The 72089-nt window shown below is 36.9% G+C and overlaps 1 pseudogene; it reads left to right on the top strand.

Annotated features, from left to right (window-relative positions):
• Positions 1–19622: 19622 nt before the first annotated feature.
• LOC133049350 (tripartite motif-containing protein 60-like) lies at positions 19623–46637 on the top strand (annotated as a pseudogene).
• The last annotated feature ends 25452 nt before the right edge of the window (positions 46638–72089 follow it).

Raw genomic sequence — 72089 nt, 5'->3', positions numbered from 1 at the left:
GCGCTGCTTCACAGCAGGAAATGGACCGGAGGGAGTCAGCGCTTTCTCCAGTTTCAGCCTCTTGCTTATGCCTTTGCAGTAAATGATTGAAGACTTAACTCATTCATTTTTGGCCGGTGGCGTCAATGGGTTTCTCTGACATCTGACAACTTAGTTTTCTTTCCGCCAGCCAGCTCAGCTGCGCTCCTGAAGGTCACCTGGATGGGGCCTTTATCATATCTTATGCACAATCATATATTTACCCCCATGTTGAACACCAGGAGATATGCTTGACTTTGTCCCAAATACTTACTACCTACCACCAAGAGATCAAGCCTTATCCACTCGGCTTCCTAAATACTGTGTATGTTAAATGCAAAAATAACCTAATTTGAGGCAAGTCTTCCTCTTTTATCACCTGGCTGCCTGAAAAGAGATACTAAATGTGGCCAGAATTATCTACAACCCATCTTATTCACTGCAACCATGGTAACAAAATTCAAAGTGTAAAACCTACCATCTATCTCCTACCCATTCAAATCCCTGCAACTGTATAGTCTTGGCTTACCATTTGACAGTTTTAGTCTTCTGGTCTCATAACTCACCAGTCTCTTCCATGTACTTTCTTTTCTGGAAGGACTAAACTTCTACGGCCATTGTGTGTGCATGCTAAGTCGCTTCAGTCTTGTCCAACTCTTCGTGGCCCCATGGACTATAGCCCTCCAGGCTCCTCTGTCCATGGGATTCTCCAGGCAAGAGTACTTGAGTGGGTTGCCATTCCCTTCTCCAGGGGATCTCCCCAACTCAGAGATTGAACCCAAGTCTCCTGCACTGCAGGTGGATTCTTTATACTGTGCCACCTGGGAAGCCCCAAAAGCAAACCATAGTAATCACCAGCAAGAGACCCTTGTTGTAAACTTGAACTTGCTGATAGGAGGACCAGCAAGATCACATGAGGGACCTACTGGGTGCAGGAAAGAGTAGAGAGATTGGGGTAAATATCTGCAGCTACACAAAGACAAAGGAGTTTAAGAACAGACTCTTCCTTAACCCTCAGGAGGAAGTGCCACAGCAACACCTTGAAACTTATGTCCAACTTCTGGCTTCCAGAACTGTGGGAGAATACTGCTGTTTTAAGCCACCAGCTTTGTGGTAATTTGCTACAATGGTGATGGGGAGATAACATAGATTTCTTGGCCAAATTCAGTCAACTGTATGCTTTTGTACAGCCAGCAAACTAAAACATGTTTGAAAAAAAATCAAAGGAAGAATAATAGTCTGTGACATTTAAAAATTGTATGAAATTCAAATCTGTATCTGTAAAATAAGTTTCTTTGGAACACATTTTGCTCACTGGCTTACACATTGTCTATGGCTACTTTTGTGTGTTGCAGGAAGGAGTATTTGAGTTGAGTTGTTGTCAAAGAGCACACGTGGTCTACAAAACTGAACATGTTATCTGACCCTTAACAGAAAAATTTTGTTGGTCCCTGTTCTGGATTTCTTCATAAGTATTACTTACTCTGTCTTCATTAAATTGCGAAGATTTTGAGGACCAGGACTTCATATATAGAACAGATTAAATATTTAAAAGCTCGATTAAAAATTAACTTTTTGCTGTCTCTTAACTATAAAACATTGCATACCAACTACTCAGGTACCAAATACATATGTATTACATAATAATAGTTTTCCTTAATTTCAAGGCCTTGTCATTTTCATTTTTCCTAAGTGATGGAGGGAAACAAAAGTGATGAAATTATTTGGTCTAAAATATTACATGATACAGTGTGGGTTCAAAATGTGACACAAAAGATGTATTTTGAGATTATTAAAAATGACTTTATATTAATGATGATAAAATATAAGTTAAAATAAATGTGAGGCTTTCCTGGTGGCTCATTGGTAAAGAGACTGCCTGCTAATGCAGGAGACCTGGGTTTAATCCCTGGGTCGGGAAGATCCCCTGGAGAAGGAAATGGCAATGAATTCCAGTATTCTTGGAAAATCAAATGGACAGAGAAGCCTGGCAGGCTACACTGCATGGGGTTGCAAAAGAGTAGGATATGACTTAATGACTAAACAACAACAAGATAAAAATGAAAGCTCTTTAAAAATACAACATCAGTAAGAAAAGTGGTATCATTTCAAAATATCTGTTAAAATTAAAACAAATTATGTTTAAAGAGCAAAATGTTCAATAAAATACTGATTCTATATTTAAACTGAGGATATGTGAGAGTTAAATATTCAGATTTTTAAATGTGAAGAGATACATACTAATTAAAGATAAAACAGCATAAAATATTAGCCAACATATAATATAGTGATTTTAAAATACCATTGTAAATTTCAAAGTTTACATTCTTCTCTTATACATGCTTTATTGCTAATTGACTTTTCATAAATGACAAACTTGTAATTGGTAATTACTGAAGCACACATTCTCAAAGGTCGTGAAACCCTAGAAAATGCTGAGTAAGAAAACTTTCTGATAAGATTCAGCTATTTCTGAAGTCAGCATAAAACCAAGCTTTGTACTTTATCAACTTATGAAGTTTAAAGGTTATGCAAACACAAAAATGGATATTCATTTTTATAAAAGGCTTCTGAAGAGGAAAAAATGTCAAATCCTGCTCCAGTGGAAGAAATGATAAGGAATTGAAAACTGTACATTAATATTGTCTTAGTAATTCCTAAGTTTAAAATTAGCATTCACCTCTTAAACTGAGAGAACTGTAAGAATAGTTTTGTTGTTTGTCCGCTCATAGTGTGAAGTGGGTGCTGCAAAATTCCATAGGGGAACCCTCAGTTCATTTTATAATGTATTAGCTCTTCTTTTACAAGAATACAAAATCTTCTTCTACTGGAGAAATGAATTACATTTTCAGTTGAAAAGAGGAGGGAATATTTTCTGTCCTCAGGACAATTTTCTAAGAACACTGGGGAGTCATCTTTGGATGGGTGCAACTAGTTGTTCATTTTACATGTAGCACTTCCCATTTTCTTTCTTATTTCTATCCTACCATATTTTATTAACTCACAGTTAATTTATACAACAATAATTTGTTTATGTCTAGGGCTCCAAAATCACTGTGGGTAGTGACTGCAGCCGTCAAATTAAAAGACACTTGCTCCTTGGAAGAAAAGCTATGACAGCATATTAAAAAGCAGAGACATCACTATGCCTACAAAATTCATATTGTCAAAGATATTGTTCTTCCAGTAGTCATGTATGGAAGTGAGAGTTGTACCAAAAAGAAGGCTGAGTGCCAAAATATTGATGCTTTTGAACTCTGATGCTGGAGAAGACTCTTGAGAGTTCCTTGGACAGCAAGGAAACTAAACCAGTCAATCTTAAAGGAAATCAACCCTGAATTTTCATTGGAAGGACTGGTTCTGAAGCTGAAGCTCCAATACTTTGGCCACCTGACGCACAGAGCCAACTCATGCAGAAGACCTTGATGCTGGGAAAGATTGAGGGCAGTAGGAGAAGAGGGCAACAGAGGATGAGATGGTTAGATGGCATCACTGATTCAATGGTGATGAGTTTGAGCAAGCTCCGGGAGTTGGTGATGGACAGGGAAGCCTGGCATGCTGTAGTCCATAGGGTTGCAAAGAGTCAGACATGACTGAGCAACTGAACAATAATAAAGTAGTTACAATGAAATGTAGTTTTTATAAAATTATAAATGTGTAGGTTTTAAAACTGTACAGAAATATGTAACACAATGGTTCAGTGTTGTTTGAGTGATATATTCCAGTTCAAATCCAAGGCAGAATAGTTGGAGCTATGTAATCAGAGACAAGATATAAAAAATATGATCTTTAGGCTCTTCATTAAAGTCTCAATCTATTTTACAAATGGAAGAAACTAGTATCTGCTTCATGGTGCTATTATGAGGAGTAAAAATTAAATAAGCACTTAGATCAGTGTCATTTAAATTCAAGATTTGATTTACATGGCAAATAACTGTCAACTACATGATTATATTTTGACCTTTGGGGAAGGATAGGAAAGTATCAATTTCTTTTTTTTTTTTTTTTTAACCTATTCTATTGTAGTCTACAGGAGATAATATCATCAGACTTAGATTAGACAAACTCATATGCACTATTTTGTATCTTTAGGAATAATCACTGGTTAAAACTAAATGCTAATACAGATGAGAATTTTTTCACTCTGTTTTCTTGGTTTCTCATGCAGACAAATCAATAAATCAATATGAAAATAAACAGTTTCATAAAATATATATATTTTTAAATTATTTCACGTACTTGTGCCCTTAGTTACAAACACTCAGGGACAAAGTTAAGAACAAGTTTGAAACTTTCACTCAAAAGTGGTAATGGAAAAAAAAAAAAAAAGTGGTAATGGAAAGACACTCAGAAGCTAATCCAGAGCTGCTGTGTTACATTGTTACATAGTGCCATATTAAAATGTGTGTGGCTATGTGATTGATTTTATATAGAAAATTTTATTTTTAATTATATATATATAAAACCAAACATATAACACATATTGTATAAGTGTGTGTGTGTATATGTATATTGCATAGCAGGTCAGATTATATATTGTTTAGTTCAGGATTCTGTAATACTATTATGAAACATTTTAAATGTTCTCAGTACAAAGTACATATGTTTAATCTAGCTACAGACACACTTGATTCAGAACTCCTGTGAGTTCCTTAAACATTGTATGATCTTGTGCAAATTATTGTCTCCTTGATCTTTGTTCCCTCATCTATAAAATAGAGGTTGTTTAAGCTTAATCTATATTATTTGTCCAAGTCATAACTGAGATAATGTGCAAAAGTGACTGACACAAGACAAGAACTCAAAACACGTTTTGTGTTTCGAGTACATGTTATGAAGAACTGATAAGAATTGTTCAAACAAGAAGCCTGTGGTGTAGATTAAGGAGAAAGCATCAAAGTTAAATATGAGTTAAAAAGGAAATGTGCTATAGAAACCAAAAAACACTTTGACACGTCAGCATGGCAATGATAAGGAAGAGTGGAATAAGAAGGCAAATTAATAGAGTAGTATGGTGGTGGAGGTGTTAGTTGCTCAGTTGTGGACCATTCTTCATGACCCCATAGACTGTAGCCTGCAAGGGTCCTCTGGCCATGGAATTCTCCAGGCAAAAATACTGGAGTGGGTAGCCATTCCCTTCTTCAGAGGATCTTCCTGACCCAGGGATCAAACCTGGGTCTCCTGCATTGCAGGCAGATTCTTTACCATCTGAGCCACCAGGGAAGCCTCCAATAAAGTAGCATAAAACAGTGTAATATGTAATAAGCTTTTTTTTTTTTTTTGGTTTCCCAGGTGGCACCAGTATAAAGAACCTGCCTGCCAAGGCAGGAGACATAAGAGACATGGGTTCCATCTCTTAGTTGGGAAGACTCCCTGGAGGAAGGCATGGCAGTCCACTCCAATATTCTTTTCTGGAGAATTCCATGGACACAGGAGCCTGGCAGGCTACAGTGAAGAGTGTAGCAAAGAGTCAGACACTACTGAAGCAATATAGCACTCAATGAGAAAATACATAGAGGCAAGCTAATCCACAGTTGCTTCACCATTGGTGTAGTTAACTCCAAAATGAGGGGAAAGGAATTGTTCTTTTCCTCATATTCTTGGAAAGGAACATGAGGTGGTTGGACCATTACACAAAGAATGGGGCTAATGAAGGGCTGCCTGTGAGTTAAGTATAAAAGAATTAGCCTGAACTTCTAGAGTACCGCAATTCTGTTGTTTCTAATGACTCTGATTTAATAATAAATACCTTCTATATCTCTTTTCTGCCATGTTCTATTTCTTCCCCTAATTCTATTCTTGCCATAATTCATGAGGGAGACACATTTTAGGAAAAACTGAGCTCACCTCATGCCTTATTGGAGTGCCTGGAAAATAAAGCACTTGTAAATGTGCTAATTTGGTGGTTAACTCTACTGTTACAATCACCCAAAGAGAGAAGAAAAAAGATTTCTCAGTGAAACATTAGCATCATTACCTCCATGACATAAAGATTATCTATAAATTAAATCTAATCTTTATTGTGGGGTAAAACTACTGAGGCTTAAAGAGGTTAAATAATATGCTTAAAGGACATACATTAAGTAATTGATGGGTTTGCATCACTGGTAAAATCTTTAGAATGTATTATTTTGTCTATATCATTATGCCCATTTGTGAAAGAAGTTAAATATTTCCCAAGGAAGAATTACTCAAATTTTGCTTAAAATTATGAAATTTCCTAACTTATCAATCATGGAACACAGATCCAGACTTAAAGAGAATTTGAAATATATATTTCCCCAACTCATATAAAATTTTAAAAAGCTAATTCTTAAAGCCAATTTTGGAACTACATGAGAAGAACCATTTGAAATACAATTCTGATTAAGTTCTCAAATAGTTCTCTTTTCTTAAACATATTTTGATAGAAGGATTGGCATTGTAAAATTCCTCTCTGTAGACATCTAACTGCTTAACATTTTGTGCTACAATTAACACTATTTTCCACTGAACTAGTACATACTGGCAAGCAATGAATATCATCAAGGAATTTTAATAATGAAGATATAATTTTAGCTATTAACACATATGTGAAATCTAGAAAAATAGTACAGATGAACCTATTTTCAGGGAGGAATAGAGATGCAGACATAGAGAACAAGCATGTGGACACGGGGCAGAAAGGGGAGAGTGGGATGAACCAGGACATTAAGTTTGACATAAATACACTGCCATGCATGAAATAGATAATTAGTGGGAAGCCACTCCATGCTCTGTGGTGACCTATATGAGTGGGACAGGAGGGGATGTATGTGTGTGTATAGCTGTCCCTTCATTATACAATAGAAACGCAACACTGTAAGGCAATTATTGTTGTTATTTAGTTGCTAAGTTGTGTCCAACTCTTTCATGACCCCATGGACTGTAGCCTGCCAGGCTTCTCTGTCCATGGGATTTTCTCCCCCAGGAGATCTGCCTAACCCAAGGATTGCAGCCACATCTCTTGCTTTGGCAGGCAGATTCTTTACCACTGAGCCACCAGGCAAACCCAAAACAATTGTATACCAATTTAAAAAATAGATAAATAAATAAAAATGTCCCAACTTTGATACCCAGTGATATGATAAATAATATAAAGCTGTAACAACTTCTTTTTTTTTTTTCTCAAAATATCTAGTGTATCATTTTAAGAAAGTCAAGTTGGAATACATTAAGGTGTATTCTGTAGAGGAACAGAATACACAATAACATTGTATATAGTTATCCTACTGATAACAATTGTCAACACCTACAACTAAAGACCACCAGGAACACAGCTGTCATTAAATAGATAGACCTAGCTTTTGTTTGAGCTTAAACAAATGTACTTACTGTTTTGCAGTCTTATTCTACCATAGTCCTAGACCCTGTCTGACCTTTTTCTTTTGTGAAATTGTATGTATAAAAGGAGAATCATATGACTCACCTGGCTATGGGTACTAGGTCAGCTCCTGATCCTCAAGAACCTTTCTTTGCCTTCTTTCTCTCTACAGAGAATACAAGATAATGATTAATTAAAAAGTCTATGAGAGTAGCTCTGGACAATGATAAAAATTTTAAATATTAATTTTTGATCATTAAGTCTTTTCAAAAAATCAATAATCCCTCTCTCATTCTTCAAGTAACTTGAAAATGCTTTTCAAGATCTATTCTTTAGCCAATTCCATGTCCTTGGTAAACAGGCTGGATAGCCATTCTCTGACTTCCAGGTAATATCAGGCAATGGCGGTGGGGGGAGACCAGTAAGAGGGGACAGTGAGGTCTCAGTGTTTAATTAGCTGTTTTTTGTTTTTTTTTTTTTAACCCTTGGATGTGTCTCAGGACCCAAAAGTACAGTGTTCTGCCCATAGTCCGAGTCCCCGGTCGGGAAAGAAAACTCCTCGAAACAATGCAACTCGCAATAGGGGAATTTATTACTGACTGGAGCCAGGGCCTCCCGCCCTCACCAAGTGTGTGAGGACGAAAGGCCCCGAGCCCCAATTCTCTCGGGTATTTATTAGGTCAAAATAAGCAGCAGGTAGTTGGCGCAATCGGATTGGTTACACAGTTGCAAGGTAATTTTTGTTGGCCCAACGTGGGGCTTTCAGCTTTCCCCTGATAGGTTCCCTTTTTTCTGGCTAGGCATATGTTGATTGGCTGGCTCCAGGAGGCCTGATAATTATGTTACCCCGGGAAACCAGGCCTACTCCTAATCTAGGCTGCCTGCCATGGCGTTAGCTGTGACAGCCTCACAACAGTTCCTGGATGGCCTTCCACATACTCCTTTTTGATGTCCCACCCTTGGCTTCTTTAGGCTTGGAATGTAACAACACCTATTTTTACGGACCTCAGGGTGTCACAGCATTCTTTGTGGTTTTCCTAGAACTTGCTTGTTTCTGTGCATTTACTTTGTTCCTTAAGCTCTTCTCAAATTATTTTAGGTTTGATAGCTGTTTTATGCTATAATGCAGGTTGATACACAAAATATTCTTTTATAATACAATTTTAAAAATCTCATTGATTTCAAAATTTTGGAGTCTGTTTTTCCACTAGGTTTTTGGGAACATTTTTAACAAACATTGTGGAAGATGCCTGTGCTTTGATATTTGGCACTCGTTTCTTATTTAAAATGCCTCTTTTTATATTATACGTTAGCATGAATGTAGTATGTGTTTTCACCTTTATCTAGAACAATTGTGGGAACTATGCTAAATGATTCACAAATAATCCATTCTAGTGTACCTATGTGCCATGATTTACCTACTTTACATCATAGGTTGCCAAATAAAGTTCTAATTTATCCCTTGTCTTTTGCACCTGCAGTTAACATTTGTCAAATACTTTTCATTTTTAACCAAAAATCATTGATATTTGCATTAAAACAAGCTCAGAGGACTTTATTACACCTGCCATTTTTACTTTCAATTTCTGAAGCTTTTTATTTTCTCTTTTGGCCACACTGCATGTGGGGTCTTGGTTCCAACAACCAGGGATGGAACTCCTGCCCTCTGCAGTGGAAGCACAGAGTCTTGATCACAAGACTGCCAGGGAAGTCCCTCAATTCTTAATACAGAATCACGTGTTAGTGGATTTGATGCATGGGCAATAAAAATACCGTCATGGTAATGCATCATTAAATCTGAAGCAGAGGAGCAAAAACTTGTCTTCCTTTTATTGACGTTCCCCAGAAGCATCATATATAACATCTCTCCACATGTTCAGGCTGCAGGGTGTGCGCTGATAAACGATGTGGACTCAAATGCAAGCCAGTCGGGAATGCTAACTATTCCCAGCAGCTGATGGGGGCCATAGAAGTCTGAGGCCGCTGCCTCTGCCAGGGATTTGTGTCAATGACTGAATTGGAGCTTTGAGAAGAAATGCACTGCCCGGTCTCCAGTCAGTGGGGTCATAGGGAAATCAGGGAAATTAAAGCTTATGTGCATGAGAAATTCATGCAAATAATGAAAGTAAAGTATCACTATGTAGAGCACATTGAGAATAGTCCAAAGATTTACAGTCGTGGTTTTGTCTGGTACACTGTAAATCTAAATACTTTTACATGTTTTATTATTTAATTGTACTCCTTTTATTGGGCAATAATCATTTTTGTCAGCAAAAGTTTCAGAAATGTAAATGAAAAGAAATGCTAATGGAACACTGAAGAGCAGGCTTTTCTATAGTTTAGATATTTTTCATGAGTGTGTAAATGGAAACAAAATATTTGAGAAAGTTCTCATTCACTCTAGGGGCTGTACGGATAATTCTTACAAGGTGAAAACCAAGTGGCACTAAAATTTATCATCATTTACCTAAAAAGCAAAATTTATTTTAAGAAAATATGTCCAAAGTTGAAGACGTAATATGTGGAGCTTCAAAAGGAGTGTTTCTTTTTCTCTGAAGCATGCCTTATCATCTAAACCTAGGAACTCTTCTTCTGTGATAGTATTGCAAATTTTCATAGCATTTTCCCCAAATGTATGCAAACTGAAGCAATAATTATTAATGTATTGCATTCACCAGAAGAACTACACAAGTAGTGAAATGATTTCAATTTTATATCAATCTTATCAGCAATATCAGAGTGTAAAAATTATAATAATGCTTTGAATTTTTATATGATTTATGAAATTAAAGTGAAGTTTTAAAAAACTTTAAAAGATGAAAACCTTCACTGTTATGAACATACTTTACATTTTAACAAACTGTAGGTGCATAAATTATTGGGCTTCCCAGATGATGCTAGTGTTACTGGGAAAGAGCCCACCTGCCAGTGCAGGAAACATAAGAGACCTGGGTTTGATCCCTGGGTCAGGATGATCCCCTGGAAGAGGGCATGGCAATCCACTCCAGTATTCTTGCCTGGAGAATTCCATAGACAGAGGAGCCTGCAGGCTACAGTCCATAGGGCTGCAAAGAGTCAGACATGACTGAAGCGACTTAGCATGCATGCACATAAATTATTTTACAGTGATGATGTGAATTCAGATTTTAATACAGCAAAGTGTTGTAGGTTAAAAAATTCCCAGCAACCTGAGTGTGTGCATGTTCAGCCAGCCAGGCTCCTCTGTCCATGGGATTCTCCAGGTAATAATACTGGAGTGGGTTGTCATACCCTTCTCCAAGGGACCTTCCGGCCCCAGGGCTCAAACCCACATCTTTTGCATCTCCTGAAGTGCAGGTGGATTCTTTACTGCAGAGCCACTAGGGAAGCCCTTCCCAACAACCTAGGTTCTTATTAAATTGACAAATCTATGGGGCAGAAATGTATTAGGAATTTCTTGTAAGGTCCTCCGAATCTATTACTAACCAGCGTTCTTGATCTCCTTAATCAATAGAACTTGATCAGAAACCAGACAAGAAATTCAGGCAATTCAGGGGCCCCAGGTGTACTGGGGTTGAAGGTCTCTTCTGAACCTTTTTCCTGCTGGGCATGGGCTGCACACTAGAGGTGAAGAAGTCTCTCACTGACTGTTCTAAGAATTTGTAGAGATCTGGGTCAGTTTTTGTTGGAATGGGCTGAATTCCTTGAGGCATCATGTGCCTTACTGCAAACTGTTGGAGGCTAAAAGACACAAACCTAACCAAAAGGTTAAGCAAACAAGGGCTAAAAAGGAGAAATACTATGGTCATTAAAGGGCCTAGAAATAGGAGGACTCAGATTAACTTTGGGCTTCCTTAACTGTTGACCAGACAATGGAGGCCATATCGCCCCTGCTAAAATAATGAAGCCACTCTACCTAGGCATTTATTTTCAATATAACATTTACATGTCCCATCACATTGATCCAAGTGTAGCAGGAAGTATTAGTTATCATACAAACTCTGTCTTATTTTGCCAATAGGTAATCAAGGGTCAGATGATTGTCAAGAACCACATTTGCCACGGAAACAAGAGAGGTTCCAACTTGTGTCAAGGCTTCAAGTAGGAGTCAACCCACTGCATCCTTTTACTTATCTGTTGATGCCTGTCTTTTTTTTTTTTTTCCGTGCCTATCTTTTGAATATGTATCTCAAATGTTCCACTGACTCACAGTTCTGTTTGTCAATTGTGACCTGTGGGGTTTCTGGAGGTAAAACATTTAACCTGGACAAATGTACCAAACTAGATGTCTGCTAGCAGTGTGGGTGGTTGCAATTACTTTATAGGGGTCTTTCCATTGTCAATAGTTGGTCTTGGGTTACCCTTCGCCCAGGTTTTAAGAAGAACTTGGTCCCCTGGTGTTATTTGTGAAAGAACTGCTCCTTCCTCTGTAGTTTTACTGGGAGCCAGCAGTGCCTTGTGGACATAATCCTGGACCTCCTTCTGAATTTGTCCTCAGTTCAGTTCAGTCACCCAGTTGTATCCAACTCTTTGCAACCCCATGGACTGCAGCACTCCAGGCCTCCCTGTCCATCACCACTGCCCGAAGCTTATTGAAAATCATGTCCATCAACTCAGTGATGGCATCCAACCTTCTCAACCTCTGTCATCCCCTTCTTCTGCCTTCAATCTTTCCTAGCATTAAGGTCTTTTCCAGTGAGTCAGTTCTTCACATCAGGTGGCCAAAGTAATAGAGTTTCAGCTTCAACATTAGTCCTTCCAATGAACACTCAGGACTGATCTCCTTTAGGATGGACTGGTTGGATCTCCTTGCAGTCCAAGGGACTTTCAAGAGTCTTTTCCAACACCACAGTTCAAAAGCATCAATTCTTCAGCACTCAGCTTTCTTTATAGTCCAACTCACATCCATACATGATTACTGGAAAAACCATAGCTTTGAATAGATGGATCATTGTTGGCAAAGTAATGTTTCTGCTCTCTAATATGCTGTCTAGGTTGGTCATAGCTTTTCTTGAAAGGAGCAAATATCTTTTAGTTTCATGATTGCAGTCCAGTGATTTTGGAGCCCCCCAAAATAAAGTCTCTCACTGTTTCCATTGTTTCCCCATCTATTTGCCATGAAGTGATGGGACCTGATGCCATGATCTTAGTTTCCAGAATGTTGAATTTTAAGCCAGTTTTTTTACTCTCCTCTTTCAGTTTCATCAAAAGGCTCTTTAATTCTTCTCTTTCTGCCGTAAGAGTGGTATCATCTGTGTATCTGAGGTTATTCATATTTATTCTTGTAATCTTGATTCCAGCTTGTGTTTTATCCAGCATGGCATTTCTCATGATGTACTCTGCATATAAGTTAAATAAGCAGGGTGACAATATACAGCCTTGACGTACTTCTTTTCCTATTTGGAACCAGTCTGTTGTTCCATGTCCAGTTCTAACAGTTGCTTCCTGACCTGCATACAAGTTTCTCAAGAGGTGGGTCAGGTGGTCTGCTATTCCCAACTCTTTCAGACTTTTCCACAGTTTATTGTGATCCACACAGTCAAAGGCTTTGGCATAGTCAATAAAGCAGAAATAGATGTTTTTCTGGAACTCTCTTGCTCTTTCAATGATCCAGCAGATGTAGGCAATTTGATCTCTTGTTCCTCTGCCTTTTCTAAAACCAGCTTGAACATCTGGAAGTTCATGGTTCATGTATTGCTGAAGCCTATCTTGGAGTATTTTGAGCATTACTTACTAGTGTGTGAGATGAGTGCAATTGTGTGGTACTTTAAGCATTCTTTGGCATTGTCTTTCTTTGGGATTGGAATGAAAACTCACCTTTTCCAGTCCTGTGGCCACTGCTGAGTTTTCCAAATTTGCTGGCATATTGAGTATAGCACTTTCACAGCATCATCTTTGAGGATTTGAAATAGCTCAACTAGAATTTCATCATCTCCACTAGCTTTGTTCATACTGATGCTTCCTAAGGCCTACTTGACTTCACATTCCAGGATGTCTATCTCTAGGTGAGTGATCACACCATCGTGATTACCTGGGTCGTGAGGATCTTTTTTGTACAATTCAACTGTGTATTCTTGCCACCTCTTCTTAATATCTTCTGCTTTTGTTAGGTCCCTACCATTTCTGTCCTTTATTGTACTTTTCTTACTGTTATTTTAATCCGCTTCCCTGAAAAAGCCTCCCATAATGGAAGGGAGCCATCCCTCCCATAATGGGTGGCATCGTGTGAACTCTTAGTGAGTTTCCATTGTTGGTGTTCTGGGATTAGACCCTTATCCTCTTTTTTATACCAGGCTGTGCTTCCCTTTTCATAGCCATATTTTCCAGCCTTTTCTTTTTCCTATGGGGAATGCTGGGGGGAGGGTAGAGAGTTCAGGAGGGCCAATCACTAGAGCCATAACATGCTCAGGCTCCTGCACTTGAGTGGCCTGTTTTGCACCATGATCAAGTTTGCTCTTCCGTTGGCTCAGAAAAGATCCATCCTTCTGATGGCCCCCACAGTGGATTCTTGCTACCAGGGTCAGAAGCTGCACTGCTTCTAAAAGACCCAGAATCAAATCTTTCTGTTTGCTGGGGAGTTCTAGTGGTTGACATTCCTCTTTCTTTTCAAATGGCAGAAGGAACATATAACGCATGGAATCCATATCTAGAATCAGCAAAAATATTTGATTTCTTATCCTTCCCTAATTGCGAAGTTCTCATTAGTGCATTTAGTTCAGCCTTCTGGGCTAATGTCTGGGGTGGCAGGGCCTTGGCTTCAGTGACTGCATCTAGACAAACTGGCATATCCTGCCTTTTGGGTTCCCATTTTACAAAACTGCTCACATTCTTAAACCATTAATTATGGTTTACTGATGTGAGCCTCAGAGATGCCTCTTAGTGGTTGGAGATGGTAATTCAGTAAATGCTGTTTTTCCCATCTACAGCCAAGGTTCATGCCCCTGGGGTTAATAAGTCAAATCCTAAATATTGAACGCATTGCTGTGATATTTGAGCCTTAGTTGGAAACACTTTTTATTATCTTTTTTTGCCAGAAAATTTAGGATCCTAACAGTATTTTGATCTGAATCCTATTTGGTCTCACTGTGTGGGCTTGCATGCTAAGTTGCTTCAGTTGTGTCCAACTCTGCAATCCTTTAGTCTCTTGGGAAATATTTTGATGTCTGACAGATGGGTCATTGGAGGCTACTAATAAATGCATTCTCTCTTTGAATTCTTTACCTCCTTGGACTTCACCCTGTCCTAAGAATACATTGGCAAGTGGCTTGTGTGCACGCTCAGTCATGCTGAACTCTTTGCATCCCCTCCCCACCCCGGACTGTAGCTCACCAGGCTCCCCTGTCCATGGGATTTTCCAGGCAAGAATATTGGAATGAGTTGCCATTTGCTCCTCCAGGGGATCTTCCCAACTCAGGGAGTGAACAGAATTCTCCTGAATCCCATGAAATGCAGTCAGATTCTTCACTGCTTGAGCCATTGGGGAAGAATGCATTAACTCCTAACTTATGTAGCAAATCTCTCCTGCTGAGGGGGACAGGTCATTCTCATATCAAAAAAGGAATGAGTAATAATAATGGACCCATTTCCATAGGCAAGGGGAGACCTAAGTTACCTTACCTTTGACTGTCCATCAACTCCTGTCAAGAGACAGTCATGGTTGGAGAGGAGGCCAGCTGGCCAGGTCAGAAGAGAGCAGGTGGCTCCAGTGTCTATAAGGAACTCAGTTTTCCTACCTGGCACATCGAGGGGAACCTGAAGCCCCACTGGAGTAATGAGGACAGATAGAGTGGGATCTGGAGCTGGGCAGGTGCTCGGGCCCCATCTGTTGGCATGCAGGAATCTCTCATCCAAGAGATCTGCAAGGAACTGGGACTGGTTAAGGTTACCCCTCAGGTGTCCTCCAGGAAGGTGCTTGGGACATTCTCCCTTCCCAGTGTCCCTTGTTCCGACAAACGGCCCACTGGGATCAGGACCAGGCTGCTTCTTGGTGGTCTGTCTAGTCTTCTCAGCCCTCCGGGGCCCCCTGGAGGTGATGGGTGAAGCAGAACAGGCAAAAGCTGTGTTTCTTTATTAGCCTCTTATCCCTGTTGACCTCCTCCATTAAGTCTCAGTTGTTAGAGTGTTTGAAGGCCTCCCCCACCAAGGTTTGGGGCCCAGGCTCATGCGTTTGTAATTTTCTCTGAATATCAGGAATACTCTGAGTGATAAAATGCATGGTCAAGAGTGTCTTCCCTTCTGTGGACTCAGGATATTGCTGTATTTCTTGAAAGACTCTGTCACCTGACTCAGAAAGACCGTTGGGTTTTTATTTTTTTCATGTGTAATCTCTCGGACCTTATCATAATGTACAGGCTTTTATTATCATACCATCATTTACATACAGCTTTTCATTCATTCTGTTGACAAGTAATGCGGTGTCTCAGCCTAGCCTGGCCAACATGATCTTCACAGTCCCAGTGTGGGTCATATGCTGGGGTTGCATCCCAAGCCACCTAATGAATTTGGTGGTGTGGACTGGTGGCCAGTTTTGCATCTGTGTGTTCCCTGGCCTTTCTCAGTATACACACCTTTTTATCCAGGGTACAACAGTGGACTAGAATAACTATATGCTCTCCTGCCAGATGAGAGAGAGTGCCAACCCCAGCCTTACAAATTCATCACTAAACTTGTCAGAGTCCTTTGAGAATCTGGAAAGCTCTCCTTACAGATTAACTCAGTTAGTTTAGGATGTCTCTTTAGGATGTTCCAGGCACCCTTTGAAGAACCCAAAGTTAACTGGAAGTCGAGAGAATTTCAGGTACAATTTGATATTTGGAAAGTCTGTTCAAAAACTTAAAAAAGCTTTAAAACATCTGGTCAGATAGGATCATAGTTTTCTGTGAAACGATACTTATTCCTTGAGCTAGGGTGGGGGGAAAAATCCAGACTAATATAGATCACTTAAAGGCACACGATCTGTTATTAAAAACAGCATTCCAGGACAGACTTTGTTCTCTTATGAGAGAAGGAAACCGAAACCAGTCTTGTATGCTGCGCTCAGGCTGTCAGTCACGTCTGACTCTCTGAGATCCATGAACTGCAGCCTGCCATGCTCCTATGTCCATGGACTTTTCCAGGCAAGAATACTAGAGTGGGTTGTCATTTCCTTCTCCAGGGGACCTTCCTGACCAGGGATCACATCTGTGAATTCTGGGTCTCTTGCATTGGCAGGCTGATTCTTTACCACTGCATCACCTGACAGCCCATTCTTGCACCGGCTGACTCAATAAAATCCAATTACCTAATTAAATTTAATTCACTCTTAGAAAATCCTGACCACATACAAAATTCTTTTGTCAATGTTCCCTTCCATAAACCTTCTGCAACTTTCTGTAGCCTTTTTCCTTTCAACAAAATATATTTCTATTCCTCATACTTTTTTTCCCTGAAAACAAGCATCAACTGTCTTTTGCATCAGCATTCCAAAAATTGGTAGAGAACATCTCAAGGCACACCAAATAGCTTTAGTTTCTCTCTCACAAGAAGAAAAAAGTAAGTAAATTTAGAACTGTTTAGCAATTACTGTTCCAATATTTTATCTTATTTGAAATGGTCTGAAAATTTGATTAATTCCTATCATTTGACTTTATTTTCAAATTTACCCAAATTTAGAGAGACTTCTCTAAATTTGAACTGTCTTGGATTGACAGTTCCAAAACATAATTGTTCCTATGTACTTGTGAGGGTTCTAAGTCGTGTCTGACACTTTAGTCGTGTCTGACTCTTTGAGACCCTATGGACAAAATTATAGTGTTTTAAAAAGTTCTATCCCAGTTACATTTACTTAAACATTTAATCACATCAGGTTATAGTCCTTGTTGAAAGATTTTTAAACAAAATAATGGACACTTATTTACTTCCAGTAACCTTAAGTATGGGCTTCCCGGTTGGCTCAAGTTGTAAAGAATCCACCTGAATGTAGGAGACACAGAAGACTTCAGTTTGGTCCCTGGGTTGGGAAGATCCCCTGGAGGAGGGCATGGCAACCCCTTCCAGTAAACTTGCTCATAAAAATCTCATGGAGAGAGGAGCCTCGTGGGTTATGGTCCACAGGATCACAAAGGTCAGAAACGACTGAAGTGGCTGAGCAGACACACACACACACACACACACACACACACACACACTCATACAACTTCCGGTACAATGAATGTTTTATACTTACTGTTGATGACTCTTAAAAAGGTCTGTATAAATTAAACCCATGAGTTTAAGTTAGACAAGTTAATTTCTACAGAACCAAAGATCTCATAGTTTCCCCGCTGAATTTAAAATGGCTTTACCCATTTTATTCCTCAGTGTGTGTGTGTGTGTGTGTGTGTGTGTGTGTGTGTGTGTGTGTGTGTGTGTGGTTGGGGGCGGGGCTAGTTTTTACAGACGAGTCAGGTAGTTCCTGAGAGCCTAGACAGTATAGTTACAATGCAAGAGCAGAGGAGAGAAAAATGTAGGCTTCTGTTTTTTTTTTCTTTTTGTTCTTTAAAATGCCAGTGAGTAACCCAAGACAGGAGTCTCAGGCAATGTGGGCTGTGTTTATATTTCAAGGCTTATGAGTTCCACCATGCCCACAGTGTCAGTGTTTCTGTGTACAAGCTCACTCTGCTCACCACACGAGAGGCCAATTAATTTGAGAGGTGAGGTGTTGAGGTAAGGAATAGAACTTTATTGACCAAGAAGATGGCAGACTAGTGTCTTAAGGTAACCATCTTGTCAGATGCCAGGTTCTTTTATGGATCAGATGCTGATAAGTGAGGAAACAAAATAAAAAGACCATATAATTCTTGCAAATATCTCCTAGAATGCCAAGCCTCAGGCAAGGGGATATGTTAATTTCTTCCTTCCTGCCATCTACAGATGGAAGATGGACAAGATTCCGAACAAAGGCACTTTAGTCTAACAGGCAGAGAGGCAGGAGTCACTAAGGCAGGCCATTATGTAGAATTATAATAACAAAAGCAACAGAAAGCAAGTCAAATAAACAGTTCCAACATGGAGTCAGAATTGACTTTTCCCTACAACATCAGCAGAGAATTGCAGGATTAGTTAGACAGACAAAATTACAACACAAACAAAGATACCAATCAGGAAATTTAAAGACAGACAAGAAGTTTTCAAGATAAAGGGGAGGGCGGGAGTGTATGGATAAGGACCAAGGGAGAGATAAAAAGAGGAACAGAAAAGACTAAAAAGAGAAAGAGACAGAAAGAGAGCAATTGCTGTTTCAACCCACCCCCTGCAGGTGTCTATTTAGGCACCAATTTGTGTGATTCTGAAATGGAGAACTGAGTTCTGTTTACTGAGCCCAAGAATGGATGTTGCAAACTTGAAAACACTCACACAAGCGAAGTTTATTTTAAAGGATGGAGATATAAAGCTCTCAGCATAGACGCTGGGAGGAGTGAAGAGTTCCCAAACACAGGAATAACAGCAGTTTTCATATGTTTATTAGAGTTGATATGCTTGTTTTTGGTTGGCACAGGGCCAGATATGTGTAATTTCTGACCAAATAATTTAATGGTTGCAATGTCCAGTTTGTCATTGTTATGGGTTTCTTGTATCACCCAGTTTCTCAGTTTTTCTAGACATTGTGACGCTATTCCTAGACCCTTTCTCAAGACCCCAGGACATTATTTAGGGGCTCAATGTCTGCTTAGGAGCTAATTGTCTACCCGGAGTTTTTCTCCTTGATAAACTGGACAGCAGTTAATGATTGTCTTGCCCTGGGTCTGAATGTTTTATGACCCTCCAGACGGGGGAGGCATTCCTCTGAATGCCTAGAAACTGAAGCAGTAAATATAGCTTTTAACAGAGCAAGATGCTTGTGTATAAGAATTAATTTGAAATTAAAAAAGGAACCAAGGCTCTGACTTCTACACTGACTGCCTAACAATTTCTACCTCACTTTCAGAAAGTGCCAGTGAAGGAGGGAGCAATTTGTCCACAGCCCACTGGGCTGATGAAGTCTGGAAATCAGCCAGCTTCATGTCTCCTGTGGGACTGCAACCCAGAGGTGGGGACTCTCACCCACGCATGCACAGTATGTAGAGAACTTCAGCCCATTCCCAGTGGAACTTCTGTTGGTGGCAGAAAAATAAAGGTGAGACTATCGGGATGATTGGACTTCCAGCCACTATATGACTTGAGGTCGGAACCGCTATCACCCTTATAAATCCCCTCTCAGGGAGAGCCCGCTGGGCCAAGGTCTGCATGGTGTGAGGCAAGCCTCTCCAATCTCCGCTCATCGCCCATGAAGGTGGGCCACTGCTGGCCAGTGGGAGCAGGTCTCACAAGCCGAGAGGAGTGATGCTGAAGCTGCTCAAGGTCCAGTTCCTTGGAAGGATAGAACAGAAGAGAGGACAGAGAGAGAAGAGGACACAGAAGTAGAGAGATTTCAGGATGGTGAAAGGGACAATGGGGGAAGGGAGAATGTGAGGGGAAACAGACAAGGGGGAGGGGGAGAGACTTGCCTGAATGAGGGGTCAGGAAGGCAGACTTACCAAATGTGATGATGTTCAAACAAGAGGTTCAAGTGGCCGCTTGTCACTCATGGGGAGGATGTGTTTCATGGTCCTGAAGGTGCCCAGATCCTCTCCTTGGAAGAAGACAAGTGTTCCACGTTGGGCGCCATGAAGTATGATATCGACCAGAGTTCTTGGTCTTCTCCAATCAATAGAAATTGACTAGAGACCAGAAAGAAATTCAGGTAAGGCTTTATTGGGAGCCCTGCTGCAGAGAGGGGAGTGAGAACAAACAATAGGGTCCCCTGCTTGCTTGCTCCCTAAGAGGGGGCAAGCTTGCTCCTCATATGGGGTGAGGGTAGAGGTGTGTACAGGGGGTGGGGCCCAAGGGGCGGTTTGGGTGGTTTGCCCACCCCTTATGTGGTGCTGTGTGCAGGGGCATGCCCTGCCTTTACTCCAAACTTCTTACTTTTCCTCCAGGCCCTTCAAAAATGGAAGTTGGGGTTTTTGGTCTCTTTGTATCTTTTGTACAGAATTTACCTTAACTGCAGCATGTTACTTTTAAACCCACATAGTTGTTTTTGTTTTTTTTTTTTTTTAATTTTGTTCCTCAAGGAGTGGTGTGTCCATGTGCAAGCTTTGCAGCACTGAAGCAAAGGGTCCCAGGTCTCAGCCTGTTTCAAATTCACATTTACATCCAAAACTCAGTTATTCTATTATACAATTAAACAACAGAAGCTGTAGCTCTCAAAAATAGTCATATAGTTTAAGTATCATACTTGAATATACATATATAATTTATGAATTATACATTATAAATCATATGTATATCTGTATATATTCACACTCACATACATGTGTAAACATGCATTTGTAGAAATTAAGGTGTGAAAGCTGTTGACAACAAAAACAGTAGGATGCAGCTGGCAGGAGACTAACTTGCAGCTGAAGAGAACTACAAAAGATGAATAAATATTTTAAAAGACACTGAAGCATTTATAAAACAACAAAGGCTGCCAGAACTTGTGGGTCAGAGTCCTGGAGGGAAGGGTAAGGCATTGAGGATACCTGAGCTTCCTGCTGCTTTATTCTTTGGAGTCTTTTGCTGGTTCTAGGCATAGGACACAGGGGCCAAGAGGGAGCAGCAACCTTGTATTTTGCAGTATCCTGGGCTAAGGAAGCAATCACTAAAATTTATGGCTTCCAAACAACTAAGCATGCAGGGCAATACCCTAGGAGAAAAGAAAACCACAGAGAAATGACTCAAACATTCTGAGTAGGGTATTGCTATAAGACATTTTTCAACTTTTATACTATTCAAGAACAGGTGATGACTCAGAAAAAGAAAGGATAAAGCAGCTGCCAAGAACATGAAAGCTAAGCAGAGAGTCAACAGTCTTATAGCTCAGGCTTCATGGATCATCCAAGAGAGAGACCTTTCCTAAGTATCCCAGGTTTTGAGGTAGGGAAATGAAAATGGGGAAGCCCTAGGTGTAAGCATAAAATAAAATATGTTCCAAAGTCACATGGACCAAGGACATCTTTCCTGTTCTCTATACAATACTGGAAAAAAAGAAAAAGAAATATTGTGTGCAAGAAAGAAATCATAATATCCAGATACTCTACAATTTTTCATACACAAGTTTTGAGAAGTAAATTAAAATGTAAAAGGCATGGAAATGAAGAGGACCAAATGAAAAAAAAAAAATCAGAAGAAATGAACAAAATAATCCATGCCTGCAATGATCATTGCAGGTATTGGGGTTATCAGACACAGAGCAGAAAATGACTATAATTTAGATACTCAAGAATACTGACACAAAGAATTTCAGCAAAGAAAACATAAATCAAACATTAATTTTAGAATTGAATAGTGAAACTAAGTATGCGAATTTAGTTGATTCCTTTAAAAATAGATGACAGTGGAAAAAAGCAAGTATATTGAAAGATCAAGATAAATTGTCTTGCTGAATATATGAAAATGGATTTAAAATACAAAGTTGTGTTCAAGAGACATATAGTTCTTGATGATAAGATTTAATCTGACTCCAGGAGTAGAGAAAGTTAAAGGTTTGGAGCCAATATTTTATTAAATAATAGACAATAATTTTCTAAAACTGATGACTGCTTGAAGTAAATCTGTTGCTTCAATGATAAAAAAATACAGTTAATTTCCAAATAAGAATAGTGAAAATAAAACAATTAAATTATGTAGAAAATGTTTAGAGAAAATATTTGCTAAATGAGAATACATCATACAGGGAACATCCTCCCAAAATGAATGTGAAAAAAAAAAAAAAAAGATATTGTTAGACAAACAAGTACAGAGAGAAGTAATCACCATTAGAACTACATTAAAGAAAAGTTTGGAAGTATAGATTTCATGGCAAATAGATGGGGGAAAAATGGAAACAATGACAGACTTTAGTTCCTTGGGCTCCAAAATCATGGTGGACAGTGACTGCAGCCATGAAATTACAAGACTATGACAAACTTAGACACTGTTTCAAAAAGCAGAGACATCACTTTGCTGACAAAGGTCCATACAGTCAAAGCTACAATTTTTTCCAGCAGTCATGTATGGATGTGAGAGTTGGACTATAAAGAAGGCTGAGTGCTGAAGAATTTTTTTTTTTTTTTCTTCTAGAATTTTTATTTATTTTTTTTTTTATCTTTTTTTTTTTATTATTATTATTTTTTTTTTTCCAGTGGGTTTTGTCATACATTGATATGAATCAGCCATGGATTTACATGTATTCCCAATCCCGATCCCCCCTCCCACCTCCCTCTCCACCCGATTCCTCTGGGTCTTCCCAGTGCACCAGGCCGGAGCACTTGTCTCGTGCATCCCACCTGGGCTGGTGATCTGTTTCACCATAGAGAGTATACATGCTGTTCTTTTGAAATATCCCACCCTCACATTCTCCCACAAAGTTCAAAAGTCTGTTCTGTATTTCTGTGTCTCTTTTTCTGTTCTGCATATAGGGTTATCGTTATCACCTTTCTAAATTCCATATACATGTGTCAGTATGCTGTAATGTTCTTTATCTTTCTGGCTTACTTCACTCTGTATAAGGGGCTCCAGCTTCATCCATCTCATTAGCACTGGTTCAAATGAATTCTTTTTAATGGCTGAGTAATATTCCATGGTGTATATAAAGAATTGATGCTTTCAAACTGTGGGGCTGGAAAAGACTCTTGAGAGTCCTATAGACAGCAAGGAGATCAAACCAGTCAATCCTAAAGGAAATCAACCCTGAATATTCATTGGAAGGACTGATGTTGAAGCTCAAATACTTTGACCACCTGATATGAAGAGCCAATTAATTGAAAAAGACCCTGATTATAGGAAAGATTGAAGGCAAAAGGAGAAGGGGATGACAGAGGATGAGATGGTTGGATGGCATCACCAACTCAATGGACATAAGTTTGAGCAAATTCTGGGAGATAATGAAGGATAGGGAAGTCTGATGTCCTGCAGTTCATTTGGTCACTGCAAAGAGTCCAAAGAGTCAGACATTACTGAGTGACTGAACCACAACAACATAAATTTCTTCAGATAGAAAAAATATGAATCCAGATAGAAACATGGTAAAGTGGTAAGGAAAAGGAAAAGAGATGATAAATACATGGAAATTTATAAAATAATATTGACTACTGAAAGAAATAATAGCAATATCTTATGAAGTTTACAATATATGTTGAAATAAAATACACATGAAAAAGAGTAATAAAAACAAGAGACATCAATGGTAAAAAATTATAAATTAATTTTTTTTGGAAAACACAAATATAGTAAGTTAATATAGGTTTTTAAAATCAAGAACATACATTGCAATATGTAGGTTAGTCCTTAAATACAAGTAAAAGAAATTTTAACAGACAAGTTAATGGAGAGGAGTAAAATAAACATATTTGATTATTTCATAAGTAGAGAAAATTCCTTTAGAAAGGAATGAAAAATATTAGGAAATATGAAATAAATATTAAGGTGGTATATTTGAACCAAAATTGCCATAATTTCATAAAATGTAAGTGAATTAAGGACTGCAATTGATGGCTAACAAACACATGAAAAGATGCTCAACATCACTCATCATCAGAGAAATGCAAATCAAAACCACAATGAGGTACCATTACACGCCAGTCAGGATGGCTGCTATCCAAAAGTCTACAAGCAATAAATGTTGGAGAGGGTGTGGAGAAAAGGGAACCCTCTTACTCTGTTGGTGGGAATGCAAACTAGTACAGCCACTATGGAGAACAGTGGGTAGATTTCTTAAAAAACTGGAAATAGAACTGCCATATGACCCAGCAATCCCACTTCTGGGCATACACACCGAGGAAACCAGATCTGAAAGAGACACATGCACCCCAATGTTCATCGCAGCACTGTTTATAATAGCCAGGACATGGAAGCAACCTAGATGCTCATCCGCAGACGAATGGATAAGGAAGCTGTGGTACATATACACCATGGAATATTACTCAGCCATTAAAAGGAATTCATTTGAATCAGTTCTAATGAGATGGATGAAACTGGAGCCCATTATACAGAGTGAAGTAAGCCAGAAAGATAAAGAACATTACAGCATACTAACACATATATATGGAATTTAGAAAGATGGTAATGATAACCCTATATGCAAGACAGAAAAAGAGACATAGATGTACAGAACAGACTTTTGGACTCTGTGGGAGAAGGCGAGGGTGGGATGTTTCGAGAGAACAGCATCAAAACATGTATATTATCTATAGTGAAACAGATCACCAGCCCAAGTTGGATGCATGAGACAAGTGCTCAGGCCTGGTGCACTGGGAAGACTCAGAGGGATTGGATGGAGAGGGAGGTGGGAGGGGGGATCGGGATGGGGAATACATGTAAATCCATGGCTGATTCATGTCAATGTATGACAAAACCTACTACAATATTGTAAAGTAATTAGCCTCCAACTAATAAAAATAAATGAAAAAAAAAAAAAGACTGCAATTGAAAACAAAGACTGTTACATTATCTAAGAAACAAAATAAAAATCTAATTCTATATTTATTTAACAGAAAGCTATATTAAATACAAAGAGAATGGTTGAAAGACAAAGACTGGAAACAAGAAGATCATGTGAATATTAACAAAAGAGAAGCTGGTGTAGCTATCTTATATCAGAGAATGTAGACTTCAAAGCAAGATGTATTTCTAGAGATAAAAGAGACAGATTTCATAATCATTAAGCAATTTTTAAAAAGGTATACCAACCTTAATGTTGCATGCACCCAGCAGAATAGTATAAAAATATTTAAAGCACAAATTGCAAAATAACTTGAAGAGACAGAAATCTCTCAAAGGCAATTGGTGTTTTTAATGCAACTATCTCATTAACTCAAAGAGCAAGCAAGCAAAAAGAAAACTACAAGTATATAGAATATTTAAATAATTATCTAACTGAAATTTATACAATGTTCAATTTTCTCCTCAAGTTCACATCAAAAAGTGAAAAGCAGTAGGCCATATATTATTTTTTATATTGTTTCATTTTTTAGATTCAACATATATGTGATAACATCAGTGTCCATCTTTCTCTAACTTTTTTCATTCAGCATAATGTCTTCCATGTCTATCCATGTTGCTACAAATGACAAAATTTCATTCTTGTTTATGGCTGAGTAGTATTCCATTGTACACACACACACATACACACACACACACACACACACACACACCACCTCATCTTTCTCCATTGATTTACTGATGGACATTTAGGTTGCTTCCATATCTTGGCTCTTGTAAATAATGTTCCTATGAACACTGGAGAGCATATATCTTTCTTAATTAGTGTTTTCACTTTCTTTGGATTTATACCCAAGAGTGGAATTGTTGACCACATGGTGTTTATATTTTTAGTTTTTTGAGGGACTTATGTTTTGTTTTCTACAGTGTATGTGTTAGTTGCTCAGTCACGTCTGATTCTATGACCCCCATGAACTAAAACCCGCCAGGCTCCTCCATCCATGGAATTCTCCAGGCAAGACTATTAGAGTGGTTGGCCATTTCCTTCTGCATTTATACAGTAGATATGCTAGTTTACATTTTAGCCAACAGTGTACTAGGGTTCTCTTTTCTTCACATCTTTCACAACAGTTATTATTTATTATCTTTTTGGAGACAGGCCTCCTGACAGTTGTGATGTGATATCTCATTGTGGTTTCTAGCTGCACTTCCTTGATGATTAGTAATGCTGAGCATCTTTTCTGTTATTTAAAAAAAATTTTAATTCACACAGAACTTGGTCCTTGATCAATATTATTAATCCAATTTAAAAATACTAAGAAGATAAATATTTTGGAAACTGAACAACCCAACTCTATAAAACTCACTAATTTTATAGAGAAAGACCCAACTCTATATAGTAAGTTTTATATAGTTTCCAATGAAAATTAGGAATACCTTGAACTAATATCAATAAAATGCAATATATTTAAACTTGCGGGATCACAGATGATACAGGGACACAGAAACATATACCTTTATTTTTATTCATTAAAATTAAATTCTAATAGTCAATGATCTAGGAATCTATCTGAAAAAGTTGAAAAAGTTAAAAGTAAAAAAGACAAAATATTCAGAAAGAGAGTAAAGATAACGACATACATGTATTTTCAAAAAGGAAACGGAAGCTCAAAAGAGAAAATCCATAGTATTAGTACTTATGAAAAATACTGATACATATTTCTCCACGTGTATTAATACTTGTTGCAAACAAGACAACAGACACAAAATGGAGTCACTTATGCTAAGTGTCACCAAAGGAGACTTCACTACTGGTTTGGCTCCTTCAAAAATGGAATCTTAAACCAGTCAGTTAGGAATTTCCTAATCAGTGATAGTTATGTAATCCGCCTGATAGACCCAAACCATCCTCCAAAGAAAAGTAACCTTGCAGTAACCAATCCTCTTTTTTAATATAAATACAATATAAATAAACTTTATTCCCTTTCCCCTTTGGCTATAAAAGTCTTTCATTTGGTACAGTTCCTAGGAGCACCTTTCTATCTTTTAGGTTGAATACTGATTGAATTGATTTTGGCTCAAACTCTTAAATTCTTTAATATGCTTCAGTTTTCCTTTTAACTGTCTGAACAAAATAATAGTGAGAAGGTATAAATTGCCAATGAAACTTATTTAAAAATGGGTGATACTGGGAGTTCCCTTCTGGTCCAGTGGTTGGAACTTCACCTTCCAATGCAGAGGGGTGCAGGTTCGATACCTTCTCAGGGAGCTGGGATACCACATGCTTCAAGGACCAAGAAAAAACAAACAAACATAAAACAGAACCAATAGTGTAACAAATTCAATAAAGACTTTGAGAAATGATCCACATTGAAAAAAGTGGATATTACTATTTCCTTTGGTTTACTTTCTAAGTCGTGTCTGACTCTTGCGACCCCATGGACAGAGGAGCCTGGTAGACACCTCTGTCCATGGGATTCTACACGTGAGAATACTGAAGTGGGTTGCCGTTTTCCTTCTCCAGGGTATCTTCCCAACCCAGAAATCGAACCTGGGTCTCTTGTATTGCAGGTAGATTCTTTACTGACTGAGCTACAATGGAAGCCCACTATATCACTTCAGTTCGGTTCAGTCGTACAGTCGTGTCTGACTATTTGTGACCCCATGAATCTCAGCACGCCAGGCCTCCCTGTCTATCACCAACTCCCGGAGTTTACTCAAACTCATGCCCATTGAGTCAGTGATGCCATCCAGCCATCTCATCCTCTGTCATCCCCTTCTCCTCCTGCTCCCAATCCCTCCCAGCATCAGGGTCTTTTCCAATGAGTCAACTCTTCGCATGAGGTAGCCAAAGTATTGGAGTTTCAGCTTCAGCATCAGTCCTTCCAATGAACACTCAGGACTGATCTCCTTTAGGATGGACTGGTTGGATCTCCTTGCAGTCCAAGGGACTCTCAAGAGTCTTCTCCAACACCGCAGTTCAAAAGCAAATTCTTCGGCGCTCAGCTTTCTTCACAGTCCAACTCTCATATCCATACATGACTACTGGAAAAACCATACCAGTTGACCAGACAGACCTTTGTTGCCAAAGTTATGTCTCTGCTTTTTAATATGCTACCTAGGCTGGTCATAACTTTCCTTCCAAGGACTAAGCATCTTTTAATTTCATGGTGGCAGTCACCATCTGCAGTGATTTTGGAGCCCATAAAAATAAAGTCTGACACTGTTTCCACTGTCTCCCCATCTATTTCCCATGAGGTGATGGGACCAGATGCCATGATCTTAGTTTTCTGAATGTTATACTTACTGTAATCTAAAAAATCTTAATAGGGAATTTTAAGTTAATTGATGTTTATAGTATAACATTTCAAATCAATTAAAAACATAAAAGCAAACAAACAAACCTTTTGGGAACATAAATATTACCAAACTGAGCATAAAATTATGAATAGTTCTAAGCTATTTGAAGCATTGAACCTATAAATCCTTCCCTCAAGTAAACCACCAATTTCAGAGGATATCACTGGTAAATTCTTCCAAGGACTTAAAGAGATAATAACATTTCAGAAGCAGAAGTCACATTTTGAACCTGCTAGAACACTGATATCAAATTATATCAAGGATTAAAAACTCCTATACAAGCTATTACAGGCAAATATCTCATCATCATAGATGCAAAGATTTCAAACAAAATGTTAATGAACTCTGGTATGAAAGAACATTAAGGTCATTAAATATCTATATTACCCTAATGAAAGAATAAAATACCTTACATTAAAACTGAGTTTATTCTAGGAATGCAAACATGATTTATCTTTTGAAAAATCAATCCATAATATTAAAAAAATGGAAAGAATGATAGGAAAAAAACCTGATGTGATTATTCTCTGAGTACTGAATATTTTTTTGAAAATCAAATGAACATACTTGGAGATTATAAAAACAAACTAAAAACATATAACAAGTTAGAAATGAAGCTTTCTTTCTCCTTGCCTTCCCTCCTCCGCTTTTATTGAGGTGTAATTGATGATAAAAATTATATATATTTAAGGTATACAACTTGATATTTTGGTGTACATTGTGAAATTATCATCATAAACAAGCTGATTAACAATCCATCACCTCACATAGATGTCATTTTCTTTTTTATTTTGCTCTTTTGAAAAAAAATTAAGCTCTACCCTCTGACAAATCTCAAGTATGTGGCTGCATGCTAGGTCGCTTCAGTCATGTCTGACTGTTTATGACTGTATGGGCCTTTTAGCCTGCCAGGCTTCTCTGTCCATGGGATTCTCCAGGCAAGAATACTGGGGTGGGTTGCCATGCCCTGCTCTAGGAAATCTTCACAACACAGGGATCGATCCGGAGTCTCTTGTGGCTCCTGCATTGGTAGGTGGGTTCTTTACCACTAGCGCCACCTTAGCAAATTCCAAGGATACCATAGAATATTGCTAACTGTAGTCACAGTGCAGAACACTGGATCTCTAGAATTTATTCACCTTGCATAACTTAAACTTTGTACCCCTGACAAGCATCTCTCCATATGCACCGTCTCTCTGTCACTTTTACATTCTATTACTTCTGAAACTCTACTTCCAGGTGCCCAGTTCCGTACCAATCAGGAATTACCTTCTGTTTCTAGCAACTGTAAAATTACAATGGCTTACGTATGACAGACTTTTACTTCCTTTGTAAAATTAATTCTTGCTAAAGGCCTCCAGGAATAGTGTTATGGCTTCATAGTTTCATCATTAACTTGGTGCACCATAGTACCTATTTTTCTGCTACAGCCATTTTTCTTGAGTTAATTCATCAGGCAAAAGAAAAGGCAGAAAGGCACAGCATCTCACTGTTAATGGAACTTTACAGAAGTCCCATAAAGATTTATACTTAAATCTCATTGGCCAGAATTAATTACCTGCATACAGTTGAAAGGGATATTGGCAATTAATTACATATTTCACTCTGAATTATATATAAAGCCAAACTAAAATATCCAGATTCTTTCTAAAGAAGGAGAGAAAACATACTGGTAGGTGATTAGAAATGATTGCCACAGTGTGTTACAGCATTTTAATGTAGTTTTTTTCAATTATTTTTTGCTATACAACAGAGTATAAATTAGAAACTTGCTTTTCCATTGCCTAATAATTATTAATGAGCCAGAATACTAAAGAACCTTTTACACTGGGACATATATGTCATAAACATGATCAGAACCCCTTGAGGGTAACAATGATCTATGAAAAATTCATTTTAAAAGCTCTCTTGCTTCCATTTAGTCATTTTCATTGTTATATATATATATATATATATATACATATATATATATGTATACATATAAAATTTGTATTTTTCCATTTAAAATTTTCCATCTATAAATATATACGTGGAGTTAAACTATATACATGGAGTTAATTCTAAAGTATAATGCTATTTAAAGGTAAATTCTTTGGTATGTGGGCTTCCCTTGCAGATCAGCTGGTAAAGAATCTGCCTGCTATGCGGGAGACCCGGGTTTGATCCCTGGGTTGGGAAGATCCCCTGGAAAAGGGAAAGGCTACCCACTCCAGTATTTTAGTCTAGAGAATTCCATGGACTGGATGGTCCATGGTGGTACAAAGAGTCAGACACGACTGAGCGACTTTCACTTCACTTCACTTCACTTCTCTGGTATGTCTTTAAATTTTCCACATGTTATTCCCAAGCATAATTCTCTAGGATAGCTTTAAAAAAGTTTTCTTTTTTTTTTCATTTGAACACAAAATTCCTTTTTGCACACATGCTTCACATGGACAATTTATCATTTAATATTTTCCATTCAATATTACAAAATGGGAGAATATTTTGAGACCAAACATGTGAGTATGAATGTCGAAGGGGCTGGCAAATTTACTTAGGGGAAAATAATGAAAGAGAAAAATGCAGCTTCCCAGGTGGCGCTATTGGTAAAGAACCCACCTGCCAACCCAGCAGAGTAAGAGATGAGGGCTCGATCTCTGGGTCAGGAAGATCCCCTGGAAGAGGGCATGGTGAACCACTCCAGTATTCTTTCCTGGAGAACCCCATGGACAGAGGAGCCTGGCAGGCTCTGGTGCATAGGGTCCCAAAGAGTTGGTCAGAACTGAAGCAACTTAGCACACAACACACGCAACACAGCTAGGGGACCCGCAGAAAACACCAAATCTGCACCTCCTGCTTTCCTTTGCCTACAATACAGAACTACTCCTAGATTGGAATTTTCTCCCATTTATGATATTTGCTTTAAAACTCAGGGTTTTTTTTTTTTTTTTTCTATAAAGGAAACAGAACACTATTTAATAAGTGGTTTTAATTGCAAAGAAACAGATTTCATATACTGGTTTCAAGAAGGAATATCACAAGGATAGAGGTACAGAACTCTAAGAAAATTATACAGCCCATGCCAAATAAAGTTAAATACATAGCAAAGGAAAACACAACTCTATGGCCCAAAACTACAAGAAACTTCACTGATGCTCGAGTTTAACACAGCTCAAGAATTTTCATTCTGCTTCCAAATAGAAAATGCCTTTTAACCATAATTCTGGGTTACAGGCATAAGACAAGACAGCATCAAACAGATTAGATTGGGTAATAAAACTTGCAATTGTTGAGACAAAGTCTGGCTGCATTTTAGATTATAACCACCTTGGTCACATTCCTTGTTTGTCTTGCACTTGTTTCAGTCGTGTCCGGCTCTGTGTGACCCTTTGGACTATAGCCTGTCAGGGTCCTCTGTCCATGGGATTTTTCAGGCATGCGGACTGCAGTGGGTTGCCATTTTCTCCTCCAAGGGATCTTCCTGACCCAGGGATTGAACCCACATCTCCTGTGTCTCCTGCATTGCAGATGGATTTTTTACCCACTGAGCCATTGAGCCAAGTTCCAGTCTGAGCCAAAATACCGCACAATCAGCAGCCCAATTAATCTCCTCTTAGGGGAAGTGCAAAACTGAATGTAGAATGCCATTTTGTTTATATAAACACATCATAATATTATATTATTACCAGTCACCCAGTGTTGTAAAAAATAATAGCAGATTATTGAAACAGAACACATGCCTTTTATTTATAAAGATTTCAGGGCCACTTATTTGGAACCTGTAGCCAGATATTTTGTTATATATGTCACCATGATTTTCTCTGCCGTATAGGAATTCATTGATTATAAATATTGCACTTTTCCCTAGGCTTGTAAATATGAATGTGTTCCTTTTCTTTTTAATTCAAATTTGACAGCACAAGTCCTATAAATTTGTTTCATTAATCAACTGGGAAATACACGAATAAATAGTAGAAAATGCTACTGAAAAATTTTCTTTAACTTTTATTTCACAATTCCTTGAGATTTTACAACTGAAACCAGAGAGCTGCAAAATCTATCGGTAGCATTTAGGAATAGATCAACTTATTTAGCAAAATCAACTTATTTAGCAAGCTATATTTAAACTTTAACCCTGAGGTAACCCAGATGGACATTATTACATGATTTCTAGCTTTGCTAAGCAAAAAGTAGATTTAGTTGACGGAAAATTGCTATCATACTTCCCTGTCAGCAAAATTTACAGTACTGGAGAAAGCAAAGTAAATTAATTGTTTTTACTCTATGGCATAGTTGTATTATAGTCAGCATTTTCTAATTGTGCTTCTTTGTTAGTGACATAATTTTGTAGTTTTAGTTAACGGTCATTCTGAAGAATACTTTCTGAGGACATTACAGAAGACTTCTTTGCTTTCAAGGAATCACTAACCAAACTTTTATAATAGACAGAATTAGCATATCTGGCAAGCATTTGTCCTATATCACTACTCAACAATCTTTAAGAGTAAAGTTCGATGTATTGTGAATATTTAAAATGATATACGTATCTTTGAAATGTGTATAGTTATTAACACAATAGTAAAATAATAGCAAATAATATCAACATTAATGATTTTATGATAATGGTTACAAATAATTGCTCATTGATTTTTTATCTTTTCATTGTAGTAATTATATATTACTATACAATTATAATATATATGGAATGTTATATTTATAATATGACATAACTAAGTTTAGCTAATAATTAATATTTTGTACAACATAATAGATAAATATTAATATATGAGAATCTGTTACTAAACCAATTTTTCATTTACAACAAATATGTATAATTTTATATATATATATATATATATGTATATACTTAAATTTTTGAAAACTCATTTCCCCAAAGACAGGTATTTAGTTATTTAGTTTGTTTCCAGATTTTGTATTTACAAACATTGCTGTGATATGTTTATGTACAATATGTGTATAATAAAACTATAGAACTGTGAATGAGCTTTCAAACAGTCACCCTCTTGGGGAAAGTGGAAGGGCATGAGAATACTCATCATTTCCCTTACTTCAGTTAGTAAAGTATATACATTTTATAAAAATAATGCATCTATCAAATGTGAAAAGATTTCAGCATTAACAATTTTATGTGGCAGGTCTATAGTACTAATATTATTTTCTCTTATATTTTAAATGTAGTGACTTTAAGCAAAAGAGATAAAAAAACATGTAAAGATTACTACACAAAATAAATGTTTCAAATTTAAAATTAGTTTAGAACTAATTTCCCCAACCAAATTTATTTATACAAATGTTGATTATACTTCTTTAACTTACGTCCCAGTATCCTATTATTAAACCTGTAACCAGGAACCGGGAATAGCACAATGCCTCTCTGTAAAATGATGTGTTAGTGGAATCCACATGTGGTGTGGAAGTCACTATGGAGGCTTTCTCTTAGCCAGGAAGTTGACAAGTAATGATCCATTTAGATCGAGTGTATCTTGGGATTCAGACCATTTACCTCCCGCGATAAGAGCTTTAGGAGACTTGGTTGAATATTGTAGGATAATGGAGTGTGGTTGTCGCTGCTGTAGTCACCATAAATATCCTCCATTCTACTTTAAAGTGGAGGAAGCAAAGAGTAGAGCCTAGCAATTGATAAAAATATTATTATATGATGTGTTTGTATATTTGTGTGCATTGCCATAAATCATCAAATGGTTCAAAATAAAGTAGTTATTTTCTGTTGGACTGCAAGAGTGAGTTCTTTTTTATCCAGCCAAATTTCATGAGCTTGGCCAGTGGGAGGAGTTAAGTGGGAAATAAGCTGAGCCTTTTTTGCTATGCATTCATTCACCACACCAAGAAAAGTAGACTACAAACTGTCCTTTAAAGACACATTCATAGGAAGGTAACACAGTCGCAACATGATTACTCCAGTTTAATTCACTCAGACTGCATTTTTTTTTCTATTGCAGTATTTAAGAAGAAACTATTAATCAGAAGAGTGGGGATGAACAGAGCGGTGGATATGTTGCTAATTCAAATTCTCTAGAACGATGTCCAGACTTGAGGAGTATGTCCCAGCTACCAGTCCATAGAATTAAGATATTGTAAATGTGTAAGCAGCTGATTAATTTTTTAAATTATTTTTGCCCCATGCAGCCTGGCAAAGTGGGCCTTGAATTTGCATTGATGAGAAGTGTTCTAGAATAATGGTGAAGTATAGGATAGAATTTATTTTCAACTATTATATTGAAGAAGGCAATGGACATCTTCTTGCAGATGGATGGGAACTCAAAACTGCTATTGATGAGTCAAAAAGTATCCACATGTCAGAAAGATATTATTATCCTTGTCCAATAAGCATATGCTTATGCTATATCTCCCCTCAATTCCTTTTACTAAGGGAAGATTTTGTTTTGATTTTATGGTTACTTTACTGCTTATTTCAAAGCTTAAAGACTCACCTCTTTCTTACACATAGGTGGATAGAGAGAGAGGGTTGGGGGAGGAAGGGGGAATTACATGTCTACATGATGACTCTGTACACTTTAGCTGCACAGGAGCCATACAAAACATCTTTTTACAAAGCACAGTTACTAAATTCTTCTATTAAACACATATATAATAAAAGCCAAGGATTTCCAATTATGCTATCAGTACTTATTTATTAGAAAAATACACAGAAATAAAATATAAAATTAATTAAAGAGAATTTTCATTAAACACTACCCTTATCAGAAATATGACTGCTTTTTATAGATTATCATATTTAATGTCATGAAGGTCATTTCCAAGGCAAGTTATTATTATTCATATTTCTGAATGAAGAAACCTAACTTCAAAAAGGGTTAGCAAACTGATCAGTGTAACAAACTTTTTAAAAAAAATTTTTAATAAAAGCTTATGTATTTATTTATTTTTGGCTGTGCTGGATCTTCATTGCTGCTCAGGCATTTCTCCAGTTGTGGTGCGCAGGCTTCTCATTGTGGTGGCCTCTCTTGTTGCAGAAGTGTGCGGGCCCTAGAGTGTGTGGGCTTTAGTAGCTGCAGCTCGTGTGTTCTAGAGCACAGGCTCAATGGTTGTGGTGCATGGGCTTAGCTGCTCCCTAGTCTGTGGGATGTTCCTAGATCAGGAACCAAACTTGTTTCTCCTGCATTGGCGGGTGGATTCTTTACCACTGAGCCATCAGCACTTCCCCATTGGCTCAGTGGTAAAGAATCTGTTTGCAATGCAGGAGATGCAGCTTCTATCCCTGGGTCGGGAAGATCCCCTGGAGAAGGAAATGGCAACCCACTCCAGTATTCTTGCCTGGAGATTCCATGAACTGAGGAGCCTGGCAGCTATAGTCCATAGAGCCTCAAAGAGTTGGACATGACTGAAGTGACTGAGCATACATGAGCCCCCAGGGATGCCCAGAGAAATTTTTTAAAGGTCAGAAACAGTATTTGACTCCAGATGGGAGAAAGGCTAAAAGGAAGAAAATCCCCCAAACTGAGGATCAGCAGGCGTCTTTAAGACAGTGATGTGTAGCAGTTAAGAATGTGATTTTTAAGTTTGGCCACATGACTTGAAATCCCAGGAAAACCACTTACCAACTACTAGCCTTGGGACATATAATCTCTATAAATCCACAGGCCAATATCTTCTCATCTGCAATTCCAAAATCCAAAGGTTATGAGAGCCAAAAGATTTTGTATGTTTTGTACAGTCTTATTTGGCAGATGGTGACTGCAGCTGTAAAATTAAAAGATGCTTGCTCCTTGGAAGAAAAACTATGACCAACCTAGACAGCATATTAAAAAGCAGAGACATTACTTTGCCAAAAAAGTTCCCTCTAGTCAAGGTTATGGTTTTTCCAGTAGTCATGTATGGATATAAGAGTTGGACTATTAAGAAAGCTGAGTGCTGAAGAATTAATGCTTTTGAACTGTGGTGTTGAAGAAGACTCTTGAGAGTCCCTTGGACAGCAAGGAGATCAAACCAGTCAATCCCAAAGGAAATAAGTAAGTCCTGAATATTCATTCAGGACTGATGCTGAAGCTGAAAGTCTAATACTTTGGCCACCTGATGTGAAGAACTGACTCATTGAAAAAGACACTGAAGCTGGGAAAGATTGAAGGCAGGAGGAGAAGGGGACGACAGAGGATGACATGATTGGATGGCATCACCAACTCGATAGACATGAGTTTGAGCAAGCTCTGGGAGTTGGTGATAGACAGGGAAGCCTGGTATGCTGCAGTCCATGGGTCTGCAAAGAGTTGGACATGACTGAGTAACTGAACTGAACTGTTTTGGTGGAGATTCACAGGTTGTGCTAGTAGTAAAGAACCTGCCTGCCAATGTAGGAGACATAAGAGACTTGGATTCCATCCCTGGGTTGGGAAGATCCCCTGGAGGAGGGCATGGCAACCCACTCCAATATTCTTGCCTGGAGAAGCCCTTGGAGTGAGCAGCCCGACAGGCTATATAGTTCATGGGGTCACACAGTGTTGGACATGACTGAAGTGACTTAGCACACATATGGTGGTAAAATTTAACCTATTTACCATGACGATACTTAGGATCTCTATTGACTCTACTTACTGGGCATGTCTGAAACATCTTACTTAAGATATTTTAATATTTTTATTATATTTGATTAGACATACTGCTATAAATAATTCAAGTTATGGCAAAATTACAGTAGATGGATTACATTGCTTCTCTGAAATATTTTGGATATATAAGTATATCTGGTTCAATACTTTGGCATAAAAGATTGAACGTTTCTTATTCCTATGGCAAAATTGGAGGAAAATAGTGTCTCTCATGCGGAATTTTCATGGCAGTGATAATAATCTACAATAGTTACTGAACTCAAGGTCTACCTCTTAATAACTGCTCAGTCCATGTTAGCTATCATTTATATGCCCACAAGGTAAAAATCACCACTGATTTGTGGAGAAACTAGTATGAGGTACCCCAAGTAAGTTGAAATTTCTAGCTGTACCAGTTCATTGCTCTCCTTCTACATTTTAAGCACATAACTGGCCTGTGTCTACAAAGAAAATCATCCACAGTAGAAAATGAGGCTCAGTTGAGATAGTATTTTTCTGAGCCTCAAGCTCCATAAAACAGGGAGATGATATTGGCATAATTCTGTTGCAAGGGAAGATTCAGTTCAGTTCAGTCACTCAGTCGTGTCTGATTCTTTGCGACCCCATGAACTGCAGCACGCCAAGCCTCCCTGTCCATCACCAACTCCCAGAGTCCACCCAAACTCACGTGCATTGAGTCGGTGATGCCATCCAACAATCTCATACTCTGTCGCCCCTTTCTCCTCCTGCCCTCAATCTTTCCCAGCATCAGGGTCTTTTCAAATGAGTCAGCTCTTCACATCAGGTGGCCAAAGTATTGGAGTTTCAGCTTCAGCAACAGTCCTTCCAATGAACACCCAGGACTGATCTCCTCTAGGATGGACTGGTTGGAACTCCTTGCAGTCCAAGGGACTCTCAAGATTCTTCTCCAACACCACAGTTCAAATGCATCAATTCTTCAGTGCTCAGCTTTCATTATAGTCCAACTCTCACATCCATACATGACCACTGGAAAAACCATAGCCTTCACTAGACGGACCTTTGTTGGCAAAGTAATATCTCTGCTTTTTAACATGTTGTCTAGGTTGGTCATAACTTTCCATCCAAGAAGTAAGCATCTTTTAATTTCATGGCTGCAATCACCATCTGCAGTGATTTGGGAGCCCAGAAAAATAAAGTCTGACAATGTTTCCACTGTTTCCCCATCTATTTGCCATGAAGTGATGGGGCCAGATGCCATGATCTTAGTTTTCTGAATGTTCAGCTTTAAGCCAACTTTTTCACTCTCCTCTTTCACTTTCATCAAGAGGCTCTGTAGTTCTCCACTTTCTGCCATAAAGGTGGTGTCATCTGTATATCTGAGGTTATTGATATTTCTCTTGGCAATCTTGATTCCAGCTTGTGCTTCATCCAGCCCAGCGTTTCTCATGATGTACTCTGCATATAAGTTAAATAAGCAGGGTGGCAATATACAGCCTTGACATATGCCTTTTCCTATTTGGAACCAGTCTGTTGGTCTATGTCCAGTTCTAACTGTTGCTTCCTGACTGCATACAGGTTTCTCAAGAGGTAGGTCAGGTGGTCTGATATTCCCATCTCTTTCAGAATTTTCCACAGTTTGTTGTGATCCACACAGTCAAAGGCTTTGGCATAGTCAATAAAGCAGAAATAGATGTTTTTCTGGAACTCTCTTGCTCTTTCAATGATCCAGCAGATGTTGGCAATTTGATCTCTGACTCCTCTGCCTTTTCTAAAACCAGCTTGAGCATCTGGAACATCACAGTTCACATATTGCTGAAACCAATTATTTAATACTCAGGTAACAGGTTTGTTTTGTGTGTGTGTTTGTGTGTGTGTGTGCGTGTGTGTGTAAAATTAACAGATTCAGTTCAGTTGCTCAGTCGTGTCTGACCCTTTGCGACCCCATAGGCTGCAGCACACCAGGCTTCCCTGTCCATAGCCAACTCCCGGAGTTTACTCAAACTCATGTCCTTCGAGTCAGTGATGCCATCCAACCAACTCATCCTTTGCCATCCCCTTCCCCTCCCGCCTTCAATCTTTCCTAGCATCAAGATCTTTTCCAGTGAGTCAGTAGTTTGCTTCAGGTGGCCAAATTATTGGAGTTTCAGCTTCAGCATCAGTCTTTCCAATGAATATTCAGGACTGACTTCCTTTAGGATTGACTGGTTGGATCTCCTTTGAAATAGACAAAGATTCCAGAATTATAAGACCTGTTATCCTTTTCTTTTTTTTTTTTTTTGAGAGGGGGTGCAAATATAAGTCATAAAGCATAAATCCTAAAACTCGAAGCACGCATGTCAGAATAGGAGAATCTATTTGATGGTGGAAAATCGGGACAAATACAAAATATATCAGAAGAAGTGATGCAAAGTTTTTGACTCTGAAACTATAAAAAAAAGATGAAGCACTGTATCTGTCTGACACAGGCAGCCTTAAAGAGGCCCTCTGCTGGTCCCTGGCTCATGTAATTCATTCCCTCATATAATTCACTTCCCTTGAATGTGGACTGCATTTATTAACCTCCTTCTAAGGAACAGAATATGGCAGATATCAGTTCCCAGATTGGACTATAAAAAGACAATGGCTTTCATCTTGGCTTCTGTCTCTCCTTTGCTTGCTCCAAAGTAACCGGCTGCCATGATATGAGCTGCACTGAGGAGATTCCCACATTGAGAGAAATTGAGTCCTTGAGAAATGGAGTGCCTCAGTCTAAGAACCCGAAGAACTGAATCCTGCTAGCGCTTCTCTCAGGCAAGCCCTGAGAGGAGATTGCACCCACCAACAGTTTGACTGCAACCTCATGAGAAATAATAAGCTATAGGCAAGATCACCACACAGCGAGACACTTGAAGTTCTGGCCCACAGAAGCTCAAAGCATACAAATGTTTGCTGTTGTCACTAAGTTTTTGAATATAAGTTTTAAAGCAATAAATGAAGAATAATAAACTATTTAAGTATGGAGATAATTCTAAATAGCTCCCATTACAGAACAGAATGTAATCTTTGTAAACATACATGAAGTTAAAATGGGTGGTGTAAGTGGAGATAACAACAAGAAATAACAAAGAGTAAAGTACATGTTGAAGGAAATATGCATTCTAATATTTTTTGTGAATGTTACAGTGGAGTAAGAATCCTATCCAGACTTTGTAAATTATGAAACACAAATATAAGAACATAATCTAAGTTGCTGGAGTGTACAAAACAGAAGAAAATCAAATAATATATGATAATGCACAAATAATTCATGATAAAACATGGATATCGTTAAGAATAATAATAAAGAGAAGAGAAAGCAGGAGAAATAGCTAATATATGTTGAACAATTGTTATATTTCTGCCCCTCAGTCATTTAATTCTTATAACTTTTCTACAAGATGAATACTACTATGGCCTTTATTTTATCGATAAGAAAACAATAAAAAATTCACTACACAGTAAAACCCCTGTGACATAGTTAAGTTTGTGCTCAGAAAAAAGAAAAATACCCTCAGATATTTACTATTAGTTAAGGGTAAAACTCATAATTCTTCAAGTTAATGTCAAAAATAACAGAAAAAGCATAAAAATGGAAGGAAATAAAATATTCGCCACTCTATGCTAAAAAACACAGTATCATGTTTCATTAGAGTCCTTCCCAACATAGGGCCTTTGCATCACTCTTTTCTCTGCCTGGAATCTTCTCCCCAAGAACCTGAGTTGTCATGGTATTTGAGTCACATGCTGTCACATGCCCTTATCCCCTCGTTGGCTCACATGTCATCTCCTTATAGAGCCTTCTTCTAACACCAAAACTAAAATGCTTTTCACGCAGCCTTTCTCTAATATTTTAGTAACTTGCTGCTGCTGCTAAGTCATGTCAGTCGTGTCCAACTCTGTGTGACCCCATAGACGGCAGCCCACCAGGCTCCCGCCCCTGGGATTCTCCAGGCAAGAATACTGGAATGGGCTGCCATTTCCTTCTCCAGTAGCTTAGGTATATTCAATTAGGGTAATCATACCCATTGTATATTGGTTGTTATTCCTTGTAAGTTGATTATTGTCCTCATTTTGTGGTCCATGCATGCTATCAATTAATCATTTTATTTACATCACCTCATTAGTTTTGTCTTTAATGCTATAGTCCATCTAATTTTTCAAAAGTCTTGAAAATAATCCCTAGGTCTAGCAATTACAACAATGTTGTTGCTGCTCAGTCACCCAGTAATGTCCGACTCTTTCAGAGCCAATAGACTGCAGCACACCAGGCCTGCCTGTCCCTCACCATCTTCCGAAGTTTGCCCAAGTTCATGTCCATTGCATCAGCCAACTCATCCTCTGATGCCCTCTTCTCCTCCTGCTCTCAATCTTCCTAGCATCAGGGACTTTTCCAATGAGCCAGCTGTTCACATCAGGTGACCAGAATACTGGAGCTTCAGCACCATTGGGAAGACCATAGCCTTGACTATATGGACCTTTGTTGGCAGAGGACTGCCTCTGCTTTTTAATACACTGTCTAAGTTTGTCATAACTTTCTTGCCAAAAAGCAAATGTGTTTTGATTTCATGGCTGCAGTTACCATCCACAGTGATTTTAGAGCCCAAGAAGAGGAAATCTGTTATTGCTTCCATATTTTCCCCTTTTATTTGCCATGAAGTAATGGGGTCAGCTACCATGATTATAACTATAGGTAGTATAATTCTATCTGTAAAAAATAATTTTATTATATTTTAAATTTTAATTATAAACAAAATGTACACTTAATGTTAAACTCATTGTTTAAAGAAGTTAGCTTATTCCTTACCACTACTACTGATTATTGTAAGAATTTAGTTTATGTGTAAAAATAGACATTTCATCTATTATTTCTTCATTGATGATAAAAATCCTGTTTTCAGAAAATCTGAACCATAAATACATCAAGTTCAGCACATACTCATTTAAGAAAAGTTTAGCAGGTTATAATTTAAGCAGTTGGAGAACAGGCAGTTCAGCAGCACTCAAAAAACTGTGGAGGAAAATGAGACTACTTAGATTTTTTATGCAAACATTGTTGTTTGTTAAATACAGTTCTTGTGAAAAAAAATCTTTCAGTGGTAAAATAATTATCCACATGGGAAGTATCATGACTGTTTGGGTTATCCATGAGAGTATTTTGAGTAAAACTCAGGGAATGGGGTGAAAATTGCTATATTCCATATTTTGAGTTTCTCTCTTTTTTCCTCTTATCCTTCAGATATACCCAGAATTGGTAAGATGGCAAGACTCACTTTGTTAAGTAGAAAAATGCAGACAGATAATATCTACAGAGGTAATAAAAAGGAAATGATAGGAACAACTAATAGTAATACTTCTAGAAATTCTGTAGTGGCCCTGGAGAAAAGTTGACCCTTTGACTAGAAAATAAGTCACATACTTATTGAAGTTACAGAAGAAAAGACAGAAAGTCATTCTGATAAATAATTCATATATTTATATAACTGAAATCCCAGGGCCTCAGAGTTATTATATATAAAATACCTATTCTTTTTATGTTTAACTTCTAATTAAAGAAAATCATTTATACTTAAAACTTTCTGTAACCCAAAGATTTTACTTAATAAATGAACAAATGAAAGGTTTTATTTTTAAAGTTTTAGCAAGAAAAGACTTTCCCATTCTCTATACTTACAGTTAATATGATTTTACTAAAAAATTTTGAAATAATGTAATTCCCCATGGTTACCACCCTGTGCCACTGTTATTTTTATAAAATTTAATGCTCATAAAGAAATGGAACTGACCATCCATCCCATTATTCATTCTTCCTTTCACATATTTCAAGAGTAAAATTCTTTAAAAAAACTTTGGGAAAAGGAATTACAAAGGATGAGATTTTCTGTGAAATTTCTTTCTTAAAACTGGGAGAAAAAAGACTACAAATACTTTATCATCATCAAAAATAAGAGAGCAACCATATTGAACAGAATCTTTGAGCTAAAAATTAATTTGAATAAAAACTAACAAAAGAGTAAATTAATTCAGACATATCTCTCTGCTCATGATAAATTGTGTAAAGGTACAGAAATGATGAGAATTATGAAAGAAAATCATTAATAATCCCCAATGTGAGGAATAGGTATTTCGTGACCAAGAAAACACCATCAAATTCTCTGGAGGGAGCTCCTTTCCTCCAATATATGGCAATGAAATGATCAGGTTCCAAAATATGAAATAAAGAAGTTTGAAAATGTAAGTGAAAATTGACTTTAGAATAATTGTAAAGTGGAAGGTATGTTTTGCTCTACTATGGGAAATATTCTATATATTTTTAAATAAGTAGAATGAGAAGTCCATTATGATTCCAATATTGCTTAAGGGATTCTGAAAAAAGAGAAAAATTTCATGTTTATCTTTCATATTAAGAAGGAAAGATATAGAATAAAATATAGGAATAGTGAAGGATAAAACATAAAATATTATAAACATAGTGACTTTCATGGGCAATAGTTAAACCAACATAATTATATTGAAATCAATCTCTAAAATTTCAAGTAGAAAACATAAATTTGTAATGTACACTTGTGAAATGTGTAAGTATGAAGTGAAGTGAAAGTGTCAGTTGCTCAGTCATGTCCAACTCTTTGTGACTCCATAGACCTGTGCTGGTGGGCTACAGTCCATGGAGCTGCAGTCAGATACTGACTGAGCATCTAACACTTTCACTTCACTTCATACTTACACATTTCAGGTCTTCCCAACCCAGGGATCAAACCCAGGTCTCCTGTGTCTCCTGCACTGCAGGTGCATTTTTTACCACTGAACCACCAGGGAAGCCCATATGGATCATATAATCCAAAAAACAGGGCATCCAATCATGCCACAAAGTAAATATATGACCTTTTAATTTTTACAAATTATACTGGATATAGACTATGAAGAATTTCATGTAATTTTCTACTTCAAATATTCTTTTCATTCAGTTGTTCCACACCAGTACATTGATTGTTGCATGCAAAATTGGATGTTCATGGGTCTCAGAAGTGAACCAAGCAAGGAAAAACAAGCAACCATACAAAAAACTGCTTTCCACAATCTCAGCTCTCAGAATCTAATATAGGAAGCAGACAATTAGGCTGAAAATATAGTAAGCTAGGGAGAGAGATTCTCAGTGGAGGTGTGAGGCAAAGAATTTAGGCAAAGAATCTAAAAGGACTCACTGGATGAGTGACATTCCATGTGTATTGAAGTACAAGAATCACTTGGGCAAGGTATTGGACAGAGGAAAGAAAAGTTACAATGTGAAAAAGATGTTAGAGAATCTGTTTTACTCAAGGAACAGCCAAGAAAGCAGTGTATCAGAAGTTAACAAGCAGGAAAAAAGTATGAGAGGAAAAAAAGGATCCTTAGGTCCTAGACCATCACAAGGACTTTGATTTTAACTCTGAGAAAGCCACTGCAAGATTTTGTGTAGAGCCTTGGCTGTCAAAATTTAGGTGCAACAGAATCTTTGTAAGGATTGCAAAAATACAGATTGATGAGTTTCTGCCACCAGAATTTCTGATTCAGTAGGTCAGGGGTGTAAGCCCAGAATCTGTTGATGGACCCAGTGACCACATTTTTAAAATCGCCAGGGTAGAGTATTGACAGGAAATGTTTTAATTCAATAAATCTGATGTGCACCCCAATGTTCATCGCAGCACTGTTTATAATAGCCAGGACATGGAAGCAACCTAGATGCCGATCAGCAGACGAATAGATAAGGAAGCTGTGGTACATATACACCATGGAATATTACTCAGCCATTAAAAAGAATTCATTTGAATCAGTTCTAATGAGATGGATGAAACTGGAGCCCATTATACAGAGTGAAGTAAGCCAGAAAGATAAAGACCAATAGAGTATACTAACGCATATATGTGGAATTTAGAAAGATGGTAACGATAACCCTGTATGCAAAACAGAAAAAGAGACACAGATGTACAGAACAGACTTTTGGACTCTGTGGGAGAAGGCGAGGGTGGGATGTTTTGAGAGAACAGCATCAAAACATGTATATCATCTAGGGTGAAATAGATCACCAGCCCAGGTTGGATGCATGAGACAAGTGCTCGGGCCTGGTGCACTGGGAAGACCCAGAGGGATGGGGTGGGGAGGGAGGCGGGAGGGGGGATCGGGATGGGGAACACATGTAAATTCATGGCTGATTCATGTCAATGTATGGCAAAAACCACTACAATATTGTAAAGTAATTAGCCTCCAACCAATAAAAATAAATGGAAAAAAAATAAATAAATCTGATGTACTTTTGGAGATAGACTGAAATGAGGCAAAAGTATAAGCAGTGGAAGCAGGATTTTCTTTCTGTAGGTTGTGGTTGAATTCATTTTCAGTTTCACATGGCACAGTTTGATTATATTGGAGTGTGTGTGTGTGTGTGTGTGTGTGTGTGTGTGTTTATGATGATCTTCAAAAGACCATAGTGGCCATTTATGGAAGAATGCTAATCATTGCAGTGGTTAAGTGTGCACATTTGGTGCATGACCCAAGAATGCAGGTTTGTGCTGAGGTCTTTGTCCTCTGTGCCATGAAGCTCAGAAGCTCCTCTGCAGTCTTGGGCCTGAGCACCTGAGCCATCTGCTCTAAGTCATCAGTCTGTCATTGGTTAAGGTGACATTCTTTAGATGTTTAAATTATAATGGTATGATTGCTTGCTTGCTTGGATCTGCGGCTGCTTTCTGGAAGAGAAAATCATTGACGTTAACTTTAGATGGGTGACGTATGATAGATCTTCAAATTGGGGATCCTTCTTGGCAGCTACCTCCAGAGCTAAGAAAAAGACATTAAAGATTTCAGTTCCTGCTGTCAGCATACCAGGCCAGTGAAACTTAAAACTAGTTTCCGAGGTCAGGGGAATGTCCACTTCTCGCTCTAGAGAGGCAGTCCCTGATGAAAGGGGTATTATTTTATGTACTACTTTTGTTCAAGGCTCAGCCCTGGCAGACCTCAAGAAGAGTCTGGCCTCTCCATCTATTGGAGCTACCTAAAGACCCCTGATTACCACAGTGGTCACAACTAAGTCACTCCTGTGCAAATACATCCTAGAAGGATCTAGATTATACCTTTCCATGCCATGTCTGCCATTTTATTATCCAGAAAAGAATTGCAGAAGGAAATCCCAACTTAGTAACTTGACTGAAAGCATTAAGGTACTCTCCAGATCTGAGGGAAAAAGAAGAAAAAGGAAGAGGCAGGAAGAGAAGGCAATTTTTGAGAAGTAGAATCAGCTTTTGACTCTTTTCAGTGAGAAGGTCTCAGAGCTTTATGTACAGAGTGACGCTTCTCTCCTAAATACCAGAAGCATTACATATATCCTATTAAGAATGCTAACTCCTGTCACAGGAAAATTCTAGAATGTAGCATTGAGCCCTTGAAGGATGATGTAGAAGGAGTTGAAAAGTGATTAATTTGCAAGCTATCAAATCAGTGGCACTCAGAAAAAGATAAAGTGTAAGAGAAGGAATAATTTCTTAATTTGAACAAGTTAAACTGTTTCCACTGAAGAAAGAAGAGGCCACTCTCAGGCAAATACAAAATGAAGAGTGGACATTATAGCATAATTAAATGAAAATCATATATAATTGTTCAATCATGTCTCCACATTAAAATATCTATAGAGCAAGGTGGAAGGTGAGTGTGTGCAGTTAGAACTGAAATTATAGACATATGTTAAAAGTATGCACTGCAGAAAGAAAAACCTTAAATACCTCAATCTCTTTTCATCCTGATTAAAGAAATATTGATTCAGTCTTCCTCTATAGTATTCTGACATGGTCAAAATTTTCAAGATATTTCCAGTGAATGTGATTCTAAATATTGAAACAGCATATTGAGATTTATTACCTTTGAGGATAGTAAATTATGCACTATGGAAAGACCAAAAAAAAAATTCATTGTTATAGACAAAGGAGTTTTTCTTTTGCCCTGTTGTCCTGAATTTGAATAGATTTAATCATGGCAGACATTACTTGGAGGTAGTAGTGGAAACAAACTTAAATGGGTAGAATTAGCCATTAGTTCCAGGTGGATTCTGGGCAATTGGGAGAGCTGAGGGAATTATGTTGCACTGGATCATAATAGAATCTAGCTTATGCCATTAGTGAAGCCCAGTAAGGCAGGCATTTTTCTGGACCAAGAAATGGGTGAAGTTTCCTTTTATAATAAGAATGACGTCTCTTTTCTATATTTTAATAGTTATTTTACACAAGCCCTTTGGCCATATTTCTATGCTGGAACAGATTCTGAAACTAAAAATCTCTTCAGTAACAGATTATGAAAGATAAAGAACATGGGAAACAACTGTTTTATTTTCTATCACTCTGTGCATGTAATTTAGCCAGTAAATCTAGCCTCAGGAATTTATATTAAGGTTTATGCTAAAAAAAGATATATTTTTCTTCTTTATTTTCAACAACTATAAAAACATACAATACCAATTTCATGGAGGTTATGGGTACAGTTGTCAAGTGCTTTGAAATTCTGAGATAAAATATTTGAGGATTATATTACTTAACATCTTTGATGATTAATTTCACATGTGAACTTGACTAGGCTATGATACACAGATATTTTGCTAAACCCCAGTCTAAGTGTCAGTACAAAGGTGTTTTGCAGTCGAGTTTAACATTTATGTCAATAGACTGAGTAAAGCACATCACCCTTCTTAACATGGGTGGGCCTCATCCAATCAGTTAAAGGCCTTACGGGAAAAAAGACTGAGATTTCCCAAAGGAGATGTGGTTCAGCCTGTGATCTGCCTTCAGGTTGGAACTGTAGCTGCAACTTTTCACCTTCTCCAGCCTGTCAGCCTACCCTGTAGATTTTGGACCTGCCAGCCTTTATAATCATATAAGCCAGATCCTTAAAAAAAAATCTTATATATAAATGCACTTTCTATTAATCCTTTTTCTCTGGAGAACCCTGACATACAGTATCTATGTTTTTAAAACAAATACTGTAGTGAGTCACTGTCGTGTCATTGGCTTTGAACCCCTTTTCTAAAAATTTCACCTTCAGGAAGGATTGAAGAGAGAGAAACACCACTCCCAGTGCACCTCATTGAAATGTTTATGGGATAATAGAGCAAATACATGATGGCTAAATGAGGAGCCTTTTAGAAATAGCTACTGACCTTAATAAAATAAAAAAGAAAGAAAAAAGACTCAGATAGCCATGAAATTTGGTGAATCAATGCCATAAAGCATCTTTAAACATAAAATTAGAATGCTTGCTAAAAACAAATAAAGGAAAACCCTGGAACCCTTTGTTTTTGGGATGAAGTTACCTTTGGACAACTTCAGAAGTGATGATGACTTAACTCTTCTCTAAGATTGAAGGCAGGAAGAGAAGGGGATGACAGAGGATGAGATGGTTGGATGGCATCACCAACTCGATGGACATGAGTCTGAGTAAGCTCTGGGAGTTGGTGATGGACAGGGAAGCCTGGCCAGCTGCAGTCCATGGGGTCGCAAAGAGTCAGACATGACTGAGTGACTGAACTGAACGGAACTGAAATGTTAGTTGCTCAGTTGTGTCTGGCTCTTTGTGACCCCATGGACTGTAGTCTGCCAGGCTTATTCGTCCATAAAATTCTCAGTGACAAGAATACCCAAGCCGGTTGTCATTCCCTTCTCCAGGGAATCTTCCCGATCCAGGGATCAAACTCAGGTTTTCCACATAGCAGGGAGATTCTTTACCATCTGAGCCACCTGGGAAACCAATCCTTCTCTAAACTCCCTCCAATGATTCCAATGAGGGCTACACTCCACCCCAACTGCCCTATGTTTATTTTTGCACTAAATTTAAACATCACTGGATTGGAAAACATGTTGAAGTTTGTGGCAGTATTTCAAAGACAAATACTTAGTCATAGCATAAAAAAAAATATCTGTTTACAAACTTTAAATTCATGTTTTTGGAGCAATATTTCATGGAAAGATAAAATGATGAATGATGAAAATAAAATCTGGATTGCCAGCTTAAATTAAGTAACTTAGAGCACACATTATCCCCTTTGGATAATAGTTTCAGCAATTTGGGAGATTTAAAGATCATGATTAAGGAATGTTTGTGAAATGTAATTTTAATAACTTAAGCTTCCCAGGTGGTGCTAGTGGTAAAGAACCCACTTGCCAATGCAGGAGATGTAAAAGAACAGGTTCCATCCCTAGGTCAGGAAGATCCCCTGGAGGAGGGCATGGCGGCCTGCTCTAGTATTCTTGCCTGGAGAACCCCAGGGACAGAGGAGGTTGGCGGCCTGCAGTACATAGGGCAACATAGAGTAGAACACAACTGAAGTGACTTATCACGCACACACACAACCCTGCAATATAAAATAGATAATAAAAAACGTCAACTGATGTTTACTTAAGAGTGTCACAAGTCCAACAAAGCACCAAATGTGGTAAACAAGATTGTTCATGTTACTTTTTATAGAAAATGCTAGGTATAGAAATTAGTCAACAAAGGCAAAATAAGAAACAACTAGATATTCTCCCCTAATATCTTACTCATTTTATGAAAGGGAGGAAATAAGAATTTATCTGATTTTGTTACTTCTTTCATTTACATCATAGCCATTACCCATTTAATATATCTTTTATCATAAAGGCCATTGCAAAGTTGCTATTTATCTCCGAATATAGTAAATATGAAAGTTGTAAGTAATCCATCTGTACATGTCTATTGGTACTTGAGGTTTGTAAAATAGAATCATTAAAACAACAGAACCATCAGAGTAAAACCAAAACAAGTGTTCATAAATGCACACAACGGTGGCCACACCTCATTCCTCTGGTTGCAGTACTTGGACAATCCCTAAGATTGTCTTGCATTTTGTGTATATTCTGAATGCGATGGATAGCCATGCTTAATCACTCAGTCCTATTCAACTCTTCTTGATCCGTGGACTGTAGCCTCCAGGCTCCTCTGTCCATGGGATTTCCCAGGCAAGAATACAGGAGTGGGTTGCCACTTCCTTCTCAAGAGTATCTTCCCGACCTGGGAAATGAACTCAGGTCTCCTACATTGCAGGCAGATTTTTTATTGTCTGAGCTACCAGGGAAGCCTGGGATAGATAGAGGTACGTCTAAAAATGACTTTGTGGTGACCAGAGTGTGTGTGCACATGTTAGTTCCTGTGTTGGTCATCTGATGACAAGTTTGCAAGCAAACAATGGCTTTATCTGCCTGGCACAACTTTTCCAGGCTTTGCCCTTCCTCCTTGCTTCTATTCCTATTCAGATACTTTCAATATTTTCCTGACATCTGTCATTGTTGGGAAGCTTTCCTAAGATGAAACAGAGTTCTCAACAAAAATTCTGAAGCAAGGATACAGAGAAAATTTGGTGTCTTGGCTTGTCAGATACAAAGCTTTGAGGAGGTCTTATCTTTATTTACTGATGTATGAACTAGAAAAACAAAGAGTTCCAGAACCCAGTCAGAAGAAAAATATATAAAAATAATTGAGTGAAAGTGAAGAGCAAAGCAGAAGCAGATGTACAAAGAGACACACTGGGATGAAGTTTTGAGGTACATTTTTATCAGTTTCATGATGTTTCCTAGCATCTTTTATTTTTATTGTCGCATTTTTCTTAAGTTATATATCACATTTAATTTCTGTCCTTGCAAATGGATGGCACAATTTCACACTCAGTTAGTGGGCCATAAATGGGAAGCTTTCAACAACATATGCACGCACATGGAAATGGTAAGGAACTTTTAAAAATACTTTCACCTATCATTTATGATGTTGGGAAATGGCTTGCCCATCCAATTATTTTTTTACTGCTATGTAGCAGCAGCAGCAGGGAAGGCAATGGCACCCCACTCCAGTACTCTTGCCTGGAAAATCCATGGACGGAGGAGCCTGGTGGGCTGCAGTCCATGGGGTCGCTAAGAGTTGGACACGACTGAGTGACTTCATTTTCACTTTTCACTTTCATGCACTGGAGACGGAAATGGCAATCTACTCCAGTGTTCTTGCCTGGAGAATCCCAGGGATGGGGGAGCCTGGTGGGCTGCCGTCTATGGGGTCGCACAGAGTCGGACATGACTGAAGTGACTTAGCAGCAGCAGCAGCAGCATAGCAAGATTAACATAAAATGTGCTGTTCACTCTTTTTGACTCTTGTTTCTTTTGCATTGATTCTGAATTATTTTTCAAGAAGGTAATGTACATCATTTGTTTTCTCTGCCATCTTTAAGTCACTAGGGTAAGGTTTTATGTCGCTTCCTTCCCTATCCCCCTCCAACACAGGCACGTATTCTCCACTTTCTCGATCTGTTTTTGGGCAAATCAGTACCTAGTGTGTTTAAAACACCTCGAGTGCTTTTTGCAGTGAGGCTAGTATCAAGGTCCTGAATTAATGTGATATTGTATTTTGACCACGTGTATTCAGTCACTCAGTCGTGTCCAACTCTTTGCAACCCCATGGACTTCTCTGTCCATGGGATTTTTCAGGCAAGAATACTGGAGTGGGTTGCCAAGCCCTCCTCCAGGGGATCTTCCCAACCCAGGGATCTTTGATTGGCTGGCATATCTTTACCACTGAGCTACCAGAGAAGCTCTAGATTTTGACCATTATATGTATTGTTGTTTTTATACTTTATTAGTTTGGAATAGAGAAGGGCTAAAATGTTTAAGCACAACTATTTTTTTTTTCAGCACAACTATTAATATCCAATATTGTTTGAGGGATATCATCAAATACTATCAACAAGGAAATATGACTGAGTTTAAATATATTTTTACATTTATTGAATTTGTGGTAAGAGTGTTAAATCATTCATGGGTATGATGTATACAGAATTAGAAAATGGGTGATGGGGGAGGAGGGGATAGCTACCTCAGTCTTAAAAAACATGTTTTTCTTGTTAACCTATGGAAAGTATAAAAGATATACTCTGTGTGGTTCTTTTGACTTTTGGAGTGTCTGAATTAATATTACAAAGTATTTGAAACTAATTTTACAGAAAAGTATTCGCAGGTGATCTCATGCCTACTTGTTCAGTCGCTCAGTTGTGTCTGACTCTGTGTGACCCTGTGTACCGTAACACTCCAAGCTTCCCTGTCCTTCACTATCTCCCTGAATTTGCTCAAACCCATGTCCACTGAGTCAGTGATGCCATCCAACCATCTCATCCTCTGTTGTCCCTTTCTCCTCCTGCCCTCAATCTTTCCCAGCATCAGGGTCTTTTCCAATGAGCCGGCTCTTTACATCAGGTGGCCAACGTATTGGAGTTTCAGCTTCAGCATCAGTCCTTCCAATGAATAGTCAGGACTGATTTCCTTTAGGATTAACTGGTTGGATCTCCTTGCAGTCCAAGGGACTCTCAAGAGTCTTCTCCAACACCACAGTACAAAAGCTTTCATTCTTTGGTGCTTAGGCTACTTTATGGTCCAACTCACATCCACACATGACTACTGGAAAAACCACAACCTTTGTTGTCAAAGTGATGTCTCTGCTTTTTAAAGCACTACCTACTTTTGTCACAGCTATTCATCCAAGGAGCAAGCGTCTTTTAAGTTTGTGACTGTGGTCACTGTCCACAGTGAATTTGGAGACCAAGAATGTGAAATCTGACACTGTTTACACATCTATTTGCCATCATGCTTACTGCTCTTCACAAAAATTAAAAATAACAATAGAAATGCAATTTTTTGTACACAGAAACATTTCCCCACATTTATATTTATTTAAGTAGTTTTAAAATAAAATTATAACTAATGAAAATTTTAAATGACTTATAATAGCACATTTTAAATGCATAAATTTTACTAAAAATTAAGTGAAGCAGAGATAAAGAGTTAAAACAGAAGGTTAGAATATTAATATACTAAAAGAGTTAAATGAATATTAAATAATTATTGTGGTTAAACATGTGAATTCTATATCCTAGTGCTTTGCTTGACTTCACATCTTTTATATTTCAATAGTGTGTGTCCTTGAGTAAATTACTAAATTCTCTGATGCAGCTTCTTTTAATATAACATAAATATAATAGTAACTGTCAAATAGAGATCTTATGAAAATAGACTGAGAAAATACAATTAAAGCAAGGTTCAATATATAATTATAATAAACATTTTTATGTAATATTATGCAACTTTTTATAATTACAAAAAACTTAGTTGAGGTCATCTTGTCATTCACCTACACTAAAGCTTCTTTAATGTCAATTTTTCAATATAAGATTTGGAAATTACAATTGTCTTGCTTTCCTGGCAACTTGCTGTTGTCATTTACTGAATTCTTGTCGTGTGATTGGCCAAACACCTCTGTCCTTTACATATTCAGTTGTAATTTTTTATTGAAAAGCTGTATGAAAGTAGAAATCCTTGCTACTGCTTTTCTAAGTGACAAACGCGATAAACACACAGATGAGGTATTTTGATGGCCTTTTTACATGCTGTTTCTTTCCACAAGGAGAAAAACAATGGGTTCAGACATAGAAGCTCCTGGGCTAATGAAAATTAGATTATTTTAGTAGCATTAGAAACATGAGTAACTGTCCATGAAACATCACAATACTGATACTGATAACATTGTTTCTGGAAAAATCAAAAAACATGCTGTGAACCTTTTGCTTTAACTTTTTTTAAATGCATATCTTCTGTCTTGTAATTTTCTGTCAGCTCATGGGCTCCAAAACGTAATGAAACAAGTTCTGTATGGAGTTAGTGGAGAGAAAAACAATAAGGCAACTTTGGTGAAATTTTCACAGACCTGCCTAAAGATATGGTTTTTGGAGATAATGTTTTCAATTCTTTTTCTCACCATTCCTTGTATCCCCCTAATGTTTATGTTCCAGCTGCCTCCTTGCCCATGTGGAAAACATTGGCTGGGAGAGGAACAGCACTGAGGAAAAATATTGATACATAAACCATGTGTTTATCTTTAGTTCACTAAAATTTACATTCACTACCAATGGAAAAAAAAAATAACGTTCTAAAAGACAGCTTTCAGATAATGGGACTCCATTTTGCCACATGGTAATGATGTAGTATCTCTATGTTCAGTTGACTAGGTACCACCAGAATAATGAGATAAAAATAGTGCTTTATGAAAAAATTGGTCTGTTCTTGCCATACATTAAAAAATAAAACAGCTAAGTTTAAGGCTAGATGGTCCACACACTTAATTCACAAGCATGGAAGATGTATATTAAGAAACCAGAGAGGAAATATAGGAGAGTGTGAGGGAGGAAAGTAGTAATGTAATACAGACAAGTACTTAAAGTGATTTGTGAATTATTTTATTCAGTGAGCATACGCCGTGGAATAAAAATGAGATGGGAGATGTTGGCATGGCTTTGTCTTAGTTCAACTCATTTCCCTGCGTCTGTCATAGTGTGATATTCTCACTTTCCTGAATGCAACTTCAGTATTTAAAGAAACTGAAGAAAATTTTGTATATGTCCCCTAAACCAAGTTACTCCACAGTGGGCTCAGGCAAGAAGCTGTGATCTATTCTGTTGCTGGCAAAAAAAAAGAAAAAGCAAGTAGGGAAGACTTATTGTTAGATGCCCCTGAATATACTTTATGACTTATTTAAAGGTATGCCAATGAGTAACTCTGCTAATAAGAAATGTCTGCCTTACCAGTAGACATTAGAACCTAATTACCATGTGGAGAACACACAGTTTCCCATCTGGTAGCATATAGCTTCTGAAAACTCATATGTTTACAAAGTTTGGCTACAGCTATTTAATAGTTTTGACACCTATAACTGATACATTGAACTGGTACAAGTATTTCAAAAATTTTAAAGAAATTCTTGTAAAGAAAATAATGAATGCAAGCTTTTGAACTGTGGTGTTGGAGGACTCTTGAGAGTCCCTTGGACTGCAAGGAGATCAAACTGGCCAATCCTAAAGGAATCAGTCCTGAATATTCTTTGGATGAACTGATGCTGAAGCTGAAACTGAAACTCCAATATTTTGGCCATCTGATGCAAAGAACTGACTCACTGGAAAAGACCCTGATGCTGGAAAAGATTGAAGGAAGAGAAGGGGACAACAGAGCATGAGATGGTTGGATGGCATCATTGACTCAATGGACATGAGTTTGAGCAAGATCTGGGAGTTGGTGATGGACAGGGAGGCTTGGCGTGCTGCAGTCCTTGGAGTCGCAAAGAGTTGGACATGATTGAGTGACTTCTTAAAGACATATCAAGTCTTCCCAAGTGGCTTTGTGGTAATGAATCTGCCTGCAATGCAGGAGACTTAAGTTAGATCCCTGGGTCGGAAAGATTCACTGGAGGAGCGCATGGCAATTCACTCCAATATTCTTGTCTGGAGAATCCTGTGGATAGGGGAGACAGGCAGGCTACAGTTCATAGGACCTGCAAAGTGTCATTAGGCAGTCAATGAATCAGAATGTTCCACCAAAATATTTTTTTGATATCTTCAATGAAAAATGTTCAAAATAGGATGTAAAAATTATTTTATGTTTAATTTAGAAATGATATAGAATTTTTGATGGGTTGACTATTCTATTTTTCAGTATAAAGGCACACTGCAAAAATTAATTCTTTACCCTTTCAGTGTCTTTTCCAGAGTGGATGCTAAGGTTCAGCTCACAGTTGGAGTCTCTGACAGTGTGCAGAGGCATGGGGAAGTAGAAAGGTTATTAGCTGCTCTTGGCAATACTTCATGAAGTTTCATTGCAGTGGAGGGAGACTGAAGAGTCAGCTCATCACCCTACTCCATGATACTACTCTAGACTAGAATTCCTGTATCATCTACTTCCACAGAAAGACAGCTCCCACTCAGCTGGCCAGCACCACCCAGTGGAAGAAGTCTACTGTTGCCTGCTTCTACCAAGAAAATGGATGGCTTGCCTGACTTTACCCAACCATAAATAAGATATGATTGTTATTTTAGTGGGTGAATTCAGAACAGGATTCGTATTACCAAAAGGGTTTCTATTTGTCAGGCCGCCATTTTCACATATTTAAGCTCAGAAGAAAAGGCTTTTCTTGAAGGTGTGTGTGTGTGGGTTTCAGGCTGCAGGCTTCTATAATGCTCTGTCTAGGCTATGTGGAAGGAAAAATACCCAGAGTGTTTACTATGTCATTCCTCAAGTCTCTAAGCCCCTAGGCAGTCTACCTTCTTCTTTCCAACTTTCAGAGTCTGCCTATGGTTGTTTATTATGTTATATCCAGGACATTTTATTCATAAGAGGGAGAATCTAGGAGGAATAGAGCTAATTTCTCTTGTTGGAAACAGATGTGTAAGGATTGAATATTAATAATGCATTTATTGAATGAAATCTTCAAACTATATGCAAATGACAAAATATTTATTTTGAATAAGGGGTTTTTGTTTTATTTTTTAAAAATACTGTCATGTTCCACATATTTTGCAAAACTAAAATAAAATCTCTCACATTCAAAGTTTGCAGTTTTGACACCTTTTCTAGCCGTGCCCAAATAGAAATATTACATGCGGGACTTTGAGAATATTAATTATGCCATTTTCTTCATTAATATTCTTGAGATCAACACCTGCTGTGTTCTATGATTACTTTTCTGGAATTTAATGTCATTTATGTGAACTGATAAGACATCTTTAAATTTTTGTGTTGTCATAAAGGTTTTGATATTTTATGGCATAGACTTTAACACTACGATGAAAATGTGAAGGGCTTTATTTAAATATTTTAAAGCTTTTCAAAGACTCATATAAATGACAAATAACAAGTTCATACTGTGTTTATATTAATTTTTATAATAGTCTCTAAGATTTTAAAGCTAACTCAATTTTGCTTCAATTTCCATACTTTTTCACATGAAAGTTCAACCAATTCATATATCTTCTATTTACATGCATACTACTTTACTTCTAACCAGGAAATGCTTAGCATATCTATGTTCTGAGAACTTATCCAATCATAATAATTGAAAAAATGATGTGGTCAATATATATATGATATATAGAATTATATGTATGCTTACTTATCTTTATGATTAAATCAGATAATTTTTTAAAGAAAAAACAAAACAAAAAACATGCAAAGATTGTGGGTATCAAAGTTATGGGCCTTTCCTTTAATATAATGAGGAGTATTTCATGGAAGGCATTACTTTGTTCATATTCAAAACAGTAACTCAAACCCACTGTCACACCATCCTTGTCAACATTTCCTCTTTTTGAAGTATGCATATATGTGAGTGCATACATGAACATCTCTATTTCATAAGGATATAGATGGATACAATGAAAACCTGAATACATTGATTAATGACTGTCTCCTATTGTTTCACCTGACAGTATTTAAGAACTGTTGTAAGAAGCTTTTAAATTGTGATTTCTAGAGGACTTTAAACAGCTTATGGCATGTGAGCCCACTCAATTGTCCCATCTTAACTTCAAGTACCTAAAAACAAAAGAGAGAAAACAACAAGGAATGAGAGACACACATTATATGTACATACATTATGCACATGTATGTACAGACATACATTATATTATATAGGGGAATAAAGAAAAAGACAGTTTCCTCTATTGGTCTATAATTGGACCCAAGGTAGTATGTTTTCAATTTGGGTCTTCTTCCTATCAAATAATGTAGCTGACAATAGGTGCAATAGTGGTGACTTTTGGGGGCCATGTCTTATCTTTTACAGAGTCTGCCTGTTTTCAGCAATTTAATCACATAAAAAGACTTTGTGTAGAGTACCAGAATATAACTAAACTCTGTGTGTGTGTGGTTCAATAGTCCAACTGTACTCTAAAAACTGTCCTCAACCTTTTTGGCACCAGGGACCAGCTTTGTGGTGAAGACAATTTTCCCATGGACCTGGAGGGGGGAAGGATGGTTTCAGGATTATTCAAGTGCATTATATTTATTGTGCACTTTATTTCTGCTTTTATTACATCAGACCCACTTCAGATAATCAGGCATTAGATCCTGAAGTTTGTGGACTCATGTTCTAATAGATCAACAATTATCCATAATGCTCCCCCAAGAAAGCAGGGTCTCAGTTCCACAGAACTGTCTCTTTAATAATGCTTACATTTGCAGTAAGGACTGACTTACCCTCCTATCCTACATAGAGGGCTCACAGTTCTCATTATTATTGACGTATCTGCCTCATCTTATTTGAGGTTATTAGTTTTTCTAATGCTAGTTATCAAATTATTCGCATGGACAAATCTTGTTGTCCAGTACTAATCTCATTTATTTTCTTAAAATGCCTGAATTTAAAATTAAAATTTCACAATATGTATTTCTGATTTATGTTTTTACATTTTCAAAGAGGAAATAATTGTTAAACAACATTTAGTGAAGAAAGCCCATACACGTGATAAACCTATTCACGTTTGTTGTTTCCTTAACTATTATCTTAAACATTAATAAATGTTATATAAGTAATTACATCCAGTTATATGCCACTTAAGCAATGAGTTAGGATTCAAAGCCAGTAGTCTTTAAAGTCCGATTTCACATCTCGTATCTGTCAAATAAAATCCCAATTAAGAGCATGGATATATTTCACAATTTTCAAAATGAGAGAATAAACACACCTTTAAAAAAGCAGTATATAAGCATCTCTTTCCCTTTCAGTCTCTTTCTCTACCACAAACATTACATATTTTCTGTAATTCTGATTGCCTACTTAAATTTAATCTGATCTCTGCCTTGTCATTAATTAAAGTTAATGTATTCGTATATACCAGTTGGTCTAAGTACCTAAGTATTAAATTACAAAATTGTTTTTTATCAACTATAAATTAATGAGTTATCCATTTCAATCATGTTAACTAAGGTTGTTGCTGGAATTAATTTTACTATTTAAGCATATTTTTATGTAACTAGATTTTCTTTTCCTCTCACACAAATAAATAAAACTTAATTTTCTCAATAACATATGACTGCAGCTAATGGGGAAGAGAAGGACTTCGTTTCAATTATATATTTTATCCTTGACTGAGAAATCAGTTCAGTTCAGTCGCTCAGTCATTTCCGACTCTTTGACACACCATGGACTGCAGCATGCCAGGCCTCCCTGTCCATCACCAACTCCCAGAGCCTACTCAAACTCATGTCCACTGAGTAGGTGATACCATTCAGCCATCTCATCCTCTGTTGTCACCTTCTCCTCTTGGGTCTTTTCAAATGAGTCAGTTCTTCACATCAGGTGGCCACAGTATTGGAGTTTCAGCTTCAGCATCAGTCCTTCCAATGAATATTCAGACTTATTTCCTTTAGGATGGACTGGTTGGATCTCCTTGCAGTCCAAGGAACTCTCAAGAGTCTTCTCCAACACCACAGTTCAAAAGCATCAATTCTTCAGTGCTCAGCTTGCTTTATGGTCCAACTCTCACATCCATAAATGACTACTGGAAAAACCATAGCTTTGACCTGACAGACCTTTGTTTGCAAAATAATATCTGTGCTTTTTAATACGCTGTCTAGGTTTTTCATAACTAATTTAATGGCAGCAGTAACCATCTGCAGTGATTTTGGAGCCCAGAAAAATAAAGTTTATCACTGTTTCCACTGTTTCCCCATCTATTTGCCATGAAGTGATGGGACCAGATGCCATGATCTTAGTTTCCTGAATGTTGAGTTTTAAGCCAACTTTTTCACTCTCTTCTTTCACTTTCATCAAGCGGCTTTTTAGCTGTTTTTCACTTTCTGCCATAAAGGCAGTGTCATTTGCATATCTGAGGCTATTGATATTTCTCCCAGCAATCTTGATTCCAGCTTGTGCTTCCTCCAGCCCAGCGTTTCTCATGATGTACTCTGCATATAAGTCAAATAAGCAGGGTGACAATATACAGTCTTGACATACTCGTTTCCCAATTTAGAACCAGTCTGTTATTCCATGTCCAGTTCTAACTGTTGCTTCCTGACCTGCATATAGATTTCTCAAGAGGCAGGTCAGGTGTTCCGATATTCCCATCTCTTTCAGAATTTTCCACAGATTTTTGTGATCCACACAGTCAAAGGCTTTGGCGTAGTCAATAAGGCAGAAATAGATACTTCTGTGGAACTCTCATGCTTTTTCGATGATCCAACAGATGTTGGCAATTTGATCTTTGGTTTCTCTGCTTTTTCTAAATCTAGCTTGAACATCATGATGTTCACAGTTCACATACTGTTGAAGCCTGGCTTGGAGAATTTTGAGCGTTACTTTGCTAGCATGTGAGATGAGTGCAATTGTGCGGTAGTCTGAGCGCCTACCATTTTGTTGGGGCTTCTCTGCCCTTGAATGTGGGGTATCTTCTCAAAGTTGCTCCAGTGCAGTGCAGCCGCAAAAATGAAAGTGAAAGTCGCTCAGTCCTTTTTGACTCATTGCGACACCATGGACTAGTTCTTTAGGCCAGATTACTGGTGTGGGTAATTTTTCCCTTCTCCAGCGGATCTTCCCAACCCAGGAATAGAACAGGGGTCTCCTGCATTGCCCATGGATTCTTTACTAACTGAGCTATCAGGAAAGCCCTGACTGAGAGATATCCCCATAATAATAATAGACATGGTAAAAAAGAAATAGATTTTTATAAATTGCATTGTGAAAACTCATGATTTAGAGACTAATTCAGTGCAGTATATTGTGCAACTTATTGTGAAATTTTATGAGTTATTATCAGTTCTTAGAGGCTTACCAAGTGTCCCTATTGTCATACTTCATGATTTACTGAGGCATGCAGAAGAGCTTATCACACAACTTGATAGTGAAATTCTGATTTACTGTGAAATAGTTGTTCCAATCTGTTTCTACAATGGGAAGAGTTTATCTAATGTTTCCTAATTATAGACAAGCTTCATCAGATGCTTCATTTTCAAAGTAGATAATATCTCTAAGAAAGCTCTGAATACTTCTTTTGCAAGAGGAAAATTTGTCCCCTGAAAATGATCGTTTATCCTAATTTCTGTAAACTTTCAAGTCCGTAAGTCAGTCCTAAGAAAATGAAAGGCTGCTACTACTTTGTTTGATACTGTATCATGATAACAGATCAATTGATGAAAGTTATTTCTCAAAAGACTAAAGCCCATTTTTTCAAAATACAATGAAGCTGTTATCTTTGAAAAAAATAAATTTCTAATTATTTTCATAAGACTTGGCTTATCTCTTATTTCCTACTTTCACTTGACATCAATCAAAACCTTAAGGGATAATTCTGGAGTAAGCAGAATTGTAAATTTGCAAACTGCTGCTAAAACTGTGCTATGCTTTGGTAACATGTATGTTTGTGTTGGGTCTTCTGTTTTTCTTTTGCATCAAATGCATGAGGAAATGCTGTAACATGAAATGATTTTCTGGTTTGTAAACTGTGTTTCTTTTTGCTGAAGTCTTTTTTTTTTTTTCTTTAGTTTTTACTTTATGCAAACTGAACAACTGTTAATTATATTTAATAGCAAACTTGTGATTTAACCCTTGAATGAACATACAATTTTAATGTCTACTTATCTGAAAACTAAACTAGGACAATTATGGCTTATTTTACTTAATCCATGCATATATATTGATGTAAAAGTCATTATAAAGGTAGAGATAGTATCAAATTATGGAAATGAATATATACTCAAATATGATGTCATTCATAATTTGTGGAATGCCTCCCAGGCACCATATAAGATGTAGAGGCATATTTTAAAACAAGGAGCCAATCTTTCATCACTGGGAGTAAAAAATAAATGAGAGAAATCTTTAGGGAAATTTTATAGTGAAGAATAAAAGAAGTAATTAAAAAGCAAACCAAAAATAATTAGGTCCAAAGAGTAGCATTAGTAACAAGTAATGAAATATCCTCCCCACAAAAAACAGTAAGCAGGTTAATTAAATAAGATACAGACCCTATTAATTAATAATGGTATATGTCTGATATGTGTATCTGATATGTGTTAGTCAGTTGCAACTCTGCAAACCCATGGGCTGTAACCTGCCAGGCTCCTCTGTCCATGGGATTCTCCAGGCAAGAATACTGGATTGGGTTGCCATTCCCTTCTCCAGGGAATCTTTCTGACCCAGGGAATCTTTCCGATTCAGGGGCTGAACCTGGGTCTCCTGCATTGCAGGAAAATTCTTTACTGTCTGACCACCAGGGAAGCTCCTTATACTGGTATATAATGTTATAGAAACTATAAAGTTGAATACATATATGAAAGCATATATAAAATAAAAATGAATATGTTAGAGGAAGAGGAAAGAAATTTAATTTTTAATAATTTGAAGTTATGACACCAGAATCTTACCCAGTAAAGCTGAAAACAGACTAAACTTTTTTAAAAAGTCTAAAATTTCTTGAAATACATTTTTGGATAGGGCAGCACTCAAGAAATGAGATGAATCAGGGATGAAATACTGACCAATAACACATCTGTGACCTCTTAGGCATCCCTGATGAGAGTGTACTTGAGTTTTTAACCCAATCATGACCACATAGTACATGCAGGAGTTATTTCTATTAGAATGCTTTCCAAATACACTTAAACAATGCATATATGTTTTATTAATTTGAGACATTATTTTATTACTTGACAGACTAATTAAGGGAAACTCCAGTCCTCCAAAATACACAGACACACACACACAAACACACATATTAGTCAAAACTTTCACACACACACACTCACACAGTTTCTCAACTAGAAGCATTTAAAACATGAATTATGGTGGTTGAAATTATCAACCTTCCTTAGTCAAATGTTTAAGCAAGGTTGTATGGACACTTATTTATTTTACTTCCTTTCCCTACAGTCTTAGACATGCTGAAAGGAGTTGATATGCAGAGTAGTCCCTGTAAACATTTTGTTGCATATGATTTCACTTCCATTTCATCCTTCTATCCTTCCTTGATTGCTTCAATCACTTAAATGACAGGCCAATACAGAATCAAAGAACTTCTTAGGAGAATTTTGAGCAAAGAGTACACATGCTACAAAGGCCAAACATTTTAAGCTTTTCTAAAATACAGTTGCGTAGAACTGGAGCCAGTGCAGGTCCCACTTAATGGGTCATTTTACAGCATCACTTACAACACAGGTTCTGTCAAAGAATGTCCCAACTTAATTTCCACATGTGATTCATCCTTTGTATATTGCGCACCAATGATATTCATCCTGTGCCAGTTATAGGAAAATAAGTTTCAGTATGGGTTAGCTTGTACAGTGTTTCTTTAATAAAGCTTTCAGAAATTGTTTCATAATTTCCAATTATTATGAATATAAAAGTAGGCTCTTAGTAGTGTGTTTATAATAAAAATAATGGCCTCAAGGGAATCATATACTCAATAGCACTCAAGTGGGTTATTGAAAAAAACAATGCCATTATTGCAATAGCAAACATAGCCAACTACACAAATACTTTCTAATCTCATTCGCAATATGCACACTGCTCTATATCATGGATTTTACAAGTGTATTATTTTCTCTCCCAGCAGAGAACCCATGTAAGGAGCTAAAACTTTAAAAGATTTTTTATGCCTGTGCTGATAGATTATGCATTATTAGATGTGTATTAGAGAAACATTTTTTCATGAAAAGAAATGAGTATTCTATTCATCAGAAACGTCCTTCTGCTTCTCAGACTATAGAAGATGCTTGGCTTCCAGTGTAGGTTTTTCAGCCAATTTGTTGGAGTCCTTCCAAGGACAGTCAAAATGAAATCAGAGGTTGCAGCATTTTAATATCTCTTTGAACCTAAGCATTGCTGAAGTACTCAGAAATCTGCAAGTTCACCAGCTCTCTTGTGGGCCTTTGTACAGTGTTGGTAGTTAATTAATTATTCCCCAGTAATCAACTTTGCAGTGTAATGGCAACTGTTTATTTTATTAACTTTATCAAATGTTGAATGAAATACCAACCTATAACAAGGGCTTAAATGAGGCTTAAACTTATATTCAATTTAGCAGAAATAGGTAGACACAAAGCATAAAATACCCATCTGAATACAGTTATGAGAAAATGGATGTTTAACCAAAATAACAGTCACAAGTACATTTAAAGATTCTTTAAAAAATTCTATATACTTTATATATTGCCTGGAAGTCAATAATAGAGTAGGTAACTCAATCTATCAAGACCAGAAACTCAGTTTTGCTATTGAAAGCCATGACTGTATGACATAATAAAATAATACATTTTGTAAAGAAATAAAAATGTGTTTACAGTTTTATAAAGGAATGTATTCCCTAATAAAACTGTGCTTTCTCTTTTAGATCTTACTAATCTAACTCAGCTGCAAAGAAATGTGCAGTCATGTGGTTTCTTCTGATATGAGAGTATCATACATATTGTCCACAATGAAATGGGTGAGGGATAGCAGTAGCTTCTGCCATAGAAGCTGAGTCAGGGGAAACAGATACATTCTTAAGCACTTACTATGTATCATGTTCTGACCTGAGTTTTTTTCATGCATGTGTCTTCCACTTCAGTAAAAATGGTAGTTTCTAATGGAATGCTTTCTCTGCTTTGTTCATCACTCTACTTTCATGATCTAGGCTCTTTCCTCGAATATAAGAATAACAGGTAAATAAGTAGGTAGATGATATATAGATAGACAGATATTTGGACTAATTATTTTGGTGACTGAATAATCTATGTTGTTGGGTCTTCACAACAGCCCTGAAAGGCAAATATTCTATTCAAATATCACAAATAAACAAATGTTTTCCTCTACACAATAAATGTCAATCCAAGTTATAAATTACCAATCCCAAACTTAGTAACGTATGTTCTTTCACTATGATGTACTTGTTTTATTGTTAATGTATTTACACACACAATACATAATTACATTCTAGTTTAATCAAATATTTACAGATATGACTATCATTTATTTGACAACCATACCAGTTCTAGTCTCTCTCATATTTATAATCCATATAATAACTCTATTTTTATTGTCATTTTACATGGGGGAAAGAGGGGGGACTTTCAGCCATGGAAAAGAAAATGTTCTGTAAATTGTCAAGGTCGCAAATCTAGGAAGTAGTAAACCTGGGATTTGAACTTGTGAAATCTGTTTGAGAGCTTATACTCACTATGGTCATTAAACTCTTCCACCTCTCTGTGAAATCGATTTTCAAGGTGTTGGTAGCCAGTTATTCAATGTTATCATACCAATGAATAAACTAACAAAAGAATTGTGACTAGAATACACACAAAAAAGAAGGCCCTACAAATAAATAAGTACACAAATAATTTTTGAAAGACTATTTAATAACATCTGTACTAGTCTTTTCTCTCACCTCAACATCACTTTACATAGAATATTTACACTATAGTCAGAAATATGAAAGGAAAAGCCATAGTGCAATATTAGAAAAAATCGATTGCTTTCTTTCACCTTGCAATGAAAAGGGTAAACACTGATAGTTTTTTTAAGCAGGATATCAAAATTATCTACCAAACTAAAAGTTGAGATGGTCAGAGAAATGTTGGTTATTGTCTCTCTTCCTATAAACAGAAAATCACTAATTCAAGCATAAGAAAAGTTACCACAAATCATCTTTAATAATAATGTCACATAGAAACATATTTTCATGAAGGAAAATGTACTTTCAAGTTCTCATTTTGGAAAAAGGAAAGAGAAAACATAATTCAAAATATGCAAAAATTGTTAATATTTTATGCTAAAGTGACATACCTAAGGCTATTTAAAAACTACATATGAGTAATATGAAAGAATTGTGGCATATCATTGCCTTTGTTACTCTTCTACCTCAGCACATTACCATTGACAAAGTACTTTATATATCATTGGATTCCCAATACTTAGAACAAGGATCATATACCTAAGACACAAAGTATTGAGTGAATGAATCCTTGTATAAAACATTGAATATATATCCTAGCCATATACTGTGACTTACTCTTCATCTATTTATTTCTATATCCTTAAGTTTTCAAAAATTTTCCTTTATTTTCACATATATTTCTGGGTATTGAGTGATATGAATTCTCAAAATATCTTTTCTAACTATGATATCCATTTTGTTCTCTCTCTGAGAGTCTGAAATTTCCCTAGAGGTAGAATTCTTGTGTAGCTTTTGATCTGAATTCTATAAATTTCATGAAACATTTTAAGGATGCAGAAAAATATAAAACTTTTCTGGTTTGTATAATTTTTGAAAATTTTAGATTGTACTTAAAAGGGCTCTTGAGATGTCTTCACTATAAATGAAGGCACACAAACTAACTCAATTTGAAAATAAATTGTTTTACTAATACTGTAAAGTCTTCAGTGCGCTGCCAAACCATTCTACTTGAAAATCTCTATGCTTATAAATCTGAGTAAAAAAAATTCAGATAACATGGGTTAAAGAATAAATGAATGGTAAACAAGCCTTGGAATCTGAAAACAGAGACCTTCATCAAGAAGTTGTACAGGTTTACAGCTTCTGGAGCCACTTGCTTACATTGTAGAAGGTAATCATCTCTTTTTCTCAAAGAGGATAGGAAGGCGTATTCTTTCTCTGTCTTCAGAGAGAAGAAACAGCTATGCAAGCTTCTTTATGTAAGAGCTGAGAAAAATAATTTTGGAGTTTTAAGTAGTACAGCCCCAGTCCTTCCCTCCCATAAGAACGAATAACATCTGCCCTAGCCATATTTTCCAGAGTAAGAATTGCAGCAAGAGGAATCAGCACTGAGTTATTCTCTAAATAAATAATCAGTCTGATCAGTTTGCCTCTGATCCTCAAATTTGTGTTTACACACACACACACGCACACACACACGCACAGTGTAGATGTCCTTAATATACATGCTTCATTTACATATGAGCATCTTAAATTAAAAGCCAAAGAATTCACTTTTACCAGATTGTGCTCTATCCACCAAGTATCAGGTCTGCCTCAATATATGCTCATATTCTCTTTCTTCCCCTGACAATTGAGATATGGGACCTTCAAGGACATTGCATCATCAATAAAATAACACATATCCATTCACTACAGTTAATTTTCTATGTTCCATATATTCTCAACCATATTAGGAGGATTTTTAAGTCATCTTTAACTCTATATTTTAAAATATATCAGAAACACATTGCTAGATTACTTGCTTTCGAACTCTCAATATAAAGTACAGGAAATGAAAACTAAACATATAGCTACACAATATGTATAAAATTTTACTATACACTGTGGTCAAAACAAACACATGGCAAGGTGCTTTCAAGGGTCAGGAGGCTGACTCTTAAATCTTCAAAGACGATCCTTCTTTGCAAGTGACAAGTTCTACTCGGTATGTGTAGAGACAAAATGCATCCAGGAGAAATAAAGAGAGGGAATACACCCTGTTGACAACTAAAACACTGGCATGTATATAACACACGTGCACATAACATATATACTACATGGACATGTAATGAATGTGCATAAGAGCACACACGCATATAAATATGTAAGCATGCATTGTATAGATAGCATGCATGCATACGTGCTAAGCTGCTTCAGTCACGTCTGACTCTGGGTGACCCTATGAACTGTGTCCGTGGGCTTCTCCAGGCAAGAATACTGGAGTGGGTTGCCATGCCCTTCTCCAGGGGATCGTTGCAGGAGACTAAGGATCAAACCTGAGTCTCTTATGTCTCTTGCACTAGCAGGTAGGTTGCTTTTTTTTATAACCACTAATGCCACCTGGAAAGTCCCCATGTGTGCATACATACATATATATGTGTGTATGCCAATATATATGCATATGCACATGGAATATTTTACTTGAACAAAAGCTCCATGAGACAACAGATCTGCCTTATTTTATTTGAATAGCCCCTGGTATTTTAGGAAGTCTTCATTAAACATTTAAGAATAAAGAATAAATGAAAACAAATAAAACTGCCTTAAGAAAGAACACAAGTTCATATCATTAGATGTCACAGTTGTATCTCTATTTATAGCATATACCATCAAGAAGTGAGTGAAATATTTTAATTAGAAAAATGCTATAATCAGATTTTTATTTTGGAAGAAAACTGAGTTAAAAGAAATAGCTATGTTAGAAGAGAGCAAATTAGAAACATAATAATTAGGAAACAGGATAAGTCAGTAATATTTTGGGTGCAAAGGAAAGAAGCTGGATTTGAAAAATCTTTGGAAATAACAGGTAAACTTAATAAAAGAATAATGTTAAATCACAGAATGCTTTGAACGAATGGGGAATGATCAAAGATATAGCTCTGTTATATGAAAAATTTGACATGTTCCTTAACCCTAAATAAAAATGTCTGGTCTTCCTCGTATTGTGGGGGAAGACTTCTCAAGAAGTTCTTTTGTGCTGTATAAAGAAAGACTACCTCAGCTACTTTTTTGGTTTTATGTTAAAAAAAAATCCCGGGGTAGGGGGTGATACCACTTGCTTGGCTTTGTTAAATGTCTATGTTATTAACAAATATGTACATCATCTTGATGTACCTCATCAAGCTCAGATTTTACATGATCAAGAATGAGAATATGTTATTCATTATTTTAATTCATAATTTATTCATTATTTTAATATTCATTAAAAATAATTTCCTCTCCAGAAAAAAAATGGATACTTGAAGACTATAAGTTATATTTGCTAAGTTTGTCAAAATATGAATAGCAATGATAATATCTAACAATGTATAAAGGCTATTGCATTTAAATATCTATTTGGGATGAAGGGGTAGAAATACAAGTTCTTTATAAGATGTAACCATGCAATTTGTGACATTGGACTGTGGGTGATCAGGGTCATAATATTAGAACATTTTGTTTATAGATAATGCTAGAAACAGACACCAATTCTGCTATGGCAGAATTCCTGTACAGACCATTCCTCCTGTTGACTATAATTAAACATTCTGAGCCAAATAATAATACAAAATAATAATAACTAGATGAGGACTCTAAGCAAGGGAATCAGTTTTGGAGAGGCGACGCACAAGGGGAAATAAAGGACAAATTAAGACATTCTGTGATTAAAGAAACCTGAAAAGTCTTTTATTTTGTTTTGTTTATTATCAGACACGCTCCAGAAATGCTATAAAGAAAATTCCTTTAGCTGCAGGGAAATTGCACCAGATGGAAATTCACATCCTCAGAAGGAAATGAAGTGGGAACAACAATAACAGTAAATATCTAGATAAAGGTAGCATATTACTTTTTCACATTTAAGCTGCTTAAAATATGTTTGACTGTTTAAAGCAAAAGTTACCCAAGTGTCTGGTGATCTTTTTAATACATGTAGATTGAAATATATCTAAAAGCAGTGGCCTAATATTCAGTCTTAAAAAGACAGTAAAACATGATGGATAATCCCAAAATAGGTAGAGAGAAAAACAGATATAAAGACAATTAACAGGAAAATTTATCAAAATCAGAAATTTTTTTCCCTTTCAAAAGAACTTTTTAAATCGACAAAGATCTAGAGCAATCAAGAAAAAAATAGAATGCAAATCACCAATATTAAGGATGAAAGTGGGGTTATCAACAGAGATTTTATATATATTAAATGAATTACAAGGAAATATAAAAACTTAGTGACAAAAAACCTCAAAAATTAGAAGAAATTTGTGAAACTCTTGATAAACATAACTACAAAAACTAAGACAAAAACCACACAAATTAGATATATTCACTAATTTAAATTTCTTACTCATAAACTTCCCAAAAAGTAAATTTCTGTCCCATATTATTTCATCACTGAGTTTTATCAAATATTCAAGGAAGATGTAGAACCAAACTTGCTACAATATTAACAGAAAATAGATCTGAAGTTATCTTTTCAACTCAAATATTATCTTAATACTAAAATCCTACAAACATATTCTCTTGGATTTTTTTCTGAAGAGTAAGCAGTAATTTTTTTCTTATTTTTGTGTGCATGTATGTATTTTTTTCTGACCCCTTTCTGTGGAATTACAATTTGCATACATATTCAACTTTTTTATATTGTTCAACTGTTTCCTGTTTGGGTTTTTTAGTCTTTTATTCCCTTTCCATTTCAGTCTAGATAGCTGCATTTTTAGTTTACTGATTTTTTTTTTTTTTTTTCCTGCAGTGTTCAAAGTGCTGTTTAGCATATCCAGGGAATTTTGAATTTCATTATTCTATTTCTCAGCTCCAGAAGTTCCTCTTTTTTTTTTTTTTTAATTTTTGTTCTTTGTATAGTGTCCATTACTCAACTCTGCATGATCAGTTTTTCCTTTAAATACTTGAGCATATTTACAAGTGCTCTAAAGTCTTATTCTATTTATATCATCTTCTCTGTGATATCTGGAACTATTTCAACTGATCTATTTACTTCTTAATTTGGGATCATATTTTTCTGCCTCTTGGCATTACTGGATGAGTCTTATGTTGTTGAGTTATGGATTTGGCTGTCTTCCTTTTAAATACTGTTTTCTTTTCCCTCATAGGCAATTCTTTATTTGCAAATAACCTGCTTTTCATCTTTGTTCGGTTAGTATGGATTAACCTTTATGAGTAATTTAGTCCCAAAATCTGATACTCTGGAATCACAGTTGAATATTCTGGGTGTTCAATGAGAGTTGTTACTTTGGTTGGTTAGAACTTAAATATGTCTCAGTTTAAAAGGTCCTTGGTAGTCCTTCTTTGCTTGGTCTTGTAGAGTTTCACCCACTGTTTAGTCAGGTTACACTACAGCCAAAGATTACAGGGGTTCCTGGGCAGATTGTTGGGAGATTTTTCTCTGTGTAACTCCCTTTTTGCAATACTTTGCTTCACTAATTCCAAATACTTCAGCGTCTTCATTTTTCATCTCTTACTCTATTAGAGACCAGTATGGGATAATTTTTCTTCCCTGATTTGGAGCCAGGAAAGTGACCCCAAACAGAAATGCATGGTAATGGTAATACTCAGCTGATTTTTTTTCCCCATTCTGTCAGAATAGCAATCATGTGGTATACATTGTCTAATGCCTGGACAGTAGCTTTATTTTGTAATTCAATTTTCTAATTGATTTTAGTGGAAGGGAAAGTTAAAAACTAAGGAATCCATCTTGACTATAAAAAGAACTCATTGTTTCTCTTTTGACTTTATTTCAGGATTACCATTCATCCAAGGTGTCGATGCCAGGTGGCACTAGTGGTAAAGAACACGTGTGTCAGTGCAAGAAATGTAAGAGATGTGGGTTTGATTCCTGGGTAGGGAAGATTCCCCTGGAGGAGGGCATGTCAACCCACTCCAGTATTCTTGCCTAGAGAATCCTAGAGACAGAGACCCTGGCAGGCCACAGTCCATAGGGTCAGACAGAATCAGACATGACTGACACTAATTAGCATGCATGCAGTTGCTCTTCTAAACATTTTCAAACTGTGAATAAACCATTCTAACCTGATAATAGTATCAGTTATATCCTTCCCCATTTGGCGTTACCCTTCTGTTGCTCAATTATGCCCCACTCTCATGCTCAGAAGTCTCATGTTCTCCTTTAATGTTTAAAATTAAATTTCAATTTTGTCCTCTGGTTTTTAAATCCCTATACTTATCTGGCTACAGTCTTGTCTCCATCCATAGACATTAGGTATTTCACACCTTGATCACTATGCCACAGTCATACTGGCCTCCATTCACCCCTGAAAAGGAATCAAGTAGGTCTCTTTATTAGGACTTTGCTACAAGCTGTTGTCAAACCTGAACCATTCTTCTCCCACATCCCCACAGTTCAGAATATTTTTTTTTACATGTTAATATTATACAAAAGGTTAAAATAATAAAAAAAAGCACAAGACTTAAGTACTACTCAATTAATTCATAAAGAGCACACATCTGTGCAACTGAAATTTACAGAGTATCACTAATTCCATGGAAACCACTTCCTGTCTTCTCTCCATCATTATCCCACAAAATAATTATTATTTTGATTTCTATCAAACACAGATCACTTTTCCTGTTTTTCAATCTCATATAAATACAATCATATGGCCTGCAAACGTTTTCTATCCACCTTCTTACACTGCCTGATTATTTTAGTAGAACATATTTCAGCTTAGTTGGTGTGTTCTTAAAAATTCTGTCTTATATATGATTAGTTCTCATTCTAATTGTTTAATCATTCTTTCTTTTTAGCCCTTTTCATTGTTGATCTGTCAGTCCATTGATCTACCTATTTATTAATACTGTATTCACAGATATCTCTTTCTTTGGGACAGATGCCTACTTATAACATAGTATCTACACAGTGCCTGAAACTAGTAATAATGGTTATTCAGTGAAGATTGGTGCAATGAATGATTAAATGGATGCATATAATACAAAATGAATTCTCAGCAAGTCAATAGTTAAATCAGTTGTATGTAATCCCCTGATTCAGTCACTTCTGCATTAAATTCCTTATAGTCTGTGA

Source organism: Dama dama, chromosome 30 (assembly GCF_033118175.1).
Source record: "Dama dama isolate Ldn47 chromosome 30, ASM3311817v1, whole genome shotgun sequence".
NCBI classification, from domain to species: Eukaryota; Metazoa; Chordata; class Mammalia; order Artiodactyla; family Cervidae; genus Dama; species Dama dama.
Note: the sequence above shows the minus strand (reverse complement) of the source record. Positions and strands in the feature narration are given on the sequence as shown.